The sequence below is a fragment of the Ascidiella aspersa genome, chromosome 5 (genome assembly GCF_963924565.1).
Source record: "Ascidiella aspersa chromosome 5, kaAscAspe10.2, whole genome shotgun sequence".
Lineage (NCBI taxonomy): Eukaryota > Metazoa > Chordata > Ascidiacea > Phlebobranchia > Ascidiidae > Ascidiella > Ascidiella aspersa.
Window position 1 is genome coordinate 33117633 of NC_139451.1, and position 60948 is coordinate 33178580.

General features: G+C 35.6%; 6 protein-coding genes across 8 annotated transcripts in view; 4 read left to right on the forward strand and 2 right to left on the reverse strand.

The window, feature by feature from the left end:
* LOC146146439 (uncharacterized) overlaps positions 1–2168 on the reverse strand; it is a 3830-nt gene extending 1662 nt beyond the window's left edge. The window contains exons 1-3 of the mRNA XM_083390762.1: positions 2074–2168; positions 1370–1471; positions 1–21 (exon numbers count right to left, since the gene is read on the reverse strand). The exon at positions 1–21 is cut by the window's left edge and continues 171 nt beyond it. Of these exons, the coding sequence (XP_083246888.1) occupies positions 1–21; positions 1370–1471; positions 2074–2131 (181 nt within the window). The 5' untranslated portion in view covers positions 2132–2168. The remainder of the gene's footprint in view (positions 22–1369; positions 1472–2073) is intronic.
* Positions 2169–5863: 3695 nt separating this feature from the next.
* On the forward strand, positions 5864–8348 carry LOC146146440 (folylpolyglutamate synthase, mitochondrial-like). Its single transcript, XM_083389908.1, has 2 exons — positions 5864–6235; positions 6332–8348. Exons 1-2 carry the CDS (start codon positions 5891–5893, stop codon positions 7394–7396), a joined length of 1410 nt encoding a protein of 469 aa, XP_083246034.1. The 5' UTR covers positions 5864–5890; the 3' UTR covers positions 7397–8348.
* A 3848-nt stretch (positions 8349–12196) lies between these two features.
* LOC146146441 (uncharacterized) lies at positions 12197–14836 on the forward strand. The gene is made up of 4 exons (XM_083390358.1): positions 12197–12415; positions 13065–13202; positions 13730–13876; positions 14288–14836. Exons 1-4 carry the CDS (start codon positions 12244–12246, stop codon positions 14329–14331), a joined length of 501 nt encoding a protein of 166 aa, XP_083246484.1. The 5' UTR covers positions 12197–12243; the 3' UTR covers positions 14332–14836.
* A 12146-nt stretch (positions 14837–26982) lies between these two features.
* LOC146146442 (transforming protein RhoA) lies at positions 26983–31200 on the forward strand. Of its 3 annotated transcripts, none has more exons than XM_083390397.1 (4): positions 26983–27222; positions 28091–28240; positions 29218–29375; positions 30173–31200. In XM_083390397.1, the coding sequence occupies exons 1-4, from the start codon at positions 27067–27069 to the stop codon at positions 30288–30290; spliced, it is 582 nt and encodes a 193-aa protein (XP_083246523.1). In that variant the 5' UTR covers positions 26983–27066; the 3' UTR covers positions 30291–31200. The 3 variants fall into 3 exon arrangements, with proteins under 3 accessions (XP_083246523.1, XP_083246524.1, XP_083246525.1); XM_083390398.1 differs by having other exon boundaries at positions 26983–27201; positions 28130–28240; XM_083390399.1 differs by lacking the exon at positions 28091–28240 and having other exon boundaries at positions 26983–27213; positions 29311–29375.
* Positions 31201–32956: 1756 nt separating this feature from the next.
* On the forward strand, positions 32957–41632 carry LOC146146443 (PAT complex subunit CCDC47-like). Its single transcript, XM_083389711.1, has 12 exons — positions 32957–33180; positions 33711–33820; positions 34448–34546; positions 35152–35306; positions 35547–35715; positions 36003–36164; positions 36701–36811; positions 37599–37684; positions 38238–38296; positions 39247–39341; positions 40471–40638; positions 41296–41632. The coding sequence occupies exons 1-12, from the start codon at positions 33015–33017 to the stop codon at positions 41374–41376; spliced, it is 1461 nt and encodes a 486-aa protein (XP_083245837.1). The 5' UTR covers positions 32957–33014; the 3' UTR covers positions 41377–41632.
* Positions 41633–43156: 1524 nt separating this feature from the next.
* Positions 43157–51943, reverse strand: LOC146146444 (uncharacterized). Its single transcript, XM_083390763.1, has 7 exons — positions 51871–51943; positions 49613–49747; positions 49018–49127; positions 46481–46948; positions 45719–46004; positions 43953–44094; positions 43157–43424 (listed from the first exon to the last, which is right to left on the reverse strand). The coding sequence occupies exons 1-7, from the start codon at positions 51941–51943 to the stop codon at positions 43157–43159; spliced, it is 1482 nt and encodes a 493-aa protein (XP_083246889.1).
* Positions 51944–60948: the final 9005 nt, after the last annotated feature.

Sequence of the window (60948 nt, forward strand, 5' to 3'; positions counted from 1 at the left end):
CCTCGGTGAAAGTATTCCAATCTGAAAGCAAAATTACTTTGTAAGCCGACATATATTATGGTGCTTTGATGGGATTCGAACTCACGACCGTAGGAATACGCCACCTATTGCACTTGCACACAAATCAAAGAGTCAAATATTTAATTGCAAAACGTCTCAATATTTAATTACACCAACAATTTATTTACAAAACGTTTTTTAGTTGTTAATCTTTAATTACAAAACGTTTCATTGGGGTAAATGGGCGAGTTTTAAAACAAATCGCGGGTCAGTGGTTTGTTCCAATTCCCGACCCTTTGGACGACTTTATTGATTGGTTGCGGTATTGCGATGGTTAATACAATATTTGTTGCATTGCAACCGTCCCAGCCTCTAAACCTGTGATTCTCAAACATGTGCTGCGGCACACTAGTGTTCTTAGAAACTTTCGTAATTTCGTAAAATAGAGTATTTGTATTACCAATACACGAAAGCATTCTACGCTTAAATGCGGACTATCCATAACTGGTTAATAATATTGACACATTTAGATACAGTTTGTCGTGTTTTAAAGGCGATTGTAAAATTATTTTATTTGTTGTCTGCTTGAAGTGTGCCGCGAAATATTAAGTTTTGTTTTAGTTTGCCGCGAGTCAAAAAAGTTTGCAAACAACTGCTTTAAACCAAGTAGCAGTAGAATACTTATTACACAGCCGCGGAACCTTGCCTTAAATGTTCCACAACCCAATCAAAATGCTGTAACTACACCCTTGTTTGTAATTCGTGTAAAAGTACGATGCTCAATCGACAAAAAGGCAGGATTTCCAGGAAAGTAAGATAGCAGGAAATCCCGGGTTAAATTGATCGCAAAGTTGTTTTGGGCTTGGTGTTGTGCTGGAAGGGAAAGAGTTACGACGGAACTCTTGCATTTTACCGCATTTTGTTTGTGTGTTTTTGGCAGGTTGGTTGTTGAAGTGCATGAAAATACTTAATGTCGGCCCTGTTGTATTATAAATAAAACGGGGATCTTTATGGTGGGTGGCGTTTTTTTGCCTTTAATGTGTTTTCTGCAGTTAAAGCCATGCCAAAAAGTGTACATTTGGTATTTGAAAAGCAAACCATCCCCTTTGAAAGGATATACCTGTATCTAAATAGATTGTAATTTTAGTGAGAAGTTATGTTTTGGCAGCTTTAAAATAATTTTCCTGCAATTTAATACAAATTTAAATAACTTTTTAATAGATGACTCCACAAAGTTGCGTCATTACTGGACGTTTGAAACGTAAGTTAGGAACCTTGGGTTCAACTAAACAAAATATTCAACGAAAAGATTACAAAAAAAAATCACACACATATAAATAAATCGCAGCGCAAGAATGTTTTATCTTACCAACGGTGCACGAATCCCCAGAGAATGGCGACGTACACTTGCACAGTAGGTCGTCGTCCCCTCTTGCACGTGGACCCCTTCCAAACTTGCACTCTTTCGCTCCTAGTGGACAAAGTGGTCGTAAGTCATCGAACTAAATGGTTGAATCAACCAATCAACCAAAAGGAACGCAAATCCAATGGACACGAAGTTTTATTACATTTCCTACCTGGATTTGCTGCGACTTGGCCATTAAGTACGCGATAAGATACGCTAATTTTACAAGTCATGAGGGACTGGGATATTATGTAAATCTGTCAAAATTAGTTTCAAAACTCAGTTATGGAGTCTTACTAATTAGGGGAATTTTTAGGAAGTCTGTTGTTTCGTATTTTTATCGATAGCGTCATCCCATATTATATACAGCACCGATCCTGTACTAAATGATGCAATTGTTCGGTGAAATAAGCAACGGTGATTAAATAAAACATGCAAACGTAAGATTTCTGAGTCGTTAAGCTTGTAAAAAAATAGAAACTAGAATAAGTATAATTATTCTTGGTAAGATATTTCCTAAAAAAATACCTTTTAGAATAGAAAATGCTCATTCAGGTGGCAGACTGTGGCTTAAATGTACAATTTAGTAGTATACCGGTAATTTTCAAGAAAATGACTTTAAACAAGCACTGAAATTTGTACGGTACGGTACCCAAAGTTATACTTACCAGTAAGCATGAAGCTTGATGCAAGGCTTAGAAGCAAAAGTTGATTAAAAAGTGACATGTTTATTTTTTATGAAGCAAAACTTATTACTTAAGCTGTTGGGTAACACAATTGTTTTACTTCCTTCTATGTCATTTAACTTTATTTGTTAGTTTTACAAATAGGAGTACGGACCACTGACCCATCACAAAATAATGGTTAGTGATTGACCTGTTCGAATAATTTCGAAATAAATATAGCCCCCAATAGGCCTGGTCAATATAGGCTACACAAAAATTTCCTCATAACAACGAAGCATAAACACACCACAAAATATTTACAATGCTGCGCTGCTGTTGATAACCTTACTGCTGAAATTATCGTAGAGTTGAGCTTCTTTTAAGTTTGTTTGAAGCCATAAAAATATTTGCGCTAGCTTTTATTGCATTGTTGGTTTCCACATATATGTGCCAATCGCCGTTTTAACACTTGAACGTTATACAATCACGGAGCATTTTCATTTTAACGTCGTAATTTACACTTGCAACAAAATCAAATATACATTGTTGCTAAACTTATTTAAAAAGAATAAAAAGTTAGAAAACACCATAAATTTAAAAATATATCGTATTTCAACATAAAAATATATTATCCACTTATCTAAAAAAAAATATTTATTTTTAATATTCTATACATTTGCAATCTAAAGCTGGTTTGTTGTTTTCTCTTGGACGACTATTTTTTGTGTTTTATTGTATTTGTCCTCGCTCCTTGTGTCAAAGTCGATATTAACAGCTCAGCTGACAGCTTTTGTTTCATTTTTTTGTTATTTTATATAATTTTTTTATTTCAATTTTTATTTACACTACAGAGGACTTTTTGAATAAAATTCCAGTACCTACGCTGTCAAAGTTACTTAAATAATGACGACGAAGCACTACAAATGTTCTCCTGAAAGTTGTGGATTGACGCAAAGCACAGAAAACGCTTTTACATCGTTTAAAAGTTGCTAAAATTAATTTCCAACGGTGCGATGAGACTCATGACGACTTTCAGCCAAAACAGTTTTACCAAATCGACCTAAAACATGGTACAAATATAATTAACACTTTTTTTAGATTTGCGTACAGTCGGCAAAGCACACAGCCAAGGGGGCATGTTCACGACCATGTTTCTGCCATAATTCTACGTTGCCGAATATTATGCAGCGCTTCTGCTCAAGCTTATATCACCACCAGCTTTTACAACAACAACAAGTTGACTTTGACCTTGTCAGCTGTTCGCATGCGGTTTCCCGGACTTTCGATTTTGTTGAAGGAAGTGTCTAGAGTTTGTTCAGATCACAAGAAATGACGGATGGAGAACCTTAATTAAAAGTGGAAACAATCGATCATAATTGTGTTCGTCGAACTTTCCGATTAACCAGGCGAATTAAGCCTCGTAACATTATTTATCTCGACAAGAAAAAATCCTCGATTTTCGATTTTCGATTATTTTGGTTTCGTTCACCAAACCACTTATCTATTGCATTTAAGGCCACCTAAAAACTGCATAAAATAGTAGAATTTTGTTGGCAATTTATAAGAAACATAAAGCCCGGTTTCAAACGCGTTATAAACAACAACAGATTGTATCTATGATAGGTGATATTTTTGCGCTGTTACGCAGCATTTTTTAAAGAACTTATTTAACATTTTTATTCTTGGACTTGAATGACGATTTTTCAGCCCATTAAGTTAAGCAGCTGAATGGAGAAAATACGCCAGAAAAGCTGGTAATAAACATATTGGCAGTATATGTCATCCGGCCACGTTTTCTCAGTAATTGCGCGTCACGGGGCACAAACAAAAGTAAGTGGTTCGCGGTTACCTTTGCGTTTTTGCAAAAAGTAGGTCACCTTGGTTGAATTCTATTTACAAAGCGAATGAACCATTTGCTACAATTGTGTCCAAGTTTAAATGATGTGCAAGCTTTTGGCTGTTTGCCAACAGAGTTGTAATGACATACGTCGATCGTACTTAAGTGCATTTAAGTCACTGTTTTCAAATGACTTGACATGACTTAAGTCTTTTGAGCAAAATTACTTGACTTGACTTATTAAGTCTTTCAACAAATGACTTTGATTTAAAAGTGTTTTCATTAAGCAATGTTTTTTTGTAAAATTGGGTATTTACCTTAATTTTGCACGTAAAACGATGAGCTTGCCATATATTGCGATTTGTGCTACACATTGTGTTTTGGATTGAGTCATTGCTTATAATCGGAAGAGTTTACCAATTTTAATAGTTTAATTTTATTGCCAAGCATTTGACTTGTAATTGACTTGTTAGTGTAATGGATTCTTGTTACATTTATTCAAAAAGACTTAAGTTGGACTGAAGTTCTTTTACAAATGACTTGACTTGGACTTAAGTCATTCCATATTGACTTTTTAAAACACTGTTTTTTAATTGTTGCATTGTAAAGGTAATAATAAATGCTTTTCCATGACAGAAATGGGGACCAATTTGCCATATTTCGCACTCAAAGTCTACCTTTTTTACGTTGTTCCATTTTGGTCTACATAAGAAAAGTGGATTCGTTTTATTTTAGAGATGTATAGGCCCACTAACCGGTACGACGCTGATCTTAAACGTTAGAATTAGAATCATGAGAGGTTGTTTTTTACTGATATTTTGCCTAAAGAGTAAGACACAACAATTACCGTTCAGATGTTTGAAACTATTAGAGTATAGAAAGAACCACCCCTCTTTTTGTAAAATAATATATTTATAAAACTAGGGTGTACCCAGCACTTGTGTTGCCGTATAAACCGCTTATGACGTTTCCAAATCCATAATTCTTCCAAAGTTTTTATTTCATTTGCCTCCGCCATGGTCAAAACTGAATTATATAGCCTAGCTTTGGCCAGTTTAAGTTTCGCGCGCTTTGTCGGTGGCCCGGTGGGGATTGGACAGAGTCGCTTTCAGGCACGACGCAAAAAGTCAACAGTCAGACATGTTTCGTCGCGTCGTGTCTGAGGTCCGGTGGGGATCCAGCCTTACAACAAAACTGTTATAGTATAATGTATAGTTATAATGTATTACATCTCGCCGAGACCGCACTGAGTTTGCCCGCTACGAGAAAATGTGACCCCCCTATTTAAAAACCTAATTTAAACTTGGACGTTCTACCGTATCAAACAAAAGCGTCAACATTGCAGGTAGTTATGGCGACCATTGTCATTTCGGCCAAATAAATTTTTGGATTTTTTTGGATTTTTTAAAAACACGTTTACCATAATTTTGTCTTTAGTAAGGCAAAATAAACAAAAACCTATTTCGTTAAAAAAATCTGAAGCGCTGAATAAAAATGAAAGTGGATTTAGGTTAAGACATGTGTCTGCTCTGTTGTGTTAAAATTAAAGAAAATTCCTCGGTTCGGAAAGTTGTTTTATTTGGCGTTACTTTCTCGCCAATATACGCTTCGCCAAATCACAATAAGCAATATATGTCAGTTTAACGAGTGTTCTACGAAAACCCATTTCGTTAAAAATACCTGAAGCGCTGAATAAAAATGAAATCGGATTAATGTTAAGGTATGTCTCTGCTATATGGTGTTAATTAAAATTAAAAAAATCCTCGGTTCAAAAAGTTTATTTTGCGTTTCTTTGGCGCTTATATACGATATGCGAAAATAAATTGTGGTTAACGTGTTATCATAAAATACAAAAATTTATTTCGCCTAAATGACAATGGTTTATGGCGATTATACAACAAAACAATGTTTGTATTGTTACGTATTGCATCGACGCGCGGCGCCGTAAAAAGCAACCCCAGGTTTGTGCAAAAAGTTCGCGAAATGACCGATGGAAATTACGACAAGACTGTGGCCGCTTTGAACAAGCTTCAATGCAACGGGATGATGTCCATTAGCAAGAAATATAAAGGCTTCGGGTTGGTTGCAATGAACGAGTTTCTTCAAAGAATACAAGTCAGCGACGAAGATTTACAAAACCTAAACATCGTTCATGTTGCAGGAACCAAAGGTAAGGGGTCCACTTGTGCATTTGTGGAGAGTATATTAAGGCAGCACGGAGTTAAAACTGGGTTCTTTAGCTCACCGCATCTTATAGAAGCAAGGGAAAGAATTCGTTTAAATGGAAAACCTATTTCGAAAGCTCTCTTTGTAAAATACTTTTGGGAAGTGCATGGATTGTTGCTGGAGTCGAAAGAAAAGTTTGACCCGGAGTTTCCCTCGTATTTCTACTTTCTAACTTTGATGTCATTCTATGTTTTTAAGCACGAGAAAGTGCAGGTCGCAGTTGTGGAAGTTGGTATTGGGGGAATTTACGATTGCACAAATGTTGTTTTAAAACCCACGGTTTGCGGGATCGCATCTTTAGGTTTGGATCACACCAACATTCTGGGCAAAACTATTTCCTCCATCGCAAACCATAAAGCGGGGATAATTAAGCCTGGGGTTTCTGTCTTTACTGTCCAACAGCCAGAAACTGGGTTAGATGTAATTAAGAAAGTAGCAGCTGACAAAGGCTCGCAGTTAACTGTTGCGCCAGATTTTTCAGCGTATTCATCACAATCAAAGCAGGAAATAGTTTTGGGTTTGTCTAGTGCTTATCAAAAGATTAACGCAACCCTTGCGATACAACTTGCAGGTTATTGGTTGCAAACACATAGGCCTGATACTTTACCAATAAATCAAAGTTGTTTGAGTGAAGGCTTACTTACCGGGCTTTTAAATTGCCAGTGGAATGGTAGAGCTCAGGTTTTGAAGTTTAATTCAATGACATTTTACCTTGATGGTGCTCACACAGCCGAAAGTATTGATTGCGCCCAAAAATGGTTTCAGGATCAATCTAAATTGGAAGAGTTATCTCTTGAAAAATCTTGCAGTAAAGTCCTTATATTTAATGTAACAAAAAAGAGGGACTCTTACCAACTACTGACCCAGTTATACCCATGTGGGTTCAAAAGTGTGCTTTTTGTCCCTAACATTGCTACTTTGCGTAAAACTGATTTCAGTGACCAAAATAACTTGCGCGTTTCTAAGAAAAATAGCTTGGTACAAGTCAACGAAAATCAAAACATATGGAAAGCAGTTTGTGAGGCAAATAATACAAAGGTTTCAGACAGTGATGCATTAGTGTTCAGCTGTATCGCCGATGCAATGGCTTGGATTTCAAAGAATCTGGACAATGAACTCTATGAACGTGCTAGTTCACTTACACTACAAAGCGAGCGTACTGTTGTGCCTGTTCGATCTGACCATCTACAAGTTTTTATCACTGGTAGTATGCACTTAGTAGGAGATTGTCTCCGTATCCTGAAACCTGATTTAAATGATTAAGGTGTATTTTGCAGGCCATAGTATAGCAAATCATAGTGCTGTTTGCTTTTATATCAGTAAATTACCTAAACCTGTACTGTGAGTGTTATGTATTACCTATAATTACCAAAAATATATATTGAATTTATTGTGTTTTGTTTGCTCATTAGATAAGTAGTAAATAGTATATTAAATATTTTTGTATGCACTTTTTTATTTTATGCCCAATATTATGTCACCTATTAAATCCCAGTACTGATTTTTTTTATTCGCAAAATGCTACTTAGTAGAGATTTGCAAAAATGCTACTTAGTAGAGATTTGCAAAATGCTACTTAGTAGAGACATGATGGTTAATCTAATTTCCAATAGTCAATGGTTTATTTGGCAATTTTAAATACCGTTTTTTAAACTGAAATTCGCCTTTTACATGTTTAATTGTTTTAATGCAATATCTCAAGGAATTATAGAAAAATATATATAGTCTTATGCAGTGTATAGTGATTGCAAGGTTTTGTTAGTATTTTCTAGCACTTCTAATTTTTTTCTTCTCTTTGAGCCATTTGTTGCCACATCTTTTAAACTGTGTAGTTGTTTCCAACAGGGGTTTTTCACATTGCAGTTCACTGATTTTTAATTTATTTGTTTTAATTTCTTCTGCCTATTTTTTAAAACCACTTTTTTAATACAGCTTTCTTTTTCAGATGTACTAATTATGCCTTTTTAGCAATACATATATATATTTTACTTCTACATAAAATGTATGTATTTCCTTAATATTTGATATTGCTGGATTACTGCTGTCTTCTACATTCTTATTTCTTACTTTTGTTCCAAACATATTGCCTTTCCTGTATAAGTTAACTTGCAGTCTTTTAAAGCTATGCCAGATAAACATTGTACTTGGTTTTGTTGTATTACTTATCTTATGCTTTTGTAGTAGAATCATGTAGTTTCTATGCCATTACACTTTTACCTGCAAATCATTTGTTGGTTGCTATTGTGCGTTCTTTGAAAATATGTTCTTGACATCACAAAACTAATTTAGAAGACATTTTATTTTTAACTTAAGTAAGTGTTTTCTATTTCAACCACTTAAAACATTTTAGGCATCTTTCATATTTAACATATTTATATTAAAGGCCTATATTTTTTGAGAAAAAAAAAGAAAAATGTTATTGTTGTAGTGATTAGGAGGTAATTGAAATAAAGTGGGTATTTCAATCAAACTTATTAACAAACAAAAAATACACAAAACAATAAATCAGGTGATAGGAGCCAGAAAGGCCGAAGAGTGGCCACATTTAGTCAGCTGGCACCTAGAAAAGTAGCTACAACTGGTGTAGGTTTTGTTTGCACAAATGGCCTACTATTTACTATATGATATATAATATTATCCAGGCCACATTAAACCTTTTAAAAACACGTTTTTTACAGTGCACTGATCATGCAGCTTTAACCTTAGTTGTATCTTTCCCCAATTCTTTTTATGTTACCCTAAAGCAGGGGCGGGCAACCTTTTTAACACAAGGGCCAGTTAGGAAATTTAATGCTTACAGGAGGGCCGCACATCAAATAAACACTAATTGATATTTTTAGCTTTTAGAAAAACACAAGTACAAGTGAATATGAAATATCATAGCAGACGCACCTGTGGATGTTCAAATAGAAGTTAGTGAGAAGGCTGTTGTTGGATATTTTGAACCAACTGGTCAATGTTTGGTTCCAGGCCAGATGTGCATAGACGCAAACTATTTAACAGCAATAATTCAAAACCAGTTTTTAAACATAACATTTCAGTCAATATGCGCGGCAAAAGTCGTAGCAGACAAGTGTAATTGTTGCAAAACAATTCTTTATCATACCAACACGACGCAAGTAAAATTTTATGAATAAAGATTGTTTTGTAATATATGCTTCCCATTCGAGTTCAACAACTGCATTAGTGTAGCCTATGGGTTACATTGCACTTTTGAACAGGAAACTGAAAAAGCAAAAGTTCCAACATTGGTGCGCACAAAATACCCTTATTTAGGGAAAAATATCTGGAAGAAGGCAAAGGGCCGCACAAAAAATAGCAAAGGGCCGCATGCGGCCCGCGGGCCGCACTTTGCCCGCCCCTGCCCTAAAATTTCATTTTTGATGCAATGCTGTGACTTGAATTTGACTTGCTTTGTCAATGACTTTGCGGAGACTTACTTGATATTTGCGAAAAATGAATTTAATTGACTTGAACAGTATTTTGCAAATTACTTGACTGGGACAAATAAGTCATTTTAAAACCACTTCTTTACAACACTGAATTAAAAGGGCTTTGTTGGACAGCAACATTTGTGAGAAATTGTACGAAGTAATGCATTGTATTGCACAAAAAAGATTTACAAGAGGTAGCATTTGTGGCTGCCAACATATGCTAGACTAGTGATTTTTAGGAGAAAGAATCAATTATGTCAAAAATCGTGTTTTCCCTAGTTTTGCTCATTTACGTCAGCGGTGTGGGTTTGCTGGCCATTTTATTTCATTTAATGTGAGCCTTGAATTGTGTAAAGTCACAGTAAATATATTAGGACATAAACCTAAATTTAGGTCAAGAACAATGTTCATAGTCATATTCATTTCCATCTGAAACTAATGGAATCGACAGTAATAGTAGCTTGCAGGCACACACAACACAAAGCAGTGTGCCGGTGCAATAAAGTCAATCGTTTCCGTTTGTAAAACGTTTAAGCTCGATTAGTGTAAGTTGATTTACATAAAAAAGCTACTTCCATTTGTATAAGCTACTTGTTTTTTGTAATACAAATAGAAGTTTATAAGGTGTTTTGTTTCATTACACCTTCGGTTAAGTTTCTGCCTAAAGGTATTAAATATCCCGGAAAATGCGCGCAACATATTTTTGTTGAGAATTTATGCTTATGTAGAATTTGGACGCAGTTTAAGGGAGTGAAATAGTTTGATGAACCCTATTTGAGTACTTTTTATAACTAATTTTCGTCTCACATTAGGTTAGAAGTTTGGAATTTAGTGGCATGTAGATCATGCATGGTCAAAATCACGAGTTGGAATCTGACTTCAAAATATTATATGATTGATTTCGGCGAATATAACCGCTGTCCTAAAAACAATTGGACTTAAAAAAAAAGGACTTAAAAAGAGCACCAGGAAAAGGTGTTACTAAATGCAAGTTGCTCCTGATTCCATTAGTACAGTTTATGGCGAAATATAAAGAGATTTTGTTATCGTCGTGCAGCGCATTATTAGGTCGCAAAGCTAGACATTCCCCACTCATTACACGCTTTTCAACAATGGAGTAATTGTGGTAGAACTTAATTAGCACCGACGATATTGCACAAGCAGTATATAATGGAAGGCACTTTTTTTTAATTGTCGACAGCCTGTGTCCCAACTTAGGTTGGTAAACGTGTATCTAGAGTTGAGTTTATTCCTATACAGAATAATTTTGTTAGTAGAGTTGGCGCTGAGATGCGTCAGCAGAGTTCACTTTAGCACCGAAATTCGTCACATCACTGTTTGCAAAATCAGGATGTATTGCAAACAGTGTGTTCGTAGTTGTTTTAAACTTTAAAGGATCGAAACGGGCTAATACAATTTAGCCTATTTGTGTAACTACAGTAGAAAATTATCAGTCAGTACTTGGATGAAATATCTGCGATCTCTTAAAAACATTTTGCGAACACCAAAGTCAAACATTATAAAAACGTGATGGCGTGTTTGGTAAAAACGGTGCTACAAACATGAAAGCTATGTACGGCTTTACAAATAAGATTTCAGCTAATCTGAAACATATTGGGATCTGGTGTGATGCGAGTAATATTAGCAATCTTCATAAATTATTCATGACGTAATTAAAAAAATCCCAGCAGCTCTGGCTCAGCATAACAATGAATGACCTCATAAATCTCGTGATAAATTTGCTTGCTGGCAAAAGGCTACTTGCTATGCTTTTAGGTAGGACAAACTATTGTTTGCTTTTAGACTAGGATGGAAATTTAACCTGCGTATATTTATGTTAATCGAGGGCTAAGGATAAAATTTAGAGCTTTTGGTTAATATCCGGATTAAGCAAGTATAGTTTACGTTTGTTTATAATAAACGTTTTGTGATTTTCTGACGTTTTGCCTAACTCGAACATTAACCAAACTTTCCTGTGACAGCTGACAGCCAGTTTCTACAGGACTCGTATCTATATCTTGTGTTGATGTGTGTGCATACTTACGGTTGCTATTGTTTTTTGGACTGTAAATATACAGGGTTAGTAGCATTTAAAACTAAAATCTAAAATAACAGCGAGATGTTTTGTAAGAATTAGAATAATTGTACGTTGCTAAATTATGGCTCAAAAACAGATTCAACGTGTCTTTTTCTTTTAAATTGCTTCTCTGAGCATAAAAACGACGTTATTTAACGCATTTTGCCAAAGATCTAGTTTGATGTGTCGGACACTAGTTCTGTGGTTCTCAACCTTTCATGGCTTGCCTCTCAGCGGTCTGTGAACCTTGTTTACGTTTTAATAAAATCGTTACGAAACAAATTAAAGTTTAACTGAATAATTAATTTAATATTATATGCTAGTAGTGGTACCTAAAACTGTGCCGAGATACATTTGAAATACCCAGTGTAATAATGACTTGGGTGCACTTACGCCACTGTTACTTGACTTATTAAGTCTTTTCTGTAAATGTTTACTTTGACTTATAAACCACTTAACTCCGATGTTATCGAAGATTCCTAGAAGTATGTCATTTCCCGAATACTAACCTTTCGTGTTTTAAACAAAAATTGTTATAGGCTACTGGACTTTTGTTTTAGACTTCTGTGTATTAAATCGTGTCCAAATAATACGTCGAGATGGACACTCGGGTTGTGATCACGGTGGTTATGCTGTCGGCTGCTATCTTGTTAAGTATTGTGTCGGTGGCCACGAATTGGTGGAGTTACGAGACAGGAATCGCTGATTTCAACACCGGTTTGTTCAAAACTTGCCTGGAAGGAATCTGCTACAAATCACCCAACACAAAAGGTGGGCAGTGGTCGAAAAAGTCATGATTGTACTCTGGTGTTTTTAAACTTAATCACAAGTAAATGTTTGTCGTTGAGGTTTCTAACGACAGAACAGTCCATTAAGTTGCTAAGAGTTTAAATAACTGTTGAAAGTAAGCCGAGCCTACCGGTAAAATAAAGATTGTCGAAACGCTGCACAAGCCGAAAAGTTTTGATAGGCTTCTTCCCATTATTTTGTTGTCAATTATTTGTCGCAACTTCTTGGAATGTGTTTAACTTAAGATTTCCGTAGAATATTTGCGCATGAGATGATACGAACCTACGCGGTTTGTTTTGGTGACTTGCTTTATGACGTAACTTTGTGACGTCATGTATAATTTTTTATGTGTTCTGGTAAAATTACATTAGTCCTCGCAAGCAGCTGCAGCCATAATCGAACTCTCACCAACAGCGTGTGAAACTCGTCAGCTCCGCTCGGTTTAATTGACATGTTGATATTGATATGCGTAATAAGTTTTCATATAGCTTTTTACCTCAGTTTACCTTTTAAGTAAACAGGTGCATGAGTTCGTCACAACAACTTTAAGGGTTCACCAAACCAAAAAGGTTGAAGAGCACTGGTCTGCACAGTTGTGATAAGCATTTGAACTTCGTTCCGCTTTTTACAGGTTACGTGGAGGCGACAGCAGCTCTGATAATCTGCGCGATTGTTTTTCAATTCGTTTCAGTCTTGAGCCTTTTATTTGGCGTCATCAAGAAACAAGTTGCTCCTGTCAGAATCGCTATTTTAACATCGGCAGTCTCAGGTAATTAACCACAAAAAATGTCAGTGTTTAGTTTTAAAGTTAGCATTTCTTATAAAAACTTTTGTGTCGAGGTTTATTTAGAAGTCTGCTTTTGTAATCTTTGTGAAATTTTATTTGAACTGTAGAAAGCAAGATCCCAAATGAAACGTCGGTCTCCATATAACAACATTAAAAGTAAATACAAAAATATGCGAAATGACAAAAATTGACCTAAAAAAACTAAACACCGTTAATGTTATGGTTCATCAGCCAAAGTCTATGCTTTAATCATTTTGTATACAATTTTATCGTTGAAATTACAAAATTTTATTATTGGTATACAGATGTAAAGAATAACAAAATTGAAACAGAGTTTCAAATCTAATAACATCTTAGATTTCAGAATTACGAAACAAACATTTTGCAAACAATATTCAAAGTAAATTTTCTATTATGTAAGGTTGAAATTCAGTATTGCCTCAAATTAATTAGCGTTGATTTCTGTAAAACCGCTTTTTCGACTCTCTAAACACTCTATTATTCGCCAGCCCTTCTTCTGGTGACCGGCGGGGCAGTGTACACCGGCTATAGTGAAAACGCAGTCCTGGTTGCTTCGTATGGCTACAGCTACTTCCTATGCTGGGCTGCCTCCCTACTCATTCTACTGGGTTCAGTGTTCGGCGCTGCCACAATGGGTGAGACTAAAATAACACTATTTGCACCAATACACAACTTACTTACTAAGAATGAAGTTTATGAAGATGATATATGCTTGAACTGATTTAATTGATTTTTTCTGAATAAATATTACTCTTGCTCGATTTAAATGATAAAATTAGCCAAAACATAGAGATCTTATCCAGGCGGTAACCATTTTTTTCGTGAAGGGACAGATAACTGAATGGATATCGCAGGGCGTATGTTGCATTTTTTGTCAAGGTTTTCAGGTTATAATTGTTGAACATAATTTGTATTAATCTCTATAAAATTGCCGTCCAGTTTAAAATTTAGTAGATATTAGCATTCGATACAAATTCCCGGGTAATGAACTATATTTTAAACCACTTTGCTTGAAGTGAGTAACAGTTTGTTTGATTGTGTTTCAGCTCACCTGCAACGAACCTCTTTCCGCACTTTATCGCCCTTGTAAGATGTCACAGTTGAATGCTTTTCAAGATGGAATCTACATTATGCACCATACTCGAAAACTGTCTGCCCCAGCTTAATATAACGTAGGCCTTCCTCGATTAAACACATTTACCATCTCAATTCAATAAAAAGAATGCACTTTTCCCGAACATTTTTCCGCCATTTAAATTTTTATAATCCTGTAAAGAGATTTACCAAGAAATGCCACTCATAATATTGTACGTATTTTTCTTACAACTTTACGTAATCAATAAAGCAAATCAAGCTCTACTATCACAATTAAGTCGACGTTTCTCTTGTTCTATGCGTTTTTTAAACCGCAAATAGAAGCAGATATACGTCATTAAATATAGTGGAAAACTTGTGCACGTATATCTTACTCCAAAATTAAGAACACCTTTTTTTCCCAAGCCCGCTACAGTTGCTGCAGGGTAAATTTAAAACACCTACATTATTATATTTTATTTAACTCAGTAACAGGTTAAACTAAAGTATTAGACTTAAAACACAACAGTCTGAAAGGCGGTATATTTAGCTTAGAAATATAACACATAAAAATCAAGTGGTTAAAAGTAGACTATAGGCCTACCTAAAACAAAACCAATGCCAAAAACTAGAACTTCTTTTACAGAACTAAAATTCTGAATTGCGGCTTCTAACACTGCAAGCCATCCAATAAATTCACATTCCGATTTGTTTTTTGCTCCTCTTCTTGAATTGCTTGGTACAGTCCATTAGTTTCCCAGAACAAATTTGCAAAGCAGCTCCATCTTCCAATGAAACGTATGGACGTCAGTATTACTCAGTGGTCGGCAAACTGTGAGCCGTAGAGGCAGAGCCATTTTTAGTGGGCCGCGAGTTAGTTTTAAATAGTTTAGTGATATCATTTAGTTGTGGGCCGCGTGATAGCCGTACATTCATTGCACTTTATTTTAAAAGTTAGTGTGTCATAGAATTCCTAAATTGGCTCAGCTTGGAAAAGCCCACATGCCAAATGTGGTCCTGAGAGCCTGTCGAACTATATTTTTTTCAACTTTAACTCTATGTAATTGAAAAAGTTTTGCGCTTCGCGCGTATAATCTTTGTTTTATAGTGTGTTTTACATACTACAAAACATAGCAGTGTTTTGGGCATAAGGCGCCGTCTTATATTTCACCTTAAAACCAAATATCCGCCACTTTTCGTAGTGGTTTTACGTAGTGAACCTTTAATAGCTCTGAAAAGAGTACTTTGGGCCGCGGCAAAAATAGTTTGCCGACCACTGCTGTAACTGGAGATTAGATCCAATACGACATGTCCACATTAAAAAACTGGTGTATTTTGGCGCATAACACACAAACGATAAGAACTATTTGGCGCTTGAATCCTGCCACTTTTCGACAGTAACGAAACAAATTGTCAAAATGGAAATAAATATGGGACAACAAATATAGCCCCAAAATAATATAATTAACTGATTGTTTGCAAGTCTGGAAGTTATGGTTACTATGGAAATATGCAGTGCTAACTGGTAAAAAAAGTTGTTTAAAATAACATTATAAAATAAAAGCTAAAACTATCAAATTCGATTGAATATTCATATTTATGCATTTAAAGTTTAAACAAAACAAAGTCATAAAAAACCTAAAATTTAATAAGCTAAATGTGGAAATTTCGTTAGCGTGAAGTTTTGCTTTCGACATATTATATAGTTTACCTTCTTTTTAAAATTTCTGCGAATGAACTAACTTATTAGAACCCGTATTTGTTACCATAATGGAGAATAAAAAACCTAATTAGGAAGTTTTTTTGCAATTTGGCTTTTGGTCTTTCTCGTGCAATCTTTTTATGAAAATAATTAAATACCATTGGAATTGTTAAATGCCAATTATTAAACACATCTTAGTTGACAAATTATTTTTTTATACTAAAAAAATTTAAGGATATTTGTGACAAGTATAATCACCACCGCTTTATGTTGTTTTTTCACCGCTCTTGCTTTGATATCCTTGTGTGAATTCTATAAAATTGGCTTGTATATTTGAAATGCAATGTTCGCAATATAGCAAGATAACATTTTGAAATCTAGTGATTCTTTATACACAAGCTAATTCGCTCGAGAACAACAGGTTTTCCAGGATTAATTGTTTTAAGCCGTTTTTTATAAAGTTTGCCGACTCAACACAATGCCAAACGACTTAAGCGCAATCGCAACTGGCTTGAGACTGTTTTCTTTGTTTTACGTGTTTTTTATTAATAGATTTACTTTGTAATTTCGTGCCAAACGAACTCCGTTAAGCTTTTCCATAAACCCGAGATGAATATTTTTACGTCACCAACATTGCAACATTTCTAATAAATAAAAGACGTTTGCCTGCACGCGACGCAAAACGCAGGAACAACATGTGTACTTCCCTGTGACGTCACAATGAACATCGTTATTCGATAATTTTCGAAGGAATCTTTGAGCGTGATGATGTTGAAATGTTGTTAACATCTTACAAACGTAGAATAAATACATATAATATATCCTCTTTTGACTTTACATTGGTAATTGTGAGGCTGATATTTGAAGAGGCAGGTTGGTTATAGAATTGAAAGGTTTCTGTAAACTTGGTAAATTTATACAGTCATCATTTTTGTGGATCCCCATTTTATATTGCAATGTTTTTGGTATTTAATATGATTAGGGTTGCTGTCAAAAATTGGGATTCACACAACAAGGCGAAATTCTAAACAAAATATATGCAGATGCTACTTGTAAATGGCATTTGGTTGATGTGGTTATAACTTTGTTTTCAACGGTGTCTATACGTTACTATCGGACATCCCTAGTTGCACATTTCATCGAACGTGTTTTTAGCACAGGATATTCTATGCTATAAGTTGGTAAAATGCTGCTGGGAATGTTTACTTTCGTTTGTTCGTTGCTCGCCTTGTGCATTGCAGCAAACGCGAGATGCGCCCAAGATCAGTTCCAATGTGCCGGCCGGTCTAGGGATCCGCCTGAAATATGCATCAGCCAAGCTGAAGTTTGCGACGGGGATCACGACTGCAGGTATTCCGTGGATGAGAGGAATTGTGAGGTTTGCAAGGGAGGAGCGAAGTTGTGCGCTAATGGCATGTTTTGTTTGGCGCCAAGTCTGTGGTGCGATGGATTTAAGGGTTGTGTAGATGGAAGCGATGAGACGAACTGCACAACTTGCAAACCAGGAGCGAAGATGTGCGACGATGGGAGGCAGTGTGTTGAAGTAAGTGACTGGTGCGACGGAGTGAAGGATTGTTACGATAAGAGCGATGAGATAGACTGCAGCAGTTGTCCAAGTGGCTATGCGTATTGCAACGACGGGATTCAGTGTGCCCCCGTAGGGTTTTGTTATCCTTGGTCCTTTTGCTTCGACGGCAGCGATAACTGGTATTGCAGATCTTGCCAGCGACAAGTGGCTGACGGTAAGATCCAGTGCGTTGGACGAAAAAAGCCTTGCGACGATCGGCTATTGTATGGTTTCAGTGAGAATGTTTACTTAGCTTATTGCTCTAACGAACCAAGTAAAACCAAGTTCGAAGCGATGCACGACAAAACGACTTGCCGCCAACTTATGGGGCCGTGTGAAGGGCGGAGAGACAGGGTTTGTGGGAATGGACAGTGGGTTTGTGAGGAAGGAACGCACACAAATGTTTTGCGATGCAGTAACGGTAATTTCATTTCCACACAGGAATATTGCGACAACTACATTCATTGCAATGATGATGAAATCAAAACCGGGCTGGGATTTAAATGCTCGGGAACAAGCAGAAAAGGAATTTGCGTTTTACCGCAGATAAACATCTACGACGGTGAACCTCAATGCGCGGATAAATCAGATATTTGCTTCGTTGATGGAGAATTCGTATGCTTCTTGTGTTTGGACAAACGACTGGTTGTTTCTCAACAGCAAGTGTGTGACGGGGTTCCAGACTGCTATGATCTTTCCGATGAATGTTTGTGCGACAACCAAACAGTTTGCCATAATATCTCGGGCGACGCTAGACACACTTGCCCTCCCAGCCAAATACATTGCCGCAATAAAACGGACTGCGTGGATATGGACAAAGTACTTTGCAACTCAGAAGTCACTTGTGCGGGAGAATCCAATACGAAGTATTGCGGACTAGCTCAGGATGACGGTGAACGGCATCACACGTTTTGCAAACCTAGATATTCCCATTCACCCCCCTTACGCGCCACTAAATGCGATGGCAGACCTGAATGTTGGCACATGAGAGACGAATGCGACGGTTGCGAGCCTCGACCCAAGTTCTGCGATGTAAGTTGCATGTTTGAAAGAGCTTTACGTGGAGAAGCATGTGATGGGTCGAATAAGTCACTGATGTACCCGTGCGACGAACGTGGATTGTGCCCCAAACGTCACGATTGCGCCAGTGGAACGCTCACCAGCATCGATGTCAACAACCTTTGTGACGGAACAATAAACTGCGACGACGGATCGGACGAGGATACGACGCGATGCAGTGAAACGAGGTTTTACTGTCGCAATGGAAATCCCCTGTCGGTCGACATCAACTTGATGGAAGATGGGTTTCCTCAATGTTCGGACGGAAGTGACGAATGCCCGCCTATAAGTAAGCGAAGTACCACTTTCTCAAATCAAAAGGAAATGATCGCCAACCCTGTTTACACAGCCTTCTTCTGGTTAATGGGGGGGCTGGCTATCTTCGGGAATTTAGCGGTTGTCGTTATTACTATAAGGGACATTGTAAATAACAAGAACGCAGATAATTTCACAAAAAGCACCTACATATTTTTGCTTAGTTTGGCACCTGCTGATTTTCTCATGGGGATTTATCTTATTGCAATAAGCATTAAGGGTTTACAGTTTTCGGGGGATTATTGCTCGTTTGACGCACTTTGGCGTACTAGTAGTTCTTGTTCCATTCTTGGGGTGTTGTGTGTTGTAGCTACCATGGCATCTTCGGGTACTATGGCTGTCATGACAGCGTTTAGGCTTGCAACAGTTTATAAACCATTTATTACTAGGACAATGGAGTTAAAGGGGATTTACATTTCATGTACATGTGTTTGGCTGTTTGCATTTTTGTTTTCACTTCTGCCTTTGTTTGATTACAGTTCAGGATATTTTGTTTCTCATGTTTGGTTTTCAAGTAGATTTTTTAAAACTGATCAAGTCCTTAAAGAACAGATGGTTAATTTAGCTAATAAAATAAAACCACATAACATGACGTCACTTCATTGGCATGACGTCACCCATCTAATAGGCAAAACCTTCCCCAATCAACCGATAAAAGGAATTTTTGGTTATTATGGTGAAACTAGTGTTTGCATGCCCAGACTGTTCGCCTCTACAAATGACGCTTCTTGGCAATATTCTGTGTTTCTTATCACACTCAACTTCCTGCTGTTCATTTTCATGCTTGTGGCTTACATACTCATTTATATACGGAGTAACAAAATGGCTAAATCTAGAAACAAGCAACCCAACAGTGAAATGCAAAAACGTATTTCTCGCTTGCTTATTACTGACTTCTGTTGCTGGATCCCAATGTGTGTGCTTGCTTTCTTGGCTGTTTCTGGTGTTCCACTTTCCAAAGATGTTTATCTTATTAGTGCTGGTATTTTGCTTCCCATCAACAGTGCATTGAACCCCTTGCTTTACTCCACATTGATAGACAGATGCACTGTTCGATTGAAGAAATTTAAAAAACGTAAGATTCCTGCCTTAAACAGAAATGCCGAAGGAAATGTCATAGCAGAAAGTCAACTTTAAATTCCAGAAATGCAAACGATATAGTGATTATGGATGATTAAATACCAATAGAATTATAGTAAGGCACATAGAAGCACACCCTACAGTTGACAATTTTTTATACTAAATAATGTCCTGCATATTTGTGACAGGTATAACCGCTTCGTGTTTTGCTTTATTAGTGCTCTTGCTTTGAATATTCTTGTGTGATTCTATAAAATTGACTTGTATATTTCAAATGCAATGTGTATTACGCGTGTTTCACAATATAACCATATAACATTTTGAATTTAGTGATTTTTACACACAACCCAATATAGGCCTACAAGTAAATTTCTGGAGGAAAATTTTCAGGTGAAAACACGGCTCCACAAATTAAACCATTTTCAGCTTATTTAAAGGGCGTTCGTTAGGAATCGCACAAAACAATGCCTTAGTAGAGTGGTTTGCAATTTTCTTTTCCCACGTGATGCCCTTAGAAAATTGTTGATGTTGGGACGCACCCAGAGATAGGAATTTCGATTTTGTGCGTATATAAAAGACACATTAGCTCAGGGGTGGCCAACCAATCAGATACAAGAGCCACATTTGTTACTTCGTTAACTGCGAAGAGCCACACATTAGACAAATGGAACGAAATAAATTGGCCTATCACTCCATTTCTTACTCACTCCACAAGGCGACCGCGCGAAAAAGTGCCTTAATTTTGTTAACTAGACAAAACTTTAATTTCTATGAAGACGCGACGCGCTGGATTAAAATACACATTTCACGATATAATGTCATTATCAATATTATTTGGGCATATTTTTTCTGTTACTAACAACACATTGGCCTTAAGGCAAACAGTCCGAGTCGAAACCGGCAATAATCCAAAACTTAACTAAACAAAATCGATACGATACCTTTAACCAACAAAATTAAAAAAAATCATAGGTGCAACATGAACGTAAGAGCCAAAGAACTGGGTAAGGAGCTGCGTGTTGGCCACCCCTGTATTATAGCCGTCACGTGTGGTCTAATTGCACAAGAGTCTGCGTGGAAACATACAATAAAACCTAAAAAGAAACATCTAATACCTAAAGCAGAATAACTTTTAATACGATAGTATTAACACCAATGATACAATAGAGCCAAAATACACAGAAAGATCTTAATTGTCCAAATAAGACCGCACCTGTCGGATTACGTCCTAAATTCTTGAAAATAGGCCTTAATGGGCAAAATAACGCCTGAAACTGTAGGCAGAGGGTATGGGACGATCGGCGCCCGACAATCTGGCATCGGCCGTTTTCATCCTAGTTTGATTGTTACCGGTAGGGCGCTGCTGTTTCGGCGTAGGATTTTTTCACCTCGTTTGGGGTATATTAGTGGGGTTAGAAAATTGATTAGGGTCATTGAAGTCCTGTTTCGACGGATTTAGGTCTCATTCCGATTTACACGGTACTACGATCAGAGTTGGATCAATTGTAATTGAAGTAATTAATTACAGTTTTTAATGTTGAGGCTCTTTCATTCTGCAATGCCTCAATTACATTACAATTAAAACTCATGTGGCAAGTAGACCTGGCAGCAAGGGCGGAGTGAGTTGTACCACAGAGAAAGAAAATCCTTTAAAAAAGCCAAAGCTGTTTAACTTTATGGCAGAAAGTTTAAAATGGAAAAGACCAAGAAACTCAGAAGTAGATAGCTATTTGGGGGAGGAATTTTGCATTTGGAGGAAGCCTTTAAATGTTTTTGTTAGAAGAAATTGAAAGAATTTTCCATGCGTGCTTCTTCAGCCAACGATTATTCGGGCTAATCCGAAAGTTTTTTTATTTTTGATTGCTGGCAACTTTTGTACGGCAAGAAGAAATTTACTGGGGTCAGAAACTTTTCGCAGCCCAATGTTCATCAAGTGCAAACCAACAGTTTTTGAGAAAGTTGAAACGTAAATACAAACAAAAATGTTGTAATTTGTAATTAAATAAAATGTTTTGTTCACGAGTAATTGTAATCATTAAACGATTTTTAAACACGTGGCTGTTGGCTTGATTGTAGTGTGTATGTGTGGTCAATGCCAGGTCGAAAGGCATCGCTTCATTGTAAATGTAATTGAAGATTTTAGGAAGTAATGGTAATTGACCTGAATTATTGTAATTAATTCAACTCTTACTGCGAGTGAAGCGTTTCCAAATCGCAGTCCTCTTACACCTTATGTATTTCACCCACCCTAACCCAAATAAAGTTTCTTGTGGTAGGATCGCCGTTTTAGCCTTTTCTAGGCGCTGGTTTAGAATCCTGGTACATTTATTTTGAAAAGTTTTTCCGCAGCTCCATTAAGTTCATCCAAAGTTTCTCGCAGCCTATTCTAGATCCACAAAAACCTGCAGCGGCAGAGATTCCAAGATAAAATCCCATGATGGACCTCGCCACTCTTTGCAACAGGATGGATTTTGTAATTGCATTGCATCCATAATTCCTGTTACAGACAAGTTTCAAATTCCCTTGGCACTGGTCTAGAATTCTACCACAGCATTGGACAATTACAATTGAAGCAACGCACATTATTTGGGTTAGGGTGTCGGTTAGTTTTTTGGTAAGGGTGGATCAAGTATTAATATTTACCAATATTACATTTCTCACCCAAAATCAAACGCTAACCCGCACCTTGGCCCAAATAAAACAAAATTTGGCGCTGGTCTAGAATCCTACCACAACGAAACACCATTTGGGTTAGCGTTTGGGTTAAGGTGGGTCAAGTATTATTATTAAACAAAGAATATAATAATACTTGACCCACCCACATCCAAACGCTAATCCGCACCCTAACTCAAATTTTGTGCGTTGATTTTAGAACTGTGGTAGGATTCTAGACCAGCGCCAAAAATTTTCCTGAACATTATTTAGGTTGGGGGGTAATACTAATTTACGGAATCATAAATAGTCGGAACGCTCACTAATTTAAGTGTTACCCCGTTAAAACAACTATTAAACCAACGCACAATATTTGAGTTAGGGTGGGGGTTAGAGTTTGGGTGAAGGTGGGTCAAGTGTTATTATATTTAATAATAATACTGTGAGCGTTCCGACCATTCATCATTCCGTAAATTAGTGTTACGTACCGGTTGGGGTGAGTCAAGTGTTATTATATTTATTATGTAATAACAATAATCACCCTATCCGAAAACAAAACCTGCACCCTAACCCAAATGATATTGCGATAAGTGTTTAGACCAGCCCGAAACACTTTAAACCAACCTTAAATTCTTAATTACTTTTCAGTCCAGTTTGTATAGAAATACGTAGCATCTTTCAAGTTATCTGACAAGAATATTTAAATTTGCCCAAAACCAAAATTATGGTAAACATTCGATTTAACTCTGATTGGACGAGAAGACAATCGCATTTTCTCATTGGTTCTTTTAAACTTTGACGCTAACGTCACAGATGTTTTGCTAAGTTTGCTGATAAAAGTTGACAAAACGAATTAAGCAAGAATCAAAAAATGTTTTTAAAAGTAATAAAATACGTATTTCTGGCCTACGTATTCTGACAAATGATTGTATTTTATTATAACTTGCATATTTAAATCCAGGATGCATACGACGAAACGATTAGTTTAGTTAAGTGTTAGTCTGAATAAATATGCATAGAAAAATTGTTTAAACGGGAAATTAAGCTGCATAAGTACCTTTGTTTATGTTCTTTCTTTGTAAACACGACAAGCCAAAAAGTGACGTTTTACGCCAAATTTTCATAATTGTTTCACTTAAATTTTACCATACTTAGGTTTACCTTGGCGACAAATATTTAAAACTTTTTTTGACAGCAAATCAACAGCAACTAAACCTTGGTAATATTTGCAACTTGATAGCGTGCTGGACTATCTATGGCGCTGGTCTACAATCCTACCACAGCGAAAATAATATTTGGGTTGGGGTGTGGGTTAGCGTCTGGATTTGAGTGGGTCAAGCATTATTGTTTCAAAAATACTTGACCCACCAGCACTCAAACGTTTACTCGCACCCTGACCAATAATGGTAGCAGTATAAGCTCCCAGACGAAAATGTGGTAGGATTCTAGACAACAGCTCTATTTATTGCTAGTAATGTGCCAAACGATTTTTTTTGGTTTTATAGTGAACTTTGAATTTCGTAGGCGTTCTGCGTTGTTGTTAATTCAAACCAGGGGCGGTTTGAATACCTCCCTCAAACTGTTTTTTTTTTGCCCTGTTCTCAGCTAGAATCCGAATTATGTTTCTATATTTTTTCCCATTGTGCCTCTCATTGCACCCTTTTAAACTGAAAGTTTGGGCAACTTAAAATATATTAGGACGTTTTTTCACTTTAGCGAACAATGTGCATCTTTAAAAACTAGCCTTTTTATTGAAACTAACACCTGTGTAACCTAGCCAAAATCCCATCAAAATAAACGAACTGTGTGATGTTCTTCGTTACGTTTTGGTGACCACGTTTTTGTGCAACGTTTTAGCGACTTTTAAAACCTGAAAGAGATTCAAAAAGTTGTTTTGTTCAAAGTATTTCGTATTGCACGTTTGTCAGCCGAAAGTACCCATATCGCTGTACACTTTTTGGATAACGAATTAAAACAAATAGGTATCATTTGTGACCAAAATATAGCGCAGAAAAATAATTTCAGCACACTTTACTAGCGATACAAAACAAGAAACAAAATATAGGCTACACTCAAAGCACCAACCAAATTAAAATCAAGTGATAATTAGCCTATTAGTGGCAATATAAATTTTACCTTATAACCGCTAAGTGGCAATAAAGTCGCAATTACTTACGTAACAACCAATCCAAATAATATGTTTGTAAATATTCACGTTTTTTCGTCAATATAAAAAATCACATTTTGTATTTGGACAAAATGCTTTAACAATTATTAAAAATACATTGTTATTCGTTTAGGATACACGTTATTTTTGTTGCATTTTAAATTGAGTTTATCGCTTTTTAAGTTTTACTTTTTTCTGTTGTTGGTATTTTAATTCCAAAAATATTTTTAATAAAAAAATCTATGTCTCAAATAAACGATGACAGAAATAGAATCACCAGTCCTGTTTTTCGCCAGATCTATTTTTATCCAAATAACAAAGTAATTTAAATTACTGGGGCGTTAAATTACGTCACGTCCGCATAAAACTATGTCGTTACTTCCGTTTTGTCGAGTGGTCTGTCGAAAGGTGTGGTTCGTTGCTTGGAAATTTGTTATATTTTGAAAAATAGACGTACAATCGATCGTTATTCGAAGTTTTTGTTTTGTAGTGACGTGTCTGCGCACTTTTTTATTAATTGTTGTTAACGTAGATGATGTTTTCGATTGAAAACAGCTCGATTGGGCTGAAAGATTTTCAAACAAAAGACTTCGCCAACTGCCGGATTTGTCATTGCGCCATTTTATATTTTTTTGCTTTTTGTCCCAGTTGTTCATCAAAATTTTAGTAACATTGGTTCATTTACAGAAGTTTTGCCAATTTTATTGCTGAATATTTGTGTTTGGATCAATGGCAAGTAAATAAAGCTTCAAGTAGTTTAACCTTTACAGTTGTCAACTGTTTTGTGCATTTTTTATTTAATTAAATTTAAACAAGTAAAGGTTTGTCATTCATACTTTGAAGTCCGATTTTGTTTGAATTTCAAATAGGTAAATAACTAGAAATATGATCTGGTATTCTAATAAATCCATTTTCGAAAATATATTGTGCTGTAATTAACTTACGTGCTTGTAATGTGCTTATAACTAGAAAAAACATCACCAAAATAGAAAATCTAAAAAGTTGCTTTTAATGTAGTAATAAAATTGGTTCTGTTGTTAAAAGATCATTTACATTTTAGTACACAGCCTGTTCAACAATTGAAGCAATGCAGAAATAAATAATATAACTTCTCTAACCTTAACTTGATGTCAGCTTTATCTGTGTTGAACACAATTCTGTGTTAGGACTTAATTTGTAAACGTGCAATAAAAATACCAAAAAAAATATATTTAACATTGGGGCGCTGGTCTAGAATCTACCACAGGGTAGAAACAATTAAGCAACTCGGTTAGCGTGTGGTGGGTGAGGGTGGTTCACCTATTTACTTATTATTTAATAATATTACTTAACCTTCCCAAACTTGAATGCTAACCCTTACCCAAATAATGTTCGTTGTGGTAGGGTTCAAGACCATCGCCAACATTCCTAATTATTAGATATGGTTAACAAATGTATCTAGGTGATCATTCTGAGTTAGTGTCACTGAAAAAAATAATCATATTGAAGTATGGTAATAAGTAAGTAATTAAATAAGTTATGTTTATTTTTCCGTTGGCGCTGAAATAAAAAAAACACAAAGTAAGCTATGACAAGAAACAAATTGTTGCGCAATATGTATATCCAAATTAATTGCACCATCAATTTCATCAAATGCACTTCTGTAGTACCATATATTTATGCTTTGGTCTATTTGTTGTATACAGCTTACAGTTTTATTATTTGGCAATGTTTTTTTGTTTTTGTTTTAAAACGGTAACGAAGAAATCAGAAAATTAATCTCTGATCCAAAATAGTAATTTGTTTTCTTGTTTTTTTCAATCATTTTATTTGAAAATTTAAATTGTTTTTTATGTAACTAACTCATTTTTTTACCCCCCCCCCCCAAAAAAAAAAAAAAATTGCTTGTTACTGTTGTTACTAGTACGGCAATTCTGGCCTTAAATCATGTGTTGAAAAATGTTGTTAATTTAAACCAAAAAATAAAGTTTTTTGCATTCAAAAAATCACAACAAAAGCTGCCTTTTTGTAAAGTATTCTTTTTTGTTTTATTTTTTAATTAGATATCGAACTGGTTAAATTATGTAAAAAACTAGGAATTTCAAAAAAGATAAAATCATTTAACTAGAACTTTGTTTCTGTTTTTCAAGGTTGTATTAATTTTAAGTTAAAAAAATTGCAAACATAAGCGAGTGCTTCTCGTTAACCTATTTATCGTCAATTCCAAATCATGGCGTCCATTCGTAAGAAGCTTGTGATTGTCGGAGACGGAGCCTGCGGAAAGACCTGTCTTCTCATTGTGTTTAGCAAGGACCAATTCCCAGAGGTCTACGTCCCAACTGTCTTTGAAAACTATGTTGCAGACATCGAAGTTGACGCAAAACAGGTGAAACAGCAGAAACCCGATCCCAGCTCTCATGGGATTAGGCATTCAGGCTAAATCAAATCAATTTCGAAAGCAGCATTCATCACACTTTATCATTAAACATGTCTATTTTGTGTTGGCCATAAACAAAAAAATTGGGACAAATGTACAAATTTTTGATGCTTTTTTTTATTTATTACTATAATTATTGGGCTCTTGTCTTTTTTCCTTCCAATAAGAACTTTGATAAAGGAAGAAACATAATGTAATATATACTTTCTGAAACCATTTGCAAGTAATTCTTTGTGTACGGCTTGTATAATAATTTTATAAAACAAAACAACGTTTTGAGACTTAAAAGCGCCATTACAAACCCATTACTTGTTCTAATAAGTTTTCAATTTTTTTTTTTTACTTTTTGTTTATGTTGTTTTTGCCACCCCCTTTTTTCCCCGTAAAATACCAGTATTGCAAAATATATATCAAATCAGCATGACTCTAAAATTAAACCATTGCATTAGATCTGGGGTTCTTAAACTTTTTTCACCACGGACCCCTAAAATTATATTTTCTTCACATGGACCCCTGTAGGCCAGAAATTATTAAAAATGATCTCATAAATTGACGTCGGGGGTTCAAGTAAAAAGGAGTCCAACATTCAGGGGTAAAACGTTTCATTTCTAATTAAACTCTTTTTTTAATTTGATTACTTTTCAAACGTACACTCATATTTCAATTTGGCCTTCATGGACCCTCTGAAATCAGTTTACCGACCCCCAAGGGGTCCATGGACCCCAGTTTAAGAACCCCTGTATTAGATAATTTTTTGTGTTTAACTCTACATGTTCAGATAAGCAGCGTGTAAGACTTCAATATTTCCTCTATTTAGGTTGAACTTGCATTGTGGGATACAGCCGGTCAAGAAGACTACGACAGACTGCGACCTCTATCCTACCCGGACACTGACGTCATTCTCATGTGTTTTTCCATCGACAGTCCAGATTCGCTGGAAAACATCCCAGAAAAGTGGACACCTGAGGTCAGTATAATGTGGTTGAGGCTGGTTATTTTAATGAAGTTGTGAAAATAGTTTTGAGTTAACCAAGACATCAAAACTTTAAAAATGTTAATAATTTAAAAAAATTTGCCAAAATATAGGTAATATGTTACCATCATAATAAGTTTATACAGCAGCTGCAGCTTTAAGTGCTACACCAGATAATGTCCATTAAATTAATCTATAAAAAAGTTTCCAAAATATATAAAACAATTTTCCAAATGAAACAATTTTATGTAAAATTGTACAAACATGGCAGACAGGTAAAAAATGTTCCATCGCATTTATTAATGGACTTATTTGTCTACTAACACTCAAACAACACGGATATTAAATTATTGTGACGAAGTGGTTCCATATTGGAAAACATGAATCATTGTGTGACTACTTCCATTAAGGATATGCGCGATGTTATGTCAAACAAGTCCGTTGATTGTTTTCTTTCCTTGATTTAATTTTCATTATATTATTGTCGTTATATGCCCGGCATAATAATTTGACCATTGTTTTAATGTTCATAACTGACCCCACTTGTTTAAATAATTCTGGGAACACTTTAGTGTGTGATCTTTGGCAGATAATTAGACCTTTGTTGCAAACCATTAGACTATAAAAATATGTTTTGACCTTTTCTCTGAAATGCCGTCGCTAATTGTAAGGTAAACATTTATTTTGCAATAATAAAGACAGCCTCGCATAGCATAGGCGTGTGCTTTAAAATCTTAATGCCCTTTAAAAATCTAGGAAGCACTAATGCCCCAAAACTAAAGCATTTATTGAGGTTATCTGGTAACAAACTCGTCTTGTTGTGTCATTAACTAATTATTGCCACCATAGCAGGGTTGTTGTCTATTATAACCTTTTCAGCAATCTGCTAACACTTAGAAAATGCTTTTTTGTTACCACTGTAACCTGATTGAACCTGGTTTGTCTTTCTACCATGTCTTTAATTTTTTTAGGTGAGACATTTTTGTCCCAACGTGCCCATTATCCTTGTGGGCAACAAGAAAGATTTGCGCAACGACCAGACGACAATGCGTGAACTGAGCAAGATGAAACAATCTCCTGTGAACCAAGAAGAGGGATTTGCCATGGCCGACAAAATCGGAGCTTACGGGTAAGTTTTTACTATTTTAGTAAGCTGTAGCACTTGTAGGCTGCTTTATACCACTTTACTTTGGAGCTATTTACTCAATTTTATGGTTGCTGGTCTATTATAGATTTAAATTTTGCAAACTTATTCGACAACATTGTCCCTTCAATTCATACAAATGTGCCCAAAATTTTGCACTTATGCCAAAAAACTCTGCACAAAGTTCCCAAATACGCAAAAATGCCAAAATTGGATTTCAGGAAGGCCTTTTTTGGTCTTCACCTCCTAATTTCAAGCTCGTAACTTTAATATCAAGCCTGGCTGCACTGCTAACCTTTTAATAGCATTTTAAGCAAGACGAACTTTGACAATATGGAAATTCACCTAACTTCTAACTTCAGTAAAATTGATCAACATTCTTGATAAATAGTGATCTTAATTGACGCTAGCCGCCAGGAAACAATTGGCGTTTTTTAACATAAAAATAAATGTTGAATTTGTTTTAAACTTCAGTTTTGTGCACATTGGCGCAACAAAAATGCCCTTAGCAAAAACACAGTGGCAATTACATTTTTATTCGGTTATTAGTTAAAAAGAAAATAAAGATACCTTTGAACTGAAAAGCATCCTGTGAAAATCACACAGAAACAAGCTCTTTTAAAGGCAAAAAATAAACTACACTTTCTTATGTTAAAAGTTCTTGACCTAACAGCTTTTTCATCGGCTTCATGTATTTAATACCAAACTGAACGTGTATGCTACAAAAAAATATACTATGAAAAGGTGAAAACTAAACGTGTATATTTTGATTTTGTTCAAAGGTACGTTGAGTGCTCGGCTCGGACCAAGGAAGGAGTGCGGGGCGTTTTCGAGATGGCCACCAAAGCAGCTTTACAGACAAAAAAAGCAAAGAAAAAGTCTGGCTGCGAACTCCTCTAGAGACAATAGCAATTGATTCGGAAATCGAGAAGGCACAATTAATCTCTACCCCTTCCTATCGAGCTCTTTTTTCTCTGGCAACAGATCTGCTTTTTGTGAGGACTTCTGAATTTTGCCTATTATCCTTCCAGGATCAAAGGTCCCAACCTAGCTCTGTTTATTTTTTCTTGTAAAAATATGCTGTTAATCCGCATTGTTTCAACCGTCTCCTTGAAAATGACCCTATAATAGTAACGCTTGGATTTAATTAAACTGAAATTTAATTTTGTTTCAATGAAAGCGCTTGTCGTAGCAAACTGTTTGAGTGCTGTCACAACTAAACGCTCCAAACTTAAAGCAAGCTTACGAACATGTGCCCATACTTAAGCTCCAACTTCTAGTGTGTAATTATATTAATAAATGAAAGTATCGTGTCATTTTCCCTGTTTTGTGTCTTATGCCCGCAAATCCCCTAATATTAACTATTCTATCTTGCGCTATGAAACACCAGATATGTACTAACTTTTCGAACTAAACTATAAAAAAGGGCTAAGAACTGCATTTTGTTAAATGAACTGCTATATTTGGTCTAAAATTTTCAATTATTTTTTTCCATTAAGCACTAATATATTAAAACATCTTTTTTTTTATCTTAATGTGAGAAACAAAAACAATGGGATGACTTAATTTTTACTGACATTGCATTCCTAAAGGTGTGTGTTTTGAGAAGCTGGCAATAATAAGTTTACCAGGGTTAAAAATTCGTCATTAAAGTGCTTTATCGTTATTTTATTGTTCTGGACACTACTCATACAAATGGCATGTTATATGTTCGTGTGTATGCTTGTGTGCCCGCCAAGTAGAAATATGTTTTTGCGTGAATTCCACTTAATAATCTTTAGATGATTTGAAAATAAAAGATCTTATCATACCCAAAACTGCTTTATGTTAACCAATAAGCCTTTAAAGTAAGTTTTTTTGCAAAATAAATTAGTTATGAAAGGTGTTTTATTAAGTAGTTAGTTAAACTTTGATGAAGTGTATTAGATGTGGGCAATATGGTACATTTGTCTAGGTCAGAAACTGTACTTATGTTTCAATAATAAAATCTAAGGATGACTTGACTAGTGCTAGATAACTGTGGAAACGTTAGTTTGCATTAGTGACCAGTGCCCAGACAGCATTTCCAGAGTTCTTTGCTGATAGGCTGTACTTGTCTCATTCCAGTTTATTGGTCTGTATATCACAGGTAAAATGATTAACTTATTAGGACACTTTGAGATGGTCTTACGTTGTTTGGGTAAAATGATTTGACTTGCCCTGAACATTTTTTGGACAAACGATTTGAGTTGGACTTAATCCGTTGAGCCGAGTGACTTGGGTTGAAATATTCAAAATTTTATTATAAAATTTTGTTATTTAACTTAATTTTTCACATAAAACAATTTATTTGCTACCTAGTTTTTTGTTAGTGTTCAGTTGACTTACAGATCATATCACTCATCACTGATTTGAATAATGACTCGATTTGGGGCAACTGATAACTTTAATTTGACACCGCTTTTTAGGGTATACTATATGAAAAATAGATATGCATCGTTTCTTTATTGCATCGATTGGATACATATTTTGTCAGTTCTTTTGAGATAAAATAGGTTACGCGACATTCATAACAATGGATTTTGTACGAAAACGATTTACCTTTTCCACATAAATCGTTTGGTAAATATTATCTGACAGCTAAAGAAATAACCAAACCCGCCAGAAAACATGACTAACATAACTATAAGATGTATGTTTTATGGGGTCAATAAAATTGCAATTTAAAACAATAAAAGAAGTTTCCTGAAAGCAATTAATCGTATTTTCTTAAAAAAATGATCACGTGATTAAAACGAATTACAGCGCTGAGTCATCTCAAAAACTACATTTTTGGTCTTTACATGGAATAATGCTCAATTTTTTTTACATTTATTGAATTTCTAAAGGTAATATAAACAAAGTCTACTTTATTGTTATTTCTGCGAGTCAATGAACTAATTTGCGTTATTTTAAAAACAAACATTGGACAGAGTTTTAAATCCAGACACAAAATGGCTAAAACATCTCGCTTCATGTGATCGACAAATGTGACCCAATTTTCTCCAAGCAGCTTGTTCACGATTATAAAGAAAAAAGTCAAAGAAAAAGCGTATATTGAGCTTTATAAGTTACGTTTTTATTGGCTCTTATTATTGTGTAGTTTATTTGTTTAATAAGTCAGGAAATATCTGTTAAAACTGTATATTTCACGGTGGGACCTGTACAAAACTAATTACCTAACAAGTTTACAAACTATTTTTTTAGAAATAGTTTTCTACAAAATCGGTTGAACATTTCAATAAAAACTTTGTTAATTGCAATCTTTTAACTCACTTTTACTTAGTATTTTACTGGCGCTAGTCTAGAATCCTTCCACATTTATTAAATCAACGCATAATATTTGGGTTTGGGTGCAAGTTTGGGTGTGGATGGGTCAAGTATTACTATATAAATTATTTAATTATAATACTTGACCCACCCTAACCCAGAACACCAACCCGCACCCTAACCTAAATAATGTACGTTGTGGTAGGATTCTAGACCAGCGTCTTTTACTGTTTTGTTAAGAAAATAATTTTGTTTAAAAATAATTTTTCTTAGATACTGTTGAATAAAAACAGTGTTAGCAGGAGATATTTTGTAGAACTAAAAGCTTTAGTTAGAATGGCTTTTTACGCAAAAGCTGTTCTGGTCTTTTTATTCCTGGTTGTAGTCCGTCAAGGAAGTTGCAACCAAGGACAAGCACCTTCGGACACCGAAGACAATGAATTTGCCGAGTTCGAAGATTTTGATGACAGCGCCGACACAAAACCTGCAACCTTCACAGATGGTTTGTCATAAAGAGTTTTTAAGTTAGAAAATAATCTCCTGTTGTCATAATCAAACTATGTAGGAAAATTTATGCATAAAAGGTTGTTCATCAAACAATACATTGTAAAAGAAAGATTCTGGAGCTTGCCTAGAATCATACAGCTACGCATGTTATTAGGCTAGGGTGCGGGTTAGCGATTTGGGTTTAGGTAGGATAAGCAATATTATTAAATAATAATACTTAACCCACCCTCACCCAAACGTTTACTCACACCCTGACCTAAATATTGTTCGTTGATTTAATAATTGTGCTAGGATTCCAATGGAGCGCCCAGATTCTTGCTTATATCATATAAACATTTAGCCTTCGATGATTAATTCATTATGATTTATTAAATATCCTAATTTCAAAGTTGGATATTTTTATAGAAATGGATTTTATTGTCTGAATATATATATATGTATTAAATGTGTTATTGGGCATTTTAGTCTTGTGCTAAATTTAAGGATGGTTTGATTTCTGTTTAAATTATGTTTTGATTGTTGCAGAAGAAGAAGAAGATGATGAAGATGATTTTGAAAACCCGGTTGATGAACCACCAGGTGGCAGCAATGAGAAGGTACAGGATGATGAAGATGACGCAACAATAGAAACCGAGGTTTGTAATCAAACAAATTATGGCTGCATTACATAACTTCAGGCCATCAAAGTTTAACACCATTTTTCCCCTGAAAAATGTTACACTAAAACTGCAACGTTTTGTTATTTTGCTGGTTGTAGGTCGTAGCGCTCAAAATGTGAAATCCAAGAACAATAATCACAATATTAACAGAAACATCCCTTAAAATTTGGACAGAAATGTTACGTTTTTTTTTGCTTTTTTAGCTTTTACAGTAAAAAAAAAGATTTGTAAATTGCCTGTTTTAGCATTTCTTGCTTGTTTTTTATTTTCTTTATACCTTCTATATATCTAAGCAGGCAAAATTGCTAAATATAGCTTAAATTAATGTTTTTTTCAGGGTGGTGCCCGATTGTATTTACCGAATTTAATGCAGGCTCAATATTTACCAATCTAATCAATGTCGCTGTGGCTAACCAAGTCTTTCTTTCCAAAAGTGTGATTTTACAATATATATTTCAAATTAGTTTGGATTGCTAGGCTCAAGATTTGTGGTGTTAAAACTTCTCTGTCACAGATTTAAACCTGCATCCCATAATTATTTTGCTATGTAAGCATATACATCAATTATTTAGACTCATTTATTTTCCTTAATTGTTTATAAAGGACGATGAGTTTGCGACCCTTGACCCTGATGAGTTTGAAGGTCTTCCTGGCGACGACACGATTTGGGAGAACGACAAAAAGTCAAAGAAGGGAAAAAAGGTTAACTTCAAGTTAATATTTGTTTCAAAGTGGAAAAAAACTAAAATAATTGCTCTGCTTATAAGAAGCTAAAAACTTATTTTGCTGAATGGTTCAAATTAAAAAGGATAATTGTTTTTGATATTTTCGCAAAGTACAATTTAACTTTTTAACGCCATCTGTTAGATGCAAAGGATTTATTGACGCCAAATGCAACTGTGTTAATTTTAGCACCCACTTTCTGACCCTTATAGCACTGTATATTTATTTTAAATAATTTTATTAGTTGTTTCAAATTATTTTAAATGTTATAAGCAACAAAATTATCATCATAGGCTGTGTCTGCCTCCTAAATAATCTGTATTTTATTTAACCCTGTGCATGACTTTTTGTTAGCTTCTTGTAGATTTTGATGTAAATTTCATGTTTAAATTAAAATTTATAAAACAAAACAATTCAAAATACGAACAATCAGCTTCAAATAGAATGTCTAACAAATCAGGGGATTAATCCTTAAAAAAAAGAATCCGTTAAAAAACTAAAACGAACTTATTTTCATTGGCCTTTTTAGGATGATTTCAGAGGCTTCACCTTTAAAAAGATAATTTTTCAATGTGTTAACTCAGAAGTCGGAGCCTGAGCTTCAAATCGCAAAAGTTCCGATGCATCTTCGAAGTTGGGACAAGTACATGATCGAAATACTCATGGTGGCTGGTCTCACCGTTTATCTCGTAAACTTCTTCATCGGCAAAACAAAGAACTCTCACATCGCATCACAATGGTAAGAAGTCAGTCCTCACTGGATGCGTCATTATTGTTAATAGCAACTTTCCTATTTTTAGATAATAGGAAAGTGTTGTTGCAGGTTGAAACACAACGTAAAATAACTAAATATCAAATTTCTCATACAAATTAAATGTCTCGCAGGTTAAACACAATGTTGAACTCCTGATACTAATTTTTTTTCTTGGTTGAAACAAAACATCAAATTCCTTATACAATTTTTTTTTTGTTTCCGCAGGTTGAAACACAACGTTGAATTCCTGCAAAACCAGTTTGAGCTTGTCGGTGACGATCCGCAGAACAAATCGGTGGAAAGCACGCTCCAACTGAGCAAAGAGTCCGAACACAACTACTCCCTCTGGTGTTCAGGAAGGCGATGTTGCGAGGGAATGCTCGTTGAAATAAAGGTGAGGATAAATGGTTGAATTTTCAAAAAGTAAGCAACTATTTAACTCTATTGTTCGCTTTTCAAAGTTATTATAATGTTGGGAATTTAAAAATATACCGTCAGTTTTTTTACAATCTATAACAGATGTCAATAGATTACTTGAACTTATTTTTAATAACTAACCTAGAATAGATTTATTTTAACTGCTAAAAAATCAATTATTTTTTGCTTGATTTCTTACTCTGGATAATATTTCTGTAAATCATCGTTCATTTTAAAGAAAGTTTTTACATTTTTTCCGTCCAGCTATTGAAACGTCAGGACTTGATTTCAATCATTTCGTATCGCATGAAACCGAGCAACGACCAGGTTGTGGTCACGATAAACATGGACGACATGGACGCATTTGTCTTCTGTATTGGAACCAAGAAAAGCGTCATCAACCTACAGAAAACCTTGCAGGACACTGTGAGTGGCCTTGAATTGAAAAATTAATGAAACTTATAAATCACCCTTTTAAAATAATTTCTGTTAGTTTTTTTTTTATAACTTAATAACTTGATTTTCGAATGATGTGTTCTGTAAACTTATGCTGTAGAAAAATGCCTAATGCCTAATGGTAGCAATGTAATATTTGAATAAAACTGGTATTATTTGTGTTTGCTTAAAATATTATTTAGAACTTACTAAACCATCCTTCAAACTCACATATTTTTTTATAATAAGTATTGAAAATCTTGCAAAAAAAATGTACTAACTTTTGTAAAGAAGGCGGAACAAACTCACAATTGCATTAAATCTGGTGACTTATTTTCCTTTTTTTGAATCTGAAACCATATTATGTCATTTATACTAAAACAAGCAAAGTAGATGAAAGTGAAACATAAGTTTTCCTGGTGATTAGGATTAAAAATTGTGATTCCAAACAAAAACTACATTCCAAATTAAGCAAATGCCTTGAATTGGTAAATTATAATCTCTTCTGACTTTATACTTTTTTTTAGACCTTGTTTTGCACGGATCGTTTAAAACCGGCCGAGAAATTTGGATTGTCCGACGACTTTTTCATGTTGTCAGAGTTGGGGGAAGTACCAAGTGCAATAATGGACGCCAAGGTAAACCTATTGAATTTTTATTTCATTCTTTAAATCTTAATTCTGAAAATCAGGCGGCTTTTTTTAAGAACAAATTGTATTCAAATCTTGACAAGCTATTTATCAGACTTTTCTGCTTTGACCTAACAAAGCACGGTTGTGCCAAAGCTTGTCACAGTTTTTTTATTTTAAATTGTGTAGTAACCGCTTTATCGCAAATGTGTGCCTGAAGTTAGAAGCATGTCTTACTTTTTTCTGACCAAATCCTCAAGTTTCGTTTGTACGCTATCTAAAAAAATTGCCAGTGTTGTGAATGTTTATTATGGACTGCTACAAGACCAAGAGCCTCAGAAATATCCACCATTCACATGATTTGCCTGTTTCAAAAAATAAGTTTATGAATTTATTAGAAAAATAACAGTTTTTAATTTAACATTTAGTGGCTTGTTTGTTCATATAAAATGTAGAAATGTCTATGATGGTTGCTTCGCTTGTAAGAACTTTTGTTGTATAGGCCAGCAATTAGTCAAAATAGATGATAGTTGCTTGGCTAGCCAAAACTTTCTAATTTATTTTCAGGCTTTCTGTCTATTTTGAACACATTATTGACTAGTGTTAGTTGGAACGTTCACAAAATGTTACCTACTTCTGTATGAGTTATGGTATTCTTACTATGTTTTACTATGACGCTTTAAAATATCTCACTTAGCAATTATTTTATTATAATTTTTTAAGTGGGCCTTTTTTTAAAGTGTAAACCTCTGCTTAATACTAGTTTGTTGGCTACAATATTCCACTTACTATTCAGGTAACCAAAGTTCTTTCCGACTACTCTCATTTCTTTGAGTCTCTTCATATTTCTGATCAGTACTCCGGTCTAAAGCCAAGCGACCAGTAAGTAGACAATACTCATTTTAACTTGTGTTAAATAATTCCTCGTCTTAAAGTTGGTTTTATTGTCCTAAGCAATGGGAGTTTAAAACATAGGAAATAAGCACTGTTTTTATTGTGTTTTAAGCTTAAACAACTAAAATCGTATTTCAAATTTCTCTTCTCAAAACGTGATCTACTTCTTTAACTAAATTGAAGATTGCTGGTTCGAGTCCTGCCAGGGTCACAATTCTGTAAAATAACTTTAGTGGCGTTTTGCCAGAATTAGAGTAAAAACAGCTTCTGTGGTCTGTGTGTAAGTTATGAAGAAACAAGGTGACATTCGTTTTTTGCCCATGTGCAAAGGTATTTTTACATAAAACAGGGATACTTAACGTATACATTACTGTTTTAGTGTTTTTAAGTGCTAAACAAGTTTGCAACTCAAATTGCTCAGCATAGTCTAAAAAACCTATAGAAAATACAGGTTTAGCAGTTTATACGCTAATACATCACTTAAATGTATTTTGAGACAAATAAAAATCAATAATAAAAACATTTTTATTTTTATTTTTAGAGATGATCAACCAACCAAGGCTCCAGACACAGAGAAGGTCATTATCCTCACCATGAATGGTAAGAATTTAGACAAAGATAAAGAGTAAACATTGGTTCTTAACCTTTAACTAGGCTATGGCCTCTTTCCAAAGTTTCTGAAGCTACAATTTTTATTAGAAATGGTAAGAAAACTGTTAGTATTCACACAAAAAAGCACAAATTTACTACTTTACCTTGTTTTCTTCTTACTTTAATCATGTTAACTGAATCCATGTTAAGGCTTGAAAAAGGCCTCCTAATTTAGTTTTTGAGGCCCTTTTGCCATTCAACACGTTTTATTTTACCATTTAATCCCCCAACCATTTTCCTCATTTAACCCTGTGTGCAGTCTTATTTCAACTTTGGACACCATCCTTTTTCTGAGGTCAAGCCTTCAATGTAAAGCAACTATTTCCATTTGAAGCCAAATGACATATTTCTCTATTCCTTATTTAACCCCCTAAACAGACCCCTAGTTTCCTCATTTCAGTCCTGCACATTGTTCCTTCTTGTCTCATTTCACCCCCTGTGTTGCACAACCTCACACGTTTGATTCTTGCCATCGGCATTTTTTTATTCAATATCACAGTTATTATTAGTTTATTAACGGTAATGTTTGTCTAAAGCAGGGGTGTCCAACTTAAACATACTGGCGTGCCAATTTTTATCTTAGAACTTCTTCCCGTGCCAAAGTTTAGCAACTATTTTTATTTTAATATTAAAAGCGCTTTTATACAAAAAATAAAAACAGTATAATGTTATAATATCAGAAGTAATTGTTTGTTGTCGTAATTGCTGGGATTGTTTTGTATTGTGAATAAACAATGACAATTTGGCTGAAAAATAAATTTTAGCATTTTTTCTAAACCTTAATCAGCACTGAGGCATCATTAAAAATCTAACGTTAAACCAATATCACCCGAGTTATCCTCAGTCCTACACACCAACCCCACCCACTAATGTTTCCTACCATATAATTTTGTGTTCAGTTCCAGCCAAGGGTGATACTTCAGAGATGCTCCCCATGCTGAAGATGATCGTCTACCTCGCTGACAAAGTACGAAGACTCAAGCTCGGTCGTGAGGTAAACATTTTAATTGTGCTTCACAGCAGTGTTTCTCAACGCATGGATCGCGACCAAAAGCCGTTTAATTTGGTTAGGTAGCCGACTGCAGTAGTTCGCAAGGTTAGAATTATTGAGATTGGTTCTGAGCAAAATTGCTGCAGAATTGAGAAAACTGCAGAAGCCACATGAAGACATGGATCATATTAATTTAATCAACATATAATCATGCTAATTTCTTATATTTTCTTCGCTTACAAAATTGCAGTAAAGACAATTGGATCACCAAATTTATTTGGGCGGCCGTTTTATTTCATTAGTTAGCCGACGGCAGTAGTTTAATATGGTTGTGTTAAATAAGACAAGAATCTAAACAAGAAATTAGTTTTTTCATTCCCAGTCAGTTTGTATTCCAACTTTTGCCGAAGCCTCTTGTATTTTTACCCACGGTGTTACCCAAAATACCCAAATATTCTCGTATTTTTATGACAGTAAACGATTTTTTACAATGACTTATTCTATAACGGTTAGTTTAAATACCAATACAAACAGTATTAGATATAACAACTCTACACACGACCTAGTGTCCAAAATATTTCTTGATAAGATTGTTTAACTCCACCACCTAACTCGCAGGAAACACTCTCACCACTCTTTTAAATCATAGATCAGTGGTTCTTGACCTTCTTGAGTGCTGGCCCTTCCCACTGAAACATTTAAATCATAAAAATAATAATTTTTTGTTGTATATAAGCTCTTTGTTTTTTGTCTTTTTCAAAGATTTTCTTTTTTTTTAATTGTTATCTAAGCTTAAATGGCGCATTTAAAAACAAAAAATATTAAATAAATAAGAATATTATTAAAATAATAATTCTTTTTAGTTGTGTGACAAATACATATGCAGAAATTGAAACGGGTTGTTTTTATCTTTAGTCATAGATTATTTTTAATTATACTCGAGACTTCCAAGCCACTTAAAAATAGTTATAATAAAAAATTAAATCAGAATACAAAACAAGTCGATCAAAATTGTGTTTTCATGGCTTTAAATTTTTATTGAAATTACTAAAAGCCCGTGTATTGTGTTCCAAATTGTGTTGAGTGACAACTGACAAGTACACATGCTTGACCAGTGAGTTAACCTCCCCAGGGCAAGCTACGAGCTGAGAAACACCGCAAGGAAGTCGCCAACTCGTTCCTTAAGCTGAGTCACGCCCAGAGGCAAGAAGCCGCTCAACTCAAGAAGGAGGAGAAGGAAAAAGCTCTCAAGGAACGAATGATGAGCGAAGAAGACCCAGAGAAACAGAGGAAACTTGACGTGAGTACATTGTTGTGCGATATTATCGGTTGCAAGCCACACCCGGTGAAGTAAACTAGTTAAGTTATACTATCGGTTCTGGCAGTGTTTGGATCTTTATTTCTCTTTGAATTAATTTCCACGTAGAAGTCTTTAAAAACCATATTTTTCTGAAAGTAATTGAATTTATGTTTCTATACAATGCAGCTAAAGTTGTGTTTGGACAGTGCCGAAGCAAAAATTTATTTTATCTTTTTACTATTTTGTTGAACATGATATTTATACTAAGAAATATCAAATGATATAATTGCAGATCTTTGCAAGCCTATAGATTTTGTTTTTAAAAATGTCTTTAATTCATGAAAATGTGCGACCGGTGCCTTATCCAATCGTGTGCTAGTGTCGAAATTTCAAGCCGGGAAGGTTTCCAGAAACTTTTTAGATGAATATTCCAATTGTAGGACAATCAATTAAACTCACTGCAGTTGTTTTAGCATAGATATTTATATAGCCTTTATTTATTGATAATCAAATTAATAAGTTTGACACAAATATTTATACCTGGTCCGCATTGGTCAGGCCTTATCCGTCCTTTCATGGTTTAGTTGTCCCTGGTATAGAGGTCCACCCTGTCGTGAAATGTGTGAAACACAGCTAAACCCTCCCCTTGTATTCCAGGAGCAAATCCACCGCCGAGAAATGAACAAAAAGAACAAGAAGATGATGAAAGGTCGTCAGTACAAGGTCAAAGCCATGTGAGATGCTCGCCTCTGATTGGCCCGCTACCGTCACGCCTCGACAACTCCTCCACGCTTCGCCGCATCCGATTTTACCGGCGTTTGTTTCCGGTCGATTTTAACCCTCCCCCAATTGATGACGTAGGTTTGCCGCCCGCGACCCCCTGTGTGACGTAAAAGTGAGATCGCGCGGCTGTATTGTTCGTTGGATGATCGATTGTTTAAAGATGCAATATACAAACGCTATACGATGTTGTCCGTGGAATAAAACTTGTAATGTGAAATGGAAAGCACTGGTTTTAAGTAAATTAACTTTTTCGTGTACAAAATCGAAAAAGATATTAAAAAGCACAACCCTTCCGAATTCTTATAAAGGCACGCCAACAAGTAATACACCAGGAGCGTTTGAAAAATACTCAGTCGACCTAACCAGGAATGTCGTGCAAGTGAGCTCCGTCAAAAACGGGGCCCTACTTAGATCGAAAAAATAAAGCAGAGTCCGACTTCGGCTCTGCTACAGCTTGAATTCCACCCATTTACGAAACTAGCTAAGTTTGGAAATACTGTAATCTGTTAACGGAAAGTCGGACAGTCTTACTCGAGTCCAGAGTCCGACATCGCATTCCTGGTTGAAAATTGCAAAAACTCAACCCCTTCATTTTCAAGTTTGCCCACTTTGTAGGAACCAGCCCTGAGCAAGAATTTAAGAAGTTTATTTCCAAAATATACAAGTGAAGCGCGCGGTATCGAAAAAAAAAACATTTTATGCTCTCAAGTAGACACAATACTTACACAAATAGGCAACTCGCTATATTTCCGACTTCGTGGTGATCATTTTCGAAAAGGACCAACAGAGTTATTTTTAAAAAATCGACACAATAAGAAGAAAGTGCTTTAACTTCGATAAATGATTAAAAAAAAGGCCTAACTTTATCGAGTTTTCTTACATGGCTTTTTAAGCGTTTGATGCTCGATCGAACAAAAACAAATGAGACTAAATAAGCTTTTGGAAAACAGGTAAACTGCACTAAAAAAATGTTTTCGAGGAAGCATAAAAACAGCCTTGTCAAGGGGAATGAAGAAACAAAAAATGGTAAAATAGTGTTGTCTATATTTTTCTATAGCCACGAACCACCTAAAGTGTCATTTTGCTGTGACTACTACCTAGTTTCAGAAGCTTTCTTTCTCCTGAAATTTACTTTGGCTATATTTGTTTAGAATGGGAAAATCTCGCATCCATACCAAGTTTTAGATTTTAGTTTGATTGAAGATTAACCGATTTAATTGTTGCAATGATAGAATTAATTTACAGAAGCAGCAGTTATATGGCAGGTAGGTCAATTTTGCTAAAATATAAAAGCTACTTGTATACCACTTGAAAACACAACCATTAGTGGTACATATAACACAGATGGATAACAAAGTGTTGCAGGAAGTGATAAAAACAAATAGGTGGCAGGGAAAACATGAAAACAATCCGAACAAAAGTTTTAAAGGAAGGCATAGAAACGAAAATGGTTTAAGAAAAAACGTGGAACAAAAGTGGTCGAAAAACTGCTTATTTTAAATGTGCTTTTGCAACCAGGTATAGTATACTAAAAAGAAACTCTTTCAGTACTTATTCATTTTATTCCACGATTGGGCTTCTATAACTGTTTCTATTGTGTAGTCACATTTTGCCCAATTGCTATTAGCATAAAGCAGCAAAAAATAATGCAAAAAACGAAATCAATCAAAAAAACAACTGCAGTTTACTTGCGACCACGTGACAACTACTAAATGACTTAGAGGTCAAACGCGCGCTAGTACTTGATTGGTCGCTCGCATACAGCTGAGAAGAGCGCAGTACAGCGATAGTCAGCCATCTGGTAACCAGCAGCAAATTTGTGCATGTAACCGCAATCCTGGTCGCCCTTAAAGTTGTTCGGTTCGTTTGGGTGGAAGTTTGTGTTCTTGCTGGTTGCTCTGCGTCCGTCCAACCATCGCCACTCACCCTCCTTAGCAAGGTCGTTCAAACCAATCCAAAAGCTGAAGCGGGTTTTCGCCACAACCAGGTTCTCGGTGATGTGCCTGTGGTGAGGGAATTTAATTATGAAGGGGGAATTATATTTGCAACAAAAAGCGTAAAACAAATAATTTCCTTTAATAAGTCCTAAATTCATAGTAATAAGGTCTAGATGGCCAAAATAACACTCATAAATAAAGGAAGAGGTGACGATCGGAGGCCGTTTGCCTGGGGGTGTCGACGTTTGTACGCCCTAGTTTGAATGGCGCCGTCAGGCGGCTGTTTAGCACCAGATTTTTGGTCCTGTTTGGGGTTCTTGGTGGGTAATGGTAGGGGTTGGAAATAACGTTGGGTTTGAGCTTACTAGGAGTATTAGTGATTGGGGTTGGGGTTTGGTAAAAATTTGTATATGCCCGATTCTGGCCATTTAGGTCTTATTCCAAAAGGTTTAGGACTTATTCGGATTCATACTTTATCACGAATGTTGGGTATTAGTCCAATTTTTGGTCTTATTCCGGACTTTGTTTTATTCCGACGTTGATGTTGTCCGTATCTCGGTCTTACGGCCAGAGTCGTGTTTATTTATTGCCCACCTCCTGCTTTCGTTCGATTGCAATCCTGTTGTGGCGAGGTCGGCTCCCTTTCTCTGACAAAACTTCCTCGAATCGTTGTAACTCGCTCCTGACCTCTTCACGAAGTACTCGAACCCATTGAACAAGGGGATCCACCCGATGTCTACGTCACAAAACAACGTCATCAAAATTAAACTACGTTTTTTCCTTGAAGTTTGCTGCCTAAATTTTTAACAAAATTTTTAAGCATAATCACTAGCCGTTATAGATATTAATCGACGAATCCGGTGAGTCTATATGATGGCTTTTCGGTGTACTAATGAGCCGTTATCGTTGATCAAAAAGCAAGGGGGCTAGATCACAAAGGGCTAGATCACAGTTGGTTACTGATCACATATGTGTGTGTATCTTTCACATAGGCGTAGCCAGAGGGGACCTGAGGGGCCATGGCCACCCCAAAAATTTATAAATATTTTACTCCTAATAATTTGTTTTGTAGCATTTATGAGCAGGATCACAACATTTGATCACAGGCATGCCACACCTTCAATTGTCATGCACCGTTACGTCACAAACGATGTAACATTTACTATACATTAATGTTCTTTTACTACTTTCAAACAGTTTTTGCTTATTGACTGTTTTTTGAGTATTGCGTTAACACTCAGTCAGTTGCTGCTCGAAACGGTTTGCTAGCATTGGTATTTGTGTTCGTTACGGCAGTTAATACAATGGTAAAAGCTAAACTTAAAATTCTAACTTTTTGCCCCCCCCCAAATTTTCGGCTGGCTACGCCACTGACCTTTCATCGGACTATTACACATCACTCATTAATATATTTCAAATCTACTCCAAAAAACTCATAAATCCACCCATTACCTATTGCGGGTATTTTATTTGTGTCCTTTTTGCTGAATGTTTACGAACGTCATCAATGACGACGTTTTATTTCATTAAATTTGATGTTGTTGTATTGTAAGCAAGATCTGCCCAACCCTTTACTCATCGCCCATCGCTGCCGACTTACGTTATTATCTTCAGACAAGTCATTTAGCAGTTTGTCGGATATGAACGTATTGTGGGTGACCAGTATGTACATTTGATTTTGTTGATTTTGCTTTTAGCTAAACAGTATCTACATTTTGCTGAAATTTTTTAAAGATCAAATACTACAGACCAATTTTTGTTGCTGAGTGTTTCCGTAATAAAAAGTAGATTACAGCGTTTTAACTTATTTTTGTTTTTGCTGTAAATCCTATGTTTAAGCTTCAGTTAAAATATTGTGAATTTAGATCAAGGGTTCTCAAAAGTGTTTCAGTTATGTCCCCTCTCGATGTATATGTATGTCGTTGAACCCCCTAAAAATAATGAATTGGAGAAACAAAACACGTGTTTTTAAGGTTAGAAGCCATTAATTTTGTATATCTGGATAAAAAAAATAAACTTTGGCCAAAATGCCTTTTCGACCCATTTGGGAAAAGTTCCGAAATTACCCTGGCAGTACGCAAACTGAAAATCACTAAAGGTTGCAGTAATTGCGGCCTGTTAAGTCACAAAGCAATATAAAAGCTCGATTGTTACGAAACAGACAATAATAACCCCAAATGATAGGAAAACAGCTTCAAATCAAAACATCTGTTGAAGTAAAACCTGTCCCCGAAATTTTTGTCTTAGAACAAATGATTTAGGGCAAAATAGCATGATTAGCTGGGACTTGATTTAAATAAGAAATACAAGCTGTGACGTTGATTTGAATATTTGCACTTCAACACGTGGTTGACTCTGACCTTGGTTTAGCTTTTTAAGGTCGTCTTCGTTTTTGGCCACTCTCGCCTCGAGAGATTGCGCATCTTTCCGGGTCTGCAGGGTCGCATTGGTGAGGGCAGCATCCAAGTTCTTGACATCTGCTTCGAACTTCGTGTAGCTGGATTCCATCGACTGGTTGTACTCGTCAAGTTTGCTTTTAACGTCGATTTTGATTCGTGATTGGTTGTTCGCGACTGAACTGATGCGACCCTGGAGCTCCGTGTTTGTGAGATTCAGCAGATTTGTGAGTTGAGATAATTTCGAAAGCTGCGATTTTTCATATTCGTAATATATAAAGGGTTCTTCAATAAACTTGTCATTACAGTTATGTCTGTGCGAAACAAGACTTTATAAGGAATAAAAAAAGTAATAATTGCATAAACTCGAGAAATGTGTAGAAAAGAAACTAGAAATGATAAATTTTGCCATAGACCGATTACAAATGCAAAATTCGTCATTTCAGTTATGCAAAATTATTGGATCGGAGCCAATAACTAATATCAGATTTTATTATTATTAGTCGTCAAATGCTAGTCGGTTGGGCACCGATACCAAACTTACAGTTTTTTGCGAAGTTAGGCAAATACGAAAACTTTCCCTGCAAGACAAATTTGTCAGAAAGTGGACAAATAACTGAATATTTACTAATGTTATAACTTATAACGCTGAATAAAGTTTATTTTTAACTATTATGATGTACTTCATTTTAGTTGTTCTTACAGTTTTCTAAATTAATTTCTTACCGTTGCATTGGCGCTCGTCAAACGTTGATTGACAGCTGTCAAACTTGCCTCCAGCCTTTCCACCTTCTCCCCTTGTGACGTCAACAATGCCAGCAATCGTGTGTTGTTTGTGGCGTCTTGCGCATTGTTCTCGCTCGCGGCGCGATTTGTTTCCGTCAAATTTCGTCGCAAAATTCCCAGACTCGAGTTGAAATTACGCAACTTCCGGCCTGACGTCATCAAATCGCTCTGCACCTTTCCAATTATGACGTCATGTCCGCGCAGTGACGTGTTCAGCGCTCCGATCTGCTTTGTGACGTCATCGCGCTGGCCCGCCACCTTGCGGTTGAAGTCCGCCATTTTCTTTTGCATTTCTTTAATGACGTCACTTTGGTCAAGGTCACTCTGGTTGAAGGTCATCATCTGGGCGCTGGTCCGGGGCTTCCCCTCCGCCGCCAAGGGGGAATTCCCCGGGGGGGTTTTCGCGACCTGGTGAAAGCAACAAACGTTGTGAGAATATAAAGTGATTCACAAACTTTTCATTCCACGACAACTTTCAGGTTATTACAAGATTTCTCCGGTCTTTGAGGTTCTAGCAGAAACCTCTTTAGGGAATAGACTTTTACGTCAAGTTCGTATTTTGTATATCTCATGAAGCACAGTTTGCATGGAACTCACCACATTAACTATAATCTAAAAATTATAAAAGTTCAACGTTTAACCGATCCGTGAGTTTCTGCAAAGAACTAAAATCCTTAAACAATATTTTGTCCGTCTTTTTCGGACAAAAAAATCTTTAAGGTTCGTGTACCTTAATGTAAGAAGACTGATCGGTCCACGTTTTAAGCTGATGTGTGAAAAACGTGCTGCGCTAAAAGCTAATCACTGCATATTGCTGTGAAAGTGAGTCACGCATTTTAAGGGCCATAAAGATGCCAAATCTTCTCTGTAACATAAGAAACGTCTTCAAGTTAATTACACGCCGCCTTTAGTGATAATATTGCTTTATTTTCCAACATATTCGTCACAATTACATTTAAGTTTAAATTCAACTCTAGCCAAACACTTGTGCTGGTTTGAGGTTATTCTGCATTTGCATAATTAAATATATTTCTAAATCTGTTGTATATTCCGATATATTGTATACTTCAAGTAGTAATGTTTTTAGCACAATTTCTTTTTATCAAAAATGTTCCGAATAGTAGTGAAAACGAATTCATTTTTTATATTAAAACTTTCATAAAAATAATAAAACTTGTCATAATAAAACATTAAAATTAAAGAAAAGTTTGTTTTTAAAGAAAAATATGTTATGCACCTATTACAATTTTATTTCGTTTCAAATTTATAAAATATAAAACTCTCAAGTAAAAAAATAGCGCATTATTTTGCTCCTTTTCGAATGCACACAAAGTCATTTTTCTGATGTCATTTTGTCCTAATTAGGAATCGATTATGACGTATATTGGTACGTAACAAAGAAAATCGTGTCTCGATTTACAGAGAAAACTAGTAGCATTTATTTTTTATTTCTTTATTTTTCAGTGAAACAATACCCACCGCTCTTGTTCAGAACTTTATATCAATTTGTAAGATTGGGTGTTGTTATGCATTTGTAGAATATAGTAAAAAAATGGGAAATCATATACAGAATGTGGAAATCTAGAAAACTATTTTGTTTTGCACGAAATTTTGTCACGTTTTTCGCCAATGCTGGCCTTTGATGTTCGCATTGTCACAGTGCAGCATTTTAACGGGTTCGAACTTTTTTTAAACCTAAAATATGGCAGTTTTAACAACACCAACCAGAAAAACCACAGATTTAACGCATTGGGGTTATTTCACAATGCCTTTTTGATATCAATTGATACAATGTTATCAAATGCCATCATGAAATCAATATCGTATTTTTTATTGTTTTTACACTGACGATGGCATAAGGTATTGCAAAAATGTTTGCAAACAACGATATGTCGATTTAATATAATGGTTTTGGTATTTTTATTGAAATGATATCTTTATTAAAGAAATGTCTGCTTCTTAAAAATATGTAAGATTAGTAAACAATATGACGTGTCATTTCAAAAATTATTTACCTAATAACTAATAAGCACTTGCTATATTAAAAAAAATATATTACTTAGCTTCACTAAAAATGAAGAAATGCGACTATTTCTGATAATTATCAGTCGTTCATAACGTTTGACGTTGGTAGCCGATAAAAAGTTTGAATAGTTTGCAACTATTTCATCTAATTATAAAGAGAGTTTTTCCGCCAAATATTTATTCTGTGCGGACGTTTTGATAACCTATCCAGGTAATCTTCTTCAGGGCATATTAACTTGTACCCTTGCAGAAAGGTATATATTTCATCTAAGTATGTGGAAATAAAGTTGCGAAATTAAAAAAAAATTGGATATAAATATAAAATTTGTTAACCTTATTGTACTTCCCATAAAAAATGCCATAAAATATACTGGTTATCAAATGTTCTAAAAATCGGGGCTCTTAACAATATGTGTCAAGTATGACCTCATTTCAAATAAGTTTATCTTTACCTGTGTTAGAGCGACCACCGCCAGCCCAAACCCAACGATTGCCAGGATGAACACAAGTGCTGTGGCGATCTTCCAACGGCGAACAACCTCCAAGTCGCGTTTGGAAATCTCTGCAGTCAAGAACAAGGACTTTGAGAAAAGATATTCAAATTGTTTCGAGCATAATGGTTAGAGGTTATATTTAGACGTAGAATGATTACCCAACCACATACAGACGTAGGGAGCATTTTGAACGTTTTGATCGAATATTGAAATCGTTTCACAGATTTTGGAAACAATTTTCTTGAATGTTCTGGATATTATATTTTTATTGAAACTATACAATTGGCTTGACAATTTAAAACCCGAGGAAAGGAAAAGCAAAAAGTAAAATTATTAAACTCTTTCTTTACAAGTCTTTTAAATACTCTGTAATGTCGCCTTAATCACACAAACATTTCTGTGGCTTTAAACGTTGGCCTTTTCTAACGTTACATGATGTTTTTAATTTTCTCAAACCATATTTTTTTCACGCAACGTTGTTTACTTGTGAGTGTTTTTAAGAGTAATAATTACATAGTGTTACTTTTTAAACCAATCCCTTTCAGTCACAGACCCGCATAGTTTCCTTGGTCTTCTGGAATCCTCCAGTGATTGTTCATTTCAAATCCTTGACTGGCCATTTCCTTGATCCTCTCGTTTCGCCGAATAAGGAAAAGTCGAAATAATTTATAGACTGCCTTAAATCTTCCTGAACAGTTATGCAGAAACAATTTGTCACTAAATTATAAACAATATATTTTGCCCTGATAATTGGCGATATTTTATCAAGTAAAACTATGTTATCAAGGTGGTCTAAGTTAAGGTTTATAAGATCAAACAAAAGTGTAGTTTAAACTCTAATCTCTGTCAACTTTTCCCGCCTGATCCACTATAGAAATAATAAATATTTTAAAAATACATTTTTAGGTGAAAAGTGAAGTAAAAATAAAATTCTTCAAAACTATATTATTATTACTAAATTTCTGCAAGAAACGCGTAAAAACGATTTTTTTTTTGCAGCCAGTCTTGATGGCATTTTGATTCAAACAGCCCAAGACAATCGTTATTTGTTACGTAACAAAGACCTGATTGTTTTCAACTCGCTTACTACTCCACATCAGCGTCACGTGACATAACAAATGCCAACTCACTCTGATTGGCTCGGAAAGGGGCGTGGCTTGAGTTTTCGGGTGCGGCTGTCATGTGATTGGTTGATCGTTTTTCTGTAAAACTACGTGGAATTTCCCAAACGATTTTTCATTTAATCAAAGTTTCTTGTAAGATTTTCATCGATTTAATTTCCTGAACGTTTAATTTTTTCACAATTACCAAAGCAAATTACTACTACTCATAAAGATTGGTAGTTAACGACTATTGCAGCAAAACGAGTTTAAATCACTTTCTTATGGCGGAAAAAACATGTTCATCGAACTTGTCTCTAGATATTTCAAACTCATTCAGTTGCCAACTAGCCCAAAAAGTCACCCACAATCAATAAGTTGATCCAGCGAAAAATGCTACAATGTTTAGATCACCATTTTCGGCAGAAATCAACAAAAGTTTGTATTCAAGAAAAAAAAGTTATCCCTAAAGCTTTCACCATAAGTTAAGCATGACTTTTAATAACCTTAAAAGTATTTAAACTAACAAAAATAATTTGAGTTACAAAATTGTTTTTCCAAAGCCAAGTAAAATTCACGTGTTTTATCGCCGAAATGACAAGCAATTGCATTAAGTTGATCATGACCTAACACCAATAAAACATTAACGTTTTGCGATAAAACAACGTTTTGGTTTCTTAAAAACGCCCGATTGCAACCCACTTCAAAATGCACTTTTTTCGATGTTTTGTTAAGTTACCAAACACTGCGAATACACACCACTCGATAATTACCATTCAAGATGATATTTCCGGTGCCAAAACGTGCGACTGTGACGTAGTCAAGCGTCACAATCACTGCGGGTCTCTGCATTCTAAGAAGACGTTTGGTTTTCAGAAAAAGTGAAATTGCGTTTGCGAGGGTGATTCGGCCACGAAATCCAAAGTTCCAAGAAATCAAATCCTATTTTTAAACGGAAGATATTTAAATCAGGTTTCTTCTACGAAGTAGAGATGGTGAGAATATAAAATTTGTGTTCGCTGCCCGCAGTGTACTTTAATAAGTTGTTCGCAAGCTGCGCTGCAAACTATTTTCGAAATCTTGAGCTGCGCTGCGCGCAATATTTGAGCACTATAAGCAATATATTCCAACACTTATAAAAACACTACAAACACCTAGAAAGCTATCAAACTTAAAAGTTCGGACAGCTGCTTATTTTTTAAGGATGAAACATCAATGTGTAAACTGGTATTTCACTTGAATTAATTAAAAAAATGTTTGACATGGCGCACGTGGTATGCGGCACGGCGGGCAAAATGTTTGGAATTATTTAAGCGCCGCTGTGGGGTAACTTGGCTAAACCGCTGTTGAACAGTTTGCCAAATTGGATTAAAATTCAAATTACCGAACTCACAATAAAGAAAATTTCGGCTAAAACATTATGTGTGTTTTTATTTTATCTATTTTGCTTGTATAAGTTTGGTAATAATGTCATTTAGTATCGTATCGGTTCACGAAACTTTTGTCAAAAATATCGGAATAAAGTATATTGGACAAAAAAGTTTGGATACCTGGGATTAGGTCGGGGTACCTAAGGCAATGAAAACATATTCAGGAGTATGACTGCAATCATATTATAAGTATATTCTATCACCCAGCGTCTTGTTTTAGCATAGAGGGTACAAACTCATTGTGTTCAGTGCAACTTCCGTGTTGATTGCGAATGCTTTACCTGTTGATTGTGACTCATAGACGACATCGCGGTGCACAACTCCATCCTGTTTGTTTGCCACCTCAACAAGCATTGAACGCCCAATCTTTGATTTAGCCCTATGTTGTCGTTTTTAACACTAAGGCTCTATCAAGGATGGTGCTTCGTTGATACGAATTGCTTCGGATGCTGTTTACTATTAGCGAGCGCAAACTTGCTGGTTTATACAAAGATTGAACAAGGTTGAATCCGACTCCAGCATTTGTTGAGGTTGAGTGTTCCAACAGCTTAGCCACAGCAATATATTAAATTTATCTGTGTTTATTGAATAACGTTGGGCGGCAATCAACTTACAGAAATAAAGTAAGTCCAGAACTAACGGTCAGCATAATAACCTATGTATGTTACATTATGTTGGTTGAGTGGGTTGTGTTGTTCAGTTCAGTTAATCACCTTGTTTTTTGGCCAACCGCTTGGCCACAGATCCGTTTAGCATAAGCGTGTTAACAGGAGATATATAACATATTCATATTACTTTACGCGGTCAATGCTTTATGGTGACGATGACTGCATTGGGTTACGTCGAAAAGTTTAGTTAAAACATATTTTCGATTAATAGTAACAAATGCGAATATGCCGCTACAAATACAGGTTTAAATAAGGATGTAAAAGTGTGGCCATCGTAGGACTGCATAAATATTTACTTCGGTGGTTTAAACATTTTAAACTTTCCAAAAAAATTACCTATTTCTAATTTCCTTTTCCTTACACCAAGGGCGAAGAAAAATATTTATTTGTTGTGCGTTATTCAATCGAACATAAACAACTTGGTTTATTTCTGATTTGACCAGTTTGAAGTCGCACTGACCAACAAAAAATCGCACGAATTACTAGAATTAGACTTTCAGGAAAAAATGAATAAAACGTGAACCTTCACCACCACAGGCTAGTTTACAAACAGGTTGGAGCAGACAACGGTGCTATGGTTGTTTCTCAACTTGCTACCCTCTGAGCTTTCATAGCTCAGGTAGAGAGGCGATCTCTGTATGACCGAGGTTGTTAGTTCGAACCTCATCACAGGCTAGAAAAACAGGATGCAGCAAGCAACGGTGGTTGCTTCACACCAATCCTAGTTTGCGAGCCTTGGATTGCTTAGTGGAGAAGATGTGTGATGTCGACAGGTTTTGGTTTGCTTCCTAAGGGCACCAGCTATGATTTATTTGTGGAAACTCGACTCAGTTCGCTGCCGATTAATTTGACAATTGAAACTTTTGTAGGGAATTTGGTTGTTTGTAAAAAATAGGTCTGGATACAATATATATTTAAAAAACCACGGTTATCAACGTTAATAAATTTTAGCCTATATTATACGAGAGATCGCTAACTTTTGTGATATAGAACGTGTGTAATGTTTGTTTTATAAGGGTCCAGGTCAAACAATTAGTAAAAAATAAAACGCGTATTCCTAGGGTTTATTTTATCATCCAGCGTGTTGTTTTCGCACATAGGGTACAAAACTCATTGTTAATAAGTGCAACTTTCGTGTTGATTGTGAATGTAATGTTATGTTCATTGTGAGTCATAGACTTGAGCGCGGTGCACAACTCCATCCTGTTTGTTTGTCATCTCAAGCATGGGACGCCCTTCTAGTGATTTAGCCCTTGGTGGAACACAAACGCCTAACCGAGCATGAATCAAGATATTGCTTGCTTTGCAGTTTGTGGCAATGGTGTCTTGTACAAGATAAGACGGTCATTCGCCAGAGTTCACCTTGACTTTGATTCTGCGCCATTATTGTCAAATTATATTTCCTAACACCAAACTTCATGAAATAGATTTATCTGCATTTGTATATTTGTGATTTAGATCATTTAATGTCACACTGACCAACAATAACAGCGCACATAATACTACTAGTAGTACACCTTCGGGAAAACACAAATGGTGAAGAAATGGAGGATGTGCATTGTACGTCCAAGCAATACATAACTAATTCAAGCTTTCACATCACTGAATAATTTCATAGACGTGCTTCCCTCTGAGCCAGTGTAGATCAGTTGGTAGAGCGACGATCCCGGTATGACCAAGGTCTTGAGTTCGAACCTTACCACAGGATAAAGTTTTACGAACAGGATGCAGCAGGCAACGATGCTATGGTTGTTTCTAGACTCGCTCCCCGCTGAGCCTGTGTAGCTTTTAGCAGTCGGTAAAGCAACGGCCCCTGTATGGCCGACGTCGTGAGTACGAACCTCACCACAGACTATATTACGAACGAGTCGCAGCAGGGAAACGGTACTATGGTTGTTTATGCTTAAAATGTATCCTTTGGAGTATTCATTTCTCCCCACCGGCTTAATCTTTGATATTGCATATTTCGTTAACAAACTAAACGTTTAATTCAAATAAGTGAATAGTGAAATACCCAGTAGCGCTCCATCATATTCAGCTTTGCAGATTAAAACTTGCTTATATTTTTGTGTATTACTTGCTGATTCCGAAAGTCTACCGTACTTACCGATAAATTTGCGAAAAGCGTTTTCGAATGCAACTGTAATACAATAATTTCACAAATCACCTTTTATTATTAATTTAAAATTAGTCCTATATGTTGACTAAACATTTTTTCTAAAACTAATAAGTCCAGGTGCATTTTGTAACTAAAGAAAATGCGTTTTTTTTGTGAACCTAACATTCATTATTTTCTTTGCAAAGCGCACCCGCCTCTGACACTTTTTGCACTAGATAACTAAACGTCTACCTCGGGCCAATATGCTTAAGTTTTGTGTGGTTTAAAAGTTAATCACTGAGTACAACTAAAACAACACTACGATTTTTCTCCCCACAGGTTTGTGAACAAGCAAAATTTTTCCAGTTAAAAATGGCTGAGATTTCGAAAGCAAGCGATGAAGATGATCAGAATGTTCAAGATGTTGATTTGGTGAGATTTAAATAAATATCTAATGCAGTGGTTCTCAACTGGGGTGCCATTTCTAATGCTCAAGGGTGCCGAGAGATATTTGAGAATCTTTAAGAAACTGATTTTTGCCCAACTCATACAACTTCTTTTGTAAAGATTAGAGTGGAATAAATCCAATTATAACTTCCTATACGTTGTGTAGAGTTGTTGTGTGTTGTTCTAGTTTTGTTTATTGTGACATTGTAGTAATTTCCCTACGGTAAAATCGTGTAGGTGTGCCGAAATCTATTTATTATTTCTGAGGGGTGCCGCAAGCCATAAAAAGTTGAGAACCACTGAACTAATAATAATGGCTTTTTGATGACATAGTACAGTTTGATTTTAAGATATAATGACTAGTGATGTTTGACTTAAAAGACAAATAATTTATTTGTTCGGTGTAAATTATTGTTACTTATGTTTGGCTCAAAAGAAATAAAACTTTTTGTTTGTGAAACTAACAGAACCAACTGAAAGTGGAAAATCTTTTTCTTGGTGCTGAAGTTCAACAGCAAATCACTCAGGAAACTCACGAGCATCACACTCATGAGACGAAAGAGTTTCACACTCATGAGACGAAAGAGTTTCACACTCATGAGACGAAAGAGTTTCACACTCATGAGACGAAAGAGTTTTACACTCATAAGACCCAAGAGCATCATGTGCATAACGTACAAGCTGAACACTTACTTCTCACCAGCGGTGATATTCACATTCATCTCCAACAAGGCAACGTCCAAGCAGATGACAACATCACTGAAGCAGGTTGGTGGATACAACTTGAATATTTTACTTGATTTAAACTTTAATAACTTGTTTCACTTTCCAAAATATGTAATTAGTGGCTTATTTTGTTCTTTTATTTGTGTGATTACAAGCAATGTGCGCAATTTTCCTCACAACACTTGCACGACATTTTGATGCTTTTCTATTGAAGCATTGTAATACAAGTTTGACAGTTGTAGAAATAGCGACCGCGAAGATTGAATAAGCTTTAAACCTGAAAATAGACCTGAACTTTTTTATAGATGCACAGCTTTTTTATTATTACTTTGCGATAGAAGCCCCGTTTGGTTTTGAATGTGGTACTCAAATTGTTTAACTAAATATGACGTCACAAAAATGCACACTAATATTTTGATCTCATATGCCAAGTAAGATATTCTGCTATTTATTAGTTTTATTTCTTGATAATTGCGAATAAAGTGACATCTAGCTGCGTTTTGGGGATGTCCCCTCATCGTCAAATAGGTTTCGTTTTAACGAATAAATTTGACCATCATTTAAAAAAGGGAGCAGTTTGGTATGGGATACAAAGTGAGTGACGGTCTTTAGGTAAAAACAAAGCATAAATGCTCAATAGTAATAATATAAATACGTAACAAAATAATATTATTTTCAGCGCATATTGGAATACAAACCTACTACACTACTACGAAATTGAGAAAAATTCCTGTTAAGACACTGCTACCGCTAGATAGGGGTGTAGATAGGGTTGCCATACCGTGCTTATTTTTGGGTACAGTGTCTTAGAAAACACGAATGTGCGTTTTTCTAAAAAATGTGCCAATTTTAAAGTGGTGTGTTTAGTTTGTATTATTTTAGTTTCTTAAAGTGTTTCATCAATTCATTCAATTTGACCAAAGAGTTTTAATTTTTAAATACTCTGTTTTCAAAACTATTTGCTTTGACGGAGGAGTGATACTTCATTTAATAATAATTACCAAGTTTTATGACCCAGATTATAACAACAATGCATTATATTACATATAACAATGGATTGTACATTGTAGCTACACCCATCGTAGAAAGTAGGGAAGCATTGCGAAAAGCTTCATTTATATGACGTTCGAGAACTATGTCGCCACTCGCCAGATTGTAAATTGAAAATTTGATTTTAACTGGTTAACAATAAACATATTGTATTCTTCTGGCCCCAGGAAAGTTGCGGGCAACCGTTAATAAAACCTGGCATAGTAAGTTTGCTACAATGTCATGTAGCTTAGGTTGGTTTGCCTTTGGGTTTTGAATGTTATCAACATATTTGTTTCAATACACAGTTATTTAAACGTCAACATTAATTAAACAATTGCAGATTTTTAAATAATTGCCATGTGTGGGTTGCCAAGTTTTGTTGTAACAGAAATTAGTTGGCTTGTCTTTGGTTTGCTTTGTCAGTGGTCGCCAACCCATGGGTCGCGACCTCAAGTGGGGTCGCCTAAACATTTTTAGAGGGGTCGCCATTGCTCATCAATTCCTGTAGTTTCACTTGTTTCACTGCAGTTGTTTAAACCACAAGTATACTAAAAATGTAAAACAATTTTTTTTTTATGTTTTATTTGTTAACTTTAAACCCAGGTGTTAATTGGAAATGCAAAGTGGAATGTAACGCTTACAATAACAGCGATGGAATTTGCATTTGCAAGTCAAACCCTTGAAAATGATTGCAATCTTTTTATATCCCTCGCTCTGATCAATTAGAAGTAGGAGGCCAAGTAGAAGTGCCATCAAAACAAACTTGTTCATCTGAAAACATAGCAATTTAAACGAATAGTTTAAGCATCACTTATTAAAAACAAACTGGTGTGGCATGTAAATGCTGTTTTCATTTCATGACATTTGGGGTCGAGTAATAAATGTTTAAAGCAGCATGGCTAGCTATTAAGGGCTGCTAGAAACGCTTTTAATATTTAGATGTATTTATTTGTTGCGTATTCTTTAAATAAAAGGATGTTTTTCCAAAAGTCTTCTAATATTCTTTGAATATTTGCGCATTATAGAATCTTTGAACACTATTTTTACTTGAATGTCTACGTAGAATTGAATGCCTGTATAGAACATTAAATTTATAATATTAAATCCAGTGTATTACTTTTGTGCTAAAGCATCTGCTAAGTACTTTAGAATCCACATTTATCCAAAAGAAGTAATATATTGAGTCATTCACAAAATAATTTGAGACTTTACATACATGCACCTCTCTTGGGTTATAAAACTGTAAGTAAAGCATTGCAAATAAAGATACTGCTGGGCCGATTATACTTATTGTGTGTTGCCTCTCACATTTGATTAGTTATTTTTTTGCAGCTATAAAATGCCTTTATTTGAGGGTAGCACTTTACCAAAGCTAATGATAATACTTTGTTCATATTGCATCCAATAAGATAAGTTTATGTTTAGGGCAACTAAAGCTAGGTGGTATAAGATGTTCAACCGATGACGTTGAAGTTTGCTGACGGCTAAAACTCAAACATCAACTCAAATTAACAGGTTTAAAGCCCAAATCCAAGCAGAATTTGTTGAATATATTGTTTTACTATGTTTTAGATTCAACCTCCGAAGATATTTCGCTGGAAACTATAAAGGAAGATCTCAAGAGACCACAGCAAGAAGTTGTTTCCCTCGGGCTAAACTACGAACAGGAAAACTTTCCCTGTGTCCATCCAGTTCTAAGGACAGAGGAAAACTTTTATCGAGGTGGAGCCGGTAAAACTGAAAACTATAAGCCTTCCACACAACAAAGATATGTCGATTCTGGCTCAAATGAGATCAGTTTTAAGCGATGGCATAATACTGTAGTACCTAAACGCTACACAGCTTTAATTGGGGCTCCTGGTTCTGGGAAATCTACTATTGCCAGACGACTGTCAAACACCTCTTGCATAACGTGGATTCTCCTGTTGTGCATGAACATGCTCTATGGGTCAGAAAAAGTCACTCTAAGGCAAGTTGTGGTTGATCATGCGTACCCATGGTTAAGCGAAAGAAAACGAAACGCCATATTTACAGCAATGATGGAGTCCCCAGGGAAATTTGGGATCATACTTGATGGTTACGATCAAGCAACTTGGTCACTTGATAAAGTAAAGCCTAGAAATGCGTCATACGATACTCCCATGTTAGTTGAAAAGATAGTCGCAAATTTATGCACCGGAAAATTCTTTCCAGGCATTTCTATAGTTTTGACTTCCAGACCACATTCTATAGTCACCCTCCATAAATTACTTCGCCCCAAAGAAATTGTTTTGGTACATGAATTTACACCTGATGACATGGAAAAACTGTTCTTTGCCTTCGCTAAAAATGAAGCCCAGAGAATATGGGATAGCTTTACAAAACTCGCACCTGTGTTACTTGAGCTTTGTCTTACCCCAATCATGCTTCAATTGATACTTTTGGCTGCTTTGGGCACAGACAATCTCACCGAACTTTGTAACATCACTCAGATTTTCACAGTTTTACTTGAAAACTTGAGACGCTCAGAACATGCCAAGGGTCATGACATTAACCTAATCAAAGTTAAACTTACCAAAATTGCTTACAATGCTACAAAGAATTCAACTGTCATTATGACCTTTCCACAAATGGCTGAGCAAAGTTTAAGTGATGTCATAGTCCAGGATATTATAATCGCAGTACCTGGGTATTCTCACTTTAACCAGAAACTTTTCGACGGGGACAAAAAGTTTTATTTTTCACATCAGTTACTTCAAGAATTCTTTACGGCTGTCCATATTAGCCAGAACATGAGTTTAGACGAGTTTAGTCAGATTGTCCAGCAACTAGTCACTGATCCTTACTGGGCGATGGTGAGAAGATTCCAATGTGGGCTTCTACTCGGAGATAACTTCAATGTTCCAGAACCAGATGAATCCAGTGATGCAGAATCCGATGTATCCTCCAGTGATCCAGAACCAGATGAAATCGTAAAGAAAAAAAGAAGTATGTACACTCGCTCTAACCACAATTTCTTAGATTATATTTGGGTTTAGTGCAGGGCTGCGGAGTCGGACTCGGGACTCGAGTAAGACCACGTAAAACTACCCGAGTCCCGAGTCCGACGTGCGCATGCGCAGTATTAAATTTTAAAACTGTTAAGGCGGCAAAATGTAAGTTGTAAAAGTGTAATAGCAAATGGTGAAATATTTTTAAACCATGTAATGCGGGTGGATCAATTATGACATCAATATGAGTGGATAGCAGAAAATCCACCTTAATTTAGTTGCCTAAATGGGTAAAGTACAGGCTGTAGAGTAGGGCTACCATATTTTCAGCACCTTAAAAGAGGACATTTTCTTGCCTGCAAGTAAAACGAAAGTAAAATTGTTACGTTTGAGAAAAACGTACCATATTCAAGTATTGCACTCAGCTTCGAAATTAACACGTCCTTTTCTGAAACACGAATACTTCTGGCGTAGCTCATCAGTAAACAGAGTTTTCCTTTTTAGCATTATAATGTATAGCTTATATTTTGCTTTATTGTTGTTTAAATTTAAAGAAATCGGCTGCTGAGAACCACCTGATGCCATAGACAAGTGGTGCCTAATCTTTTTCAGCCGTGTCCCCCTTGGTAATTTTCCCATGCCTGGCGCCCCCCTCTCTACGAAAAGCACTTCGGCATTTTTAATTAAATATCACTGAGACAACTTAAAAATAGTGACGTTTGTCGTCGGTCGCGAAAACGCGAAAAAAATTGGGTTTAATTGGCGCTAAACTGTAAATTCAGGAGGATTTTAGCATTGGACACACAATAAATTACTCGTGCACGAGTTGATTTTGACAAACGTGTCGTAAGGGCATTCACTCCACAGTTGTAAGGCTGCGATGTCAGCGCAAATAAAAATTTAAGCGCAAAAATTAAACTTTGCGTGATCGTGTTTCAAAAGATGTGATAACACACAACAACAGCAGAAATATTGCAAAAACATTATCGATTCGCGCGAAAAAGTTTGAGTCCCCTGTTGCTAGCCTGTTATCAAATTAAATAAAACATGGATAAAAAATAGTTTGAACGGTGGATGACTTTTATCGTTTATCTATAAGTTAGCAAAATTGTAAATAGGGCCGTTATACCTTCAATGATATGAAACAAAGAGACTTGGTGCTAAAAAAAGTTAACGTACAAAAGCCGTTTTAATGTTAAAGTTGGCAAAAACAGAGTTTGTACAGCGCTGTAGGAGTGGTGTACAACACAGCGAAACCATTGGAATCATTGAAAAAATTAAATATTAACTTAGAGCTAGCGCAAAAAAAAGTATGAGCAACTAACTCGAAATGCGAAAAAAGAGGACATTTGGACACTTTTGAGCGTCCTCGGAGGACCATTCTGTTTACTAGAGAAAAGAGGACAAATCCTCCTAAAA

Coding starts and splice junctions, on each gene's coding strand:
- LOC146146440 (XM_083389908.1), top strand. CDS start 5,891: ATGACCGATGGAAATTACGACAAGACTGTGGCCGCTTTGAACAAGCTT. Junction 6,236..6,331: donor TTGTAAAATACTTTTGGGAA/GTGCATGGATTG, acceptor TATGTTTTTAAG/CACGAGAAAGTGCAGGTCGC.
- LOC146146441 (XM_083390358.1), top strand. CDS start 12,244: ATGGACACTCGGGTTGTGATCACGGTGGTTATGCTGTCGGCTGCTATC. Junction 12,416..13,064: donor CAAATCACCCAACACAAAAG/GTGGGCAGTGGT, acceptor CGCTTTTTACAG/GTTACGTGGAGGCGACAGCA. Junction 13,877..14,287: donor GTTCGGCGCTGCCACAATGG/GTGAGACTAAAA, acceptor ATTGTGTTTCAG/CTCACCTGCAACGAACCTCT.
- LOC146146442 (XM_083390397.1), top strand. CDS start 27,067: ATGGCGTCCATTCGTAAGAAGCTTGTGATTGTCGGAGACGGAGCCTGC. Junction 28,241..29,217: donor CAGAAAAGTGGACACCTGAG/GTCAGTATAATG, acceptor TAATTTTTTTAG/GTGAGACATTTTTGTCCCAA. Junction 29,376..30,172: donor GACAAAATCGGAGCTTACGG/GTAAGTTTTTAC, acceptor TTTTGTTCAAAG/GTACGTTGAGTGCTCGGCTC.
- LOC146146443 (XM_083389711.1), top strand. CDS start 33,015: ATGGCTTTTTACGCAAAAGCTGTTCTGGTCTTTTTATTCCTGGTTGTA. Junction 34,547..35,151: donor AGTCAAAGAAGGGAAAAAAG/GTTAACTTCAAG, acceptor GTGTTAACTCAG/AAGTCGGAGCCTGAGCTTCA. Junction 38,297..39,246: donor CATTATCCTCACCATGAATG/GTAAGAATTTAG, acceptor TTTTGTGTTCAG/TTCCAGCCAAGGGTGATACT.
- LOC146146444 (XM_083390763.1), bottom strand. CDS start 51,943: ATGCTTGTTGAGGTGGCAAACAAACAGGATGGAGTTGTGCACCGCGAT. Junction 49,128..49,612: donor AGACCAAGGAAACTATGCGG/GTCTGTGACTGA, acceptor TCTTGACTGCAG/AGATTTCCAAACGCGACTTG. Junction 43,425..43,952: donor CAATCGAACGAAAGCAGGAG/GTGGGCAATAAA, acceptor CCCTCACCACAG/GCACATCACCGAGAACCTGG.